The following is a 70,649-nucleotide window of genomic DNA, read 5'->3' on the forward strand; positions in this document are numbered from 1 at the left end:
TCAGGAATCCAGGAAAGAGCCAAACTTGGGAGCAAGCTTACTCACTGGGTTCCCACACTTAGTCAATGCCATGCCACCGAGGCCTAAACCCACTTGGCTAGCAGTTTAACCAAGTGTTCTCAGCCACTTGAGATCTCCTTTGACTCTCCAGAAGTTTCAAGATCTCCTGCCACCTCTCATGACTGGGTTCCCGAGTTCATGTCCCTGACACTGATCTCTAAATCCCAGAAACTCCAGAGAAGTATTACATTAAGTTCCAAGGAGTATAAATAAATTTTAGAAAAGTGATACCCCAGAGAAACCAAAATAAGAGTGTTTTATTGAAACAACTATCAACTGCAAGCACCAAAGAAGGCAAAAGGAGGGAAATTATAGAAGACTAGATGTTTTGCAAAGCAAAGTTGACTCTGATTTTGCTTTGTGGGAAACACCCCTTCCTCACTCTCAGCACCTGTGTTTTGGGTGAAGCTGGTTCTACTCAAAGGTGGAGCATGCAATCTAAACCTGAGCTGCTCAGAGCATTCCATTATTCTGATAATGGTGTTCAATTAGGGCTGCAACGTACCTCAGGCAAAATAATAAGGCCCGATTTGTACCATTCATAACTAATCCTGCAATCTATGCTTGTACTTCCAGTCCTGCTGGACTTAGCTACGTACATGTGAGGGCCGGAGCTAATACAGTCATCTTCAGACTGCACAGCACAGAGAATGGCATGAACACTGAGAAAGTAGAGCCAAGACCTAAAGGCAGAGAAACCAGGTCCTGCTGACGTCTTTGGAATCCAGGTTTAAGCTGGGCCTAAAGCCAAACTCCCCAGGACATGAAATAATTTATTCCGTTCTTAAACCTAAGTTAGATCAGAGTTGTTTGTTTCTGATACTTGCAAGATACACTCCTAACTGAGTTACAAATAGGTACTAGAGGTGGATTTTTTCAGATGATGAAGGCTAAAATGTAGGATGGGCAAGGGCCAAGTAGGTGGAATATAGGTCAGTGAAAACCCTTCTGAAACGTTGGCAAGAATTTTCACCTATTAGCACAAATTCTGGTTAAACTCTCTCCAGGGGAAGGTTTTTATTGGCTGGCTTCAGAAGCATGCCCTTTCTGGAACCAACTATGGCCATAGAGAGAAATGTTGTGATTGGCGCTGAGAATGGGGTTCCTACCAGAATCACATGGACGAAGAGTAGGGGAAGATGATTCCTCAAAGGAAAGGGTAGACTCTGTTGCCAGTAGAAAGTAGAATGGATTTCATGCAGGAGAAACAGATTCCGTCCAGAACTCTCCTGTGGTCGTCATCTTGTGTGTACTTTCAATAAGCCCCCATCATCATAGGTAATCTGTGCATGTCTCTTGATCCTTAAAGAATCTGATTAATTTAAAAAATGTTTCTTGCCCAGCCAGCATGGCCCAGTGGTTGAACATTGATCTATGAACCAGGAGGTCCCTGGTTCAATTCCTGGTCAGGGCATTGTCTGCGTTAGGGGCTCGATTCTCCAGTAGAGGGCATGCAGGAGGCAGCCAGTCAATGATTTTCTCTCATCATTGATGTTTCTATGTCTCTCTCCCTCTCTCTTCCTCTCTGAAATCAATTTTTAAAATATTTTTAAATGTTTCTTACATTAGGAAAATGATGCTACGTTTGTCAGAAGCATGTGTGCCCTCTTGGAGAAAGAAAGTATCCTGGAAAATAGATGTAACCAAAAACCAAGGACTTGCAGAGAAGGCCACAGCGAGAGTAGTAGGAGATGGGGAGGTTTGAGAGGGCTGGCCCAGCATTCTTGGGCAGCAGCTGAAGTTCTGGAGGGATATCTCAGCTGTGGGGGGTTCCCCCTAAGAAATGTGGGGTCTAAACCCCAAGCCGGGCTCCCCAGCCCAGAGCACCAGAACCAGGAAAGGCACCCACATAACATCTGCCTGTGAAAAGCAGCAGGGTTTCTGTCCACCAGGGAGAAATGGTGAGAAATGCAGGCAGCCTCTTGAAGAGCCAACGCACAAAATTTTGTTTGCAGCTCCTCACCCTGGGGTTTGGCAGAGAAGGGGCAGAGCAGACTAAAGCTGTGTGAGGAGAGTCAGGGGTTGGTGGCTCTGAGGAGGTCAGCTGCCAGGATCCCTGTGCTGAGTCATTCCCCCATGCTGCAGACGCCATCTTTCTCAGACAGAGCATTCCCTTCCATGCAGCATTAGCCTGGGGGAAGCAATAGCCCCACCCCTTGGAAGCCCTCTCACCCCACCCTGTGGAGCTCACACCCTGCTGAGTATAGCCCCGGACCCTTTAAGTGACAGCCTAATAGACAGCCTGCAGGCAGAGGTGGATCTCTGGATGCTTTGAGACTTTTGCTGGCCTGCCCTGGGCCCTGTGCTAGGAAAAGCAGACCTTGGTGCACAGCTAGGTTCTTCCCTCACACACCCAGCCCCAGCAGAGCGAGCCATAGCTGTGGATCGCTGATAGCTCCAAACAGGCTGCCCTGGGTCAGTCACAGACATCGCCTGCACCAGAGTCCCTCTGAAGAGGCCCAGAACCAATACTCCCAGTGGCCATCTTCAGACAACTACAGAGCAGGGTCCAATTAGCTTCATAAGCAGCATATCCACAGGGAGATCTCAGTGGGGACCAAACCTGCTGAGGCAATTCCGCTTCCTGTGATCAGCACCTGCACAGCAGCCTGCATGCTGTGCTGGGGTGCGCCTCACTGTCAGCCAGCCTGAGGTGGATCCCACGCATGAAAAAGCCAATGGCAATCAAGACTTAATTACAACAGGAGGGCCCACACAATACACACACGGTCATTCTTAGAAAATATAACCAAATTTGCCTCTTTAATACTACAACAGTTGATGCTATTGCCCCCAGGTAAGATTATACACACAAATAGTATCCAGGTCACTGGGTCTGATTAATGAATGAGAACAAGCATGTCAAACTCATGGCCCGTGGGCCGCATGCAACCCACAATGAATATTTTTGCGGCCCAGCCAATATAACGGTATGCAAGAAACATTTTAATAAAAATTTTGTAACTTAATTTTTACAATATCCTATTATACACAACTAGAGGCCCGATGCACAAAGATTCATGCAAGAATGGGCCTTCCTTCTCCTGGCTGCCGGCACCACCTTCGCTCCGGCCAGGAGCCACCTTTCCACCTTCCCACATTGCCCAGAGGTCCGGAGCTGCTGGGGTGGTGCGGAATGCCTGTGTCGTCGCCATGGTGACGAAGCAAGCATCCTGCCCCGCCCCTGGCTGCTCGGTACCTGTGTATGCAAATTAACCTGCCATCTTTGTTGGGTTAATTTGCATACTCACTCCTGATTGGCGGGTGGGCATCTCGAAGGTACGGTCAATTTGCATCTTTCTCTTTTATTAGTGTAGATTATTAATCATAAACTACAATGTTTGCTAATGACTGATTACTATAATTGTGTTGCATTCATTTCCCTTAAATACAGGTGTACCATTTCTCTCCACTAATACTAGCAGTGAATATTTTAGCAGCCAATTGCCACATCATTAGTCTTGGAATGACTTGTTTGGTGTGTGCAACAGGCAATATTTCGCTTTTGGAGAACAAGAAAAATGGGTTTATTTGCATTACGCTTATTTGTACAGTAATTTGTGCAGTTATTCAGTGTCTGCTAAGTTAATGTTCAAGAAAAAATATTAATTTTTATTGAAATGTTCTATTATTTTATGTTAACAATTATTCATTTATTTCAGCCCTTTGTATTCAGCATGTCTCTATCAAAATAAACCTACGTTTCTATGAAAATTGAAGCTTTTGTTTTTTTTGCGGCCCACATACACTTACACCTTGTTTATTTGGCCTATGTTAGCCTTTGAGTTTGACATGCTTGAATTAGAATGAGCCCTGGCCCAGTGACTCATTCTTGGTTGGTTTGGTCATATACCAAAAGGTTGCAGGTTCGATCCCCAGTCAGGGTGCATATGGGAGGCAATCAATCAATGTTTCTCTCTCATATCGATGTTTCTCTCTCATATCGATGTTTCTTTCTATCTCTCTCCCTTCCTCTCTCTCTAAAATCAATAAGAACATATCCTTGGGTGAGGATTAGAATAAATAAATATGAATGACCTTTTATCATGCCGCCACCCCTCTTGAGCCCAGCAAGTCACAGAAGACCTTATTGATAACTTCTGGAATCTTACTGTTTTATTACATAACTAGAGGCCCAGTGCACAAAATTCATGCACGGGTAGGGTCCGTAGTGGCTGCTGGCTGCTGGCTGGGGCCTCCCTTCCTGTGGTTGGCTGGCCGGCCCCACCCCCAATTGGGGTGGGGTGGGCGATTGGGGATGGGACTGGCCGGGGGGAGGGGCCACAGGCAGTTGGCAGGCCGGCCCCGCCCCCTAGTCGAATTCTCATACTCCTGGTTGAACTCCCGGTCGAGGGGACAATTTGCATATTAGGATTTTATTATATAGGACATCAATGTGAGCCTAGAAATTTGAGTCCCATTGAGGCCTCACCAAGATTTTATAACAAGCTGCAGGTCCTGTAGAGATAAATTGGTAAACTTTGGGTCTTACTGAGATAAATAAAGAGGTCCAGGATTAAAGACAATCACAGTTCCAATTCCCCTCTTCCCTTTTAGTAGAGCAGGGTCCTCACTGGTGTCATCAGGCAGAGAAAAACCGTTACCAGGAAATTTGTAGATCCTACATCTGGGACTGGATTTGGAATACACTCACTTTAAGGAACAGAAGACGGCACCTCCCCCCCATCCATGTGGGAAGATAGAATTTTTATCCTCTCTATTAGTTGGGACTCTTGGTTTCCAGTGAGAGAAACTGAATTTAACATATCTTAAGCACTATAGCAAATTTATTGGCTCATGTGACTAAAAAATCCAGGAGGTAGACTCAGCTCTAGGTAGTACTGGGTGCAAAGACATGCATTTTATCATCAGAGCTGGAACCCTCTCCATCTCTCAGCTCTGCTTTTCTTTGTGTTGGCTTCACTCCCAAACCTCATGTGATAACCTCTTAATCATTTCTTAGTTTAGCTTTCACTAACGTGAGTCTGTTTTTGTTACTTGAAACCAAAGGACTTTACCAAGACTAATTCCAGTCCCAGAACTCCTGTAGCATCCCGAAAGAAGGAGCTGATGTTGAATGTTGGTGGTTTTAGTTCTCAGGAGCTGGCCCCTGCTGGCGGCATTTCCTCGGCTCAGAGCTCTTCTCTCCATAGCGTACAGGTGAGGCTGAGCCTGCCATTGGTCCCAATAGTCCTGAAATGCTTGGGTCTTTCAAGGCCTCTGTCTGAGTGAAGTTGTGTCAGTTATCAATGCCACAGCAACGCTGCATGATGGGTCCACTGGGAGGTCCATTAGGCGATTCTGCTTATCTTGATTGGGTTTGATACCTAGGAAACAGTGAAGGAGGAACTGTACGGTTAGGAAGTATTGAAAAGATGGGAAACTTTGCGATTTTAAGTGGGTAGGCTTGAAGGAGGCAAGAGGATGATCCATGTGATTATCTGAGTGTGTGTATGTGGAGAGAGAGAGAGGAATTTCAAAGAGAGTGAGCACCAGTAACAAGCCCTGAGGCAGGATGTGCCAGGTATACGCAAGGAACAACCCGAGGCCAATGAGAAAAGCTGACTGAGTCAGAGTAAGGTGGAGGAGATAACAGGGTCAGGTCACAAGGGCCATGACAATGACCGTAAGGGCTTTGGCTTTTACTCTGAATGAAGAAATCACTGAACAGGTGTAAACAGAGGAGTGATGCCCGGGCCGGTGTGGCTCAGTTGGTTGGAGTGCCATGCCATGCACCAAAGGGTCACCAGTTCAATTCCTGGTCAGGGCACATGCAGGAGGCAACCAATTGCTGTTTCTCTCTCACACCGATGCTTCTCTTTCTCCCTGTCTCTCTCCCTCCCTCCCTCCCTTTCTCTTTCTCTAAAAGCAATAAAAACATATCCTTAGGTGTCCCTCTTTCTCTCCCCCCCCCCACTTCATTCTCCTGCTCCCTAAAAGTGCTTTCTCTAAGACTGTACTCCCAGTCCAGATATATTCTTGGCCACGTCTATCTCCGTGTCATTTTCTACGTGCCGAGCCCCTCATCTAGGTCTGCAGCCCAGACTGCTCCACAGAGCTCCATTTTCCATCTGTCAGTTACGTATTCCCATATGTCTTACTGGTACTTGAAATAATGAGCTTTTCTTTAAATTGCCCTCCAAAAATCTGAACCACTTTCCACTCTGCTGAGCAAGTAGCACTTGTTACTCAGAGTGTGGTCCTCCAACCAGCAACAGAAGCATCTCCTGGGAAGTCGGAAATGCAGCTTTCCGAGCCCCATGCCCGCTAAATTAGAACCTGCATTTTAACATGACCCGCAGGTGATGGAATGCACAGGTGAGGCTGAGACGCTCTGAGCGAGAACAGATGCCTTCCCCTCTCGCTCCTGTTTCCTCTCTACTCAAAGCCCAAGGTGGCTCTATGGTCCCTCGCAGTTGCAATTTTTAGGCTCCTTTCTTGCAGATGCATGCCGAGTCCCTATAAAAAGGCAGCTGACGAAATCAAAGGACGAGCCGTCTGGCTGAACAACCCTGTTGCCAGCAGCTGGACTCAGGTAGCCAGGTCAGGAGGAAGCCCTAGATAAGCCTGCTGGGGGTTTCCTGGTGCTGGGCAGCCTGGCAGCCCACGGCACGAGAGTGACTGGCGCTGGGAAGTAACCGGGCGGCAGGAGGCGCTGCGATTAGCCTGGAGACGGTGCGCACCGGCACGACCCAGAGGGAATGCAGGGCGCAGGGTGGCCTCCGGGCGGCGGTAGGCACTGCGCTGTGGCCCCGGCTGGCGCACGCAGGACGCATGGCGCAGAGCGGCCGCAGGGTGGCAGGCGGCGCACGGGGTGGTGGCGGCCCCGCACAGCCTCGCAGCCTGGGGAACACACCTGGGCAGGTGGGGGCGGGCCCGGGGCGGGCCTTGGGGGCGGGGCCCGGCGAGGCTCACAAGAGCCCGCAGCCGCGCAGCCCGGAGATGCTCGCGCTGTACTCGGAGCAGAAAGGAGCGTGCGGATCGCGCACCTGCTCGCGCGGGAGCCTTGGGACCGAGGAAGGTGAGCAGCCGGGTCAGGTCGCACAGCTGGCGGGATTCAGGCGCCGGAGCGGCCGCGGGGTCCCTGGCTTCCCGGACGCCGTCCGCGCGCTGGGTGGCGGTGCCGGCACCCGCGCGGGCTGCCTCCGGGTGGCCGGGATGCTGACCGTCGCAGGTCAGTGGGGGTCCAGCTCCCTGGCGTCTGCCTGTGCTGTGGCCCGGAGCACACCGCTAACGAGAGGGTCTCTGCGCCGCTCAGAGAGGCCGCCCGGGGTCCGGGGCGGCGCCTCGCCTCTCTCCCCAGCACCTGCGCAGCCTCTTCCCCGTCCCGGAGAGGCGCGCGGACCTGACCGCGCTGCTCCTCTCTCTGTTGTGTCTTCTCTGCGGTGGCTGTGGTTGCAGAGAGAAGCAAACCCTTGCAGCGGGGTGTCAATTCTCGCCGGGGGCTCAGCCCCGGCTGTCCATGGGCCGCAGGACAATGCCTGGTGGCTCTGCTCGGGGTGGGCAGGGGCTGCACAGCACCCACCCCCAGGAGCTGAGGTCCCCTGAGGCTCCGTTCCCGCATCGGTATGGGGGTAGGCGAGGTCAGGAGTGGGCGGGAAGGCTGCAGTAGAGTCACCGTCTTGAGCCAGGACCCTGGAATTTCAAGGAATCTTTCCTACCTTTTCGACCTTGGGCAAGTTACCTCACCTCTGTGCACCTCAGTTTCCTCCTCTGTGAAATGGGGATAGTACTAGTGCTTTACATAATTATAGTGAGGATTCAAGAATGTAATGTGTGAAAGAGTTCAGTAGGGTGCCTGGGGGAAGAGTAAGGGATCAATAAATGATAGCTGCTATTATGGTTATTAATTATTTATTATTATTATTATTATCATTATTATTATTATCATTATTATTTGAGGACTCCTGGATTCAAATCCCAGCTCAGCCACTGTCTAGGGCAGTGATGGGCAACCTTTTGAGCTTGGTGTGTCAAACTTTGCCAAAAAACTGAGCATAACTCGGGTAGTGTGTCACTTTGAGGGAAAAAACATTATTTCGCAAATGTTTCATCCTCAGGAGCAGCAAATGTTTCATCCTCGGCATGCGGCCGCCTCAGCGGCTGCGTGTCATCAGAAATGGCTACGCGTGTCATAGGTTCGCCATCACTGATCTAGGGTGACCTTGGGCAAGCTGCTAACCTGTGAGTGTGGGCGTTATTGTATAATGGGGGAATCGCGGTGCACACCGGGAAGACGTGGAAATGGAATGTGTGGCCACCGGTAAAGTGCTCAGAAGAGTGAGCGCTGCGTCAGGTACACGTTCTCCCGCAGACACCCTATTTGACCAAGCAGTACACCTCAGAGCAGCTGCAGCCTTGTCTGCTGTGAAGTTGAGATGTTATTTGTGCAAACATCTGTCGGTTTTGCGATGGGCAAGGTGGGCTTCCTTCTCCCCTGTAGGCTCATTGACATGGGCAGGTGACCCCCGGGCCGGGTCAGTTCTGCGGGGGCTCATGGGGCAGAGGAATCCCAGGCGTTGTCTCCAGTGAGAAGAAGGGTTGGAGACGGGAGCTTCCAGAACCCCAGTTTCTGTGAACACTGGCAGAGCCGGAAACCTTTGAGGTGGCAGGAAAATGAACCTGTACTTAAGGGTTTTTTTCTTTCGATTTTTATATCTAGGTTTTAAAAACAAACTGTTACTAACATTTTTGCTTTTGGATTGTAGTGGGGATGGGCAATATTTTATTAAATGACAAAATAAATTCTATTCCTCTTGCCAAGAGTCTAAGAGCATCGTTCTGGGGGTCCGAGATCTTCCTCCTCCCAGCGGGATCAGGTCTCTCAGTGGAGGGTTCGGTGTGTTCTGTCTGCCCTGGACCACTCCCCCCGCCCCAGCACTCCAATTCCTTTACATCAAGCATGTCCAATTCAAAGGCTAACACGGGCCAAAAAGCGAGGCCCGCGGCCCGTGGGCTGCGAGTTTGACAAGCTTGCTTCACATCATAACCCTGAAACCCTCTAGCATCGTAAGTATGAATGCCTCCAAGTTTTGCCTTAGCTCTAAACTTTGGGCAATATCCCATGGGTTTAGTGGGGAGAAATAACTCGAGCCCGGAACTCTGCCTGAAGAATTTGATGGGGAAACTAAGGACCTTGCGGAAGACACAGGCCCGGGGGCCGCCTGGGACCACCCTGTTTGTCCTGGAGTACGTCCTCAGTTACCTCTGTCCCCTACGGCAGTCACCGGGGCGGTATCTCCATACGCTCTCCTCCTTCACTCCAGTGACCTGCCCGGTGATGGGAAGGCAAACCGTTCCAGATCCCTTCTCCTTCCTTCTCGCTTTAGCCCCAGGAGCTGCTAATTCACTGCTGTGGGTGGAGGCAGCACCCAGCACGATCCCGGCCCTTCGCAGGCATCCACCCTGGTTCTAATCCAGCCCCTCCACTCAACTGCCTGTGCGACCTTGTACAACTTCCTCATCTCCCCTCTATAACATGGAGATAATAATAGTGCCTGTAAACCTACCTGATGGGGTTGTTAAAACATGAGGTGAAATATACATAGATTATGTGTGTACCAGAGGCCCGATACACGAAATTCATGCTAGGGGCTCGGCCCTCGCAGCCCCGGCCGGCCCTTGAAGCCCCAGCTTTGTCCGGAAGGTTGTTCAGCTGTTCGGTCTAATTAGCATATTAGCTCTTTATGAAATAGGACCGGGGTCAGCAAACTGCAGCTCGCGAGCCACATGTGGCTCTTTGGCCCCTTGAGTGTGGCTCTTCCACAAAATACCACGGCCTGGGCGAGTCTATTTTGAAGAAGTGGTGTTAGAAAAAGTTTAAGGTTAAAAAATTTGGCTCTCAAAAGAAATTTCAATCGTTGTACTGTTGGTATTTGGCTCTGTTGACTAATGAGTTTGCCGACCACTGATATAGGATATCGAGAAAGACTGTATATATTTATGAGACTTATGAGACTATAAATATTATAATCATGAGATGAACCTAGATATATGTATACATGTGTATTATATGTATTCATTTCTAAAAGGAATGTTATTTCACATCGTGAAGTTTCTGTAACTGAAATGCATCATGTACATTGATGAATGTGGTAATTTGCATTCTAACACTCTTCCCCAAACAAAGCTGTTATTAAATCGATTTGTATTCTATCTTAGAATCAAGGAAATGTGGCACAGCCCCTGGCAAATATTAAGTGGCCAATAGTTGTAGGCTATTGTTAAAGTAGGAGCCTCAGAAACACTAAGAGCTTGACTGTAAAGGGAAGAAATGAAGCAGAAACGAAACAGAAACTCTCCACTTTCAGTAAAACAGCGGAAGGGCTGGGAGGATCTGGCAGGCAGGGGCTGAACATGATCTAAGGGGATGTCGGGAAGTTCTCTTGGGAGAGTTTATCTGTCAGAATCAGTGGCAGGTGCTTGCCCTGCGCCAGCCCCTGAGCTGGGCACCAGGGGGCAGGATGAGCTAGGACGGCTGCCCTCCCAGAGGCAACGAGGCGTAGGGGGCAATCCTAGAAAGCATGGTAGGTGCTGCAGGGCTGACCCGCGGCTCCGAGGGCTCCTGCCTCGAGCACCAGGTGAAAGTGTCCTCACACCTGTCCTGTGATCCGCGGTGACCCCTCCCCGCCCCACATGCTGGGCCAGGGGTGCAGGAAGGGAAGGCAGCTCTTTGGCAGCTGTGGTGCCCCAAAAACAAACATCCTGGACAGGGGCCAGGGCCTCAGCGCGCAGGCTGTCCAGCCCACAGAGGGACGAAGGGAGGCGGCCTGAGGGCACGTGGGCACCTCCAGGGACACGCCAGTGGGCCGGCGGGTGAGCTCACCTGCTTTTCTTCTCGGCCCCTCCAGCCTGCCTGCCTGTCCACGTGCCATCCTCGCCATGGCTCCCGGAGAGAAGATCAAAGCCAAAATCAAGAAGAACCTGCCTGTGAGGGGGCCTCAGGCGCCCTCCATTAAGGAGCTGATGAGGTGGTACTGTCTGAAGACCAACACCCACGGCTGCCGCCGCATTGTGGTGTCCCGCGGCCGCCTCCGCCGCCTGCTCTGGATCCTGTTCACGCTGACGGCCGTGGCGCTCATTTTCTGGCAGTGTGCCCTCCTCGTGCTCTCCTTCTACACCGTCTCTGTCTCCATCAAAATCCACTTCCAGAAGCTGGATTTCCCTGCAGTCACCATCTGCAACATCAACCCTTACAAGTAAGAGGCAGGAGCAGGGGCCGGCGTGGGGTCAGGCCCTCCTGAAGGGGACCCTCCAGCCTGCAGACATGCGCTGTAGAAATTTGAACTCGTTGCCAACGTTGGCAAATTGCCCTCTCCCAGCCTCTAAATCTGACCAGGTTTCCATCCATCAGCTGCTTCTGAGGATGGGCTGGTTCAGGGAACACAGGGGGGCGGTTGTAAGGGTCAGTTTTGCTTGGAGGCTGGATCTGGGATGAGCTATCCCACCTTAGACAGACAGACACACACACACACACACACACACACACACGCACGCACACACACACATGCACACATGCATCCATGCACACGGCTCAGCTTAGCCATATCCCCTGAGCTCTCCAAGCTCATGCCCTCACTCTCCCCAGATGTGAGCTCATGGCTGACTCAGAAGTTGCACCCAGGTGACTTCCGGAAGCCTCTCAGCTGCCCCAAGTTCTCACCTGAGTGAACCCAGCCCACTATTTGAGGTCATTGGGTTCTGGGCAGAATCAGGCCTCGGTATGCTCTGTCTGCCACAGGACCTGTTTTAAATGGGTCACCAGTGTCCTTGGGATTCTTGAGAACTGATCTGTGAGGCAGATCAGAATCCGGCAGAATTTGTCCGAGCAGGTGTGGGGTGGAGAGAAGGGGAGCAAGGCAGGAAGATTCTCAAAGGGAGCTCCTGGGCCAGAGTCATCTATGAATAGATGCCAAAGGTCAAAACCAAATCAGGTCTAAGACTCAGTCCCACCTCAAAGTCTTTCTTTTCTTTTTTCTTTCTCCACCCCCTTTCTTACTTTTTTCCCCTACTTCCTCTCTCCCTCCTTTCTTCCTTCTGTTCATTATTCGTTCCCTAATCATCTACACATTGTGGTAGGATATGGGGCATAGAACCGAGAACCCAAACACAGTCTTTGTCCTAATGGAACTGATATTTACTAGAAGAGTGAAAAGCTAACAAATACAATTAACACTAATGCAACTAAGAATAGTGACCATTTAGTTCAATAGGCGTAATAAACTCATTGACTCTGCCTACTAACCCCAGGTTGGAGTTGGGGAAATGAGACATGGAAAGGCTAAATGACTTGTCCAAGCTGACACAGCCAGAACCAGGTTAGGGAACTGGAACCCAGGTGACCGGCTCAATTACTACGCACCGAACAAGGAGGAGGGGAGAGTGAAGGAGGCCAGGATCACTTGGTACTGTGAAGGGTGGTGTCACGTTTCCGTCACTTGAGTCCTGTATCATTCTTCTGTGTTCTTGGGGTTGTCAAGGCAACAGTTACACCTCTTCCTTCCCAGCAGTGACTCAAGGAGAATCAGAGGGCAAGGGCAAGTGTGCCCGGTGGAGATGGAGCCTGCCCCCTGGGTACACCCCCACTTACCAGTGGCTGGTTTATGGGAGGCACCTACAGTCACCACTCCAGAAATGCTGGTTGAGGCAAACTCATCAACACACCCCGAGAGCAAGCAGACAGTGATGGCAGAGGTGAAGCCAGAGGTCACACAAGGGTATACAGAAGCTGTCCCCATTCACTCAGGCCAGTGGTCACGTGGAATGGGGCAAATCGTAAAAGGCTGGTCTCCTTGGCCAATGGCCAGGAGCACTGGGCACAAGGCTGGCACATGTGGAGGAAGGCAGCATGGAGAAGTGCCAGCCTCGTGCCAGAGGGGCTTCCGCTCTCCCTGACTCCCTCTCTCCACGTTGGCAGGTACAGCGCCGTGAGGCCCCTTCTGGCCGACTTGGAGCAGGAGACCAGAGCAGCCTTGAAGACCCTGTATGGCTTCTCAGAGATCGAGTCTCGGAAACGCCGAGCGGCAGAGCCCTGGAGTTCGGCGTGGGAGGGCACCCAGCCCAAGTTCCTCAACCTGATCCCACTGATGGTCTTCAATGAGGGTGAGACCAGCAAGGCCACGGACTTCCTCACGGGGCAGAAGCGTAAAGTCAGTGGGAGCATCATTCATAAGGCAGCGGACGTCATGCACGTCCAGGAGTCCAAGGAGGTGGTGGGATTCCAACTGGTGAGTACACGCTCATGGTTTGGAGCACGGGGTGGGTGCAGATAGTGGTCCAGGGAGGTGTCTCCTTTGCCATTAGCCCCACGGTCCCACTGGAGGAAGCACACCCAGTTAGGGTGAATGGGCTACAGACAACTAAAATGGATGCACTGTCTTCAGCAGAAAGCAGATGTCTTAGGTGACCAGTAGTTCACCGAAGGACAGAAATTAGGGAAGATCCAGGGCTCTTGGTGACAAGAAATGATGGAACGTCATTTCGGATACTGCTGCTGGGCTAAATAAGCTTCAAGTAGTTTTAGTCTTCTTAATTCACCCATGAAGATGGTTTCACATCCCATCTTGGGATGTCTGATTGGCCAAGCTTGGATCCCCTGCTGGCTCACAGAGGGCGGGGACCTTGATAGAAACTCCACCAAAGCAAAATAGGGGCACAGACACCAGAAAGAAGAAATAAACGACAGAAATACCCAGTGTTCCCTGCATTGCTTGCCTTCGTGGGGAGCACACACCTGCTCTCTCCTTCTTAGTCCCATTTGATGGGCTCAAAAAAAGTAGCCATTCGCCAAAAATGAGATTCATTACCTACCTTCCTGGGCAAACTCCACCACCACCGACCTCTGCATGCCCCAGCCGCCGCTACAGGAGGAGAGCTACTTCCATACCTTCTAGCCTTGAGTCTGATTGTGAGACCTCCTGACTCCAGTCCCAGGCCCTGAAGAAGCGGCCTTCTCTCTTAATCACCCAGCCCTTTCAAAGTCTTCCTGGGTTCTTTCCTAAGATGCCCACAAGGTTCTCCTTGATGCCCAAATCAGCCCTTTGGTGGCTGTCTCTTAGGAGAGTGTTTAAGCCCTGCATGATGAGAGCATCTGGGTTGTACCACAATTTCCCTAGAAAGCTCTCATTATTGTATTTTTAATACATATGTTTATTGATTTCAGAGAGGAAGGGGGCGGGAGAGAGAGATCCATGATGAGAGAGAATCATTGATTGGCTGCCTCCTGCATTCCTCCCCAATGGAAATAGAGCCTGCAACTTGGGCATGTGCCCTGACCAGGAATTGAACCATGACCTCCTGGTTCATAGGTCGACACTCAACCACTAAGCCTCACTGGCCAGGCTTATTGTATATTTTAAATGCTGCTCTTCCCAATGACCATGTGAGGTGAGGAAGGATGGTATTTTCGTCAACATTTTGTAGTGAAATGATGGATATATAACGCCTTGCCCAAGATCCTGCTGAGAAGCAGTGTCAGAATCTGGGCTACAATTCAGAGATTTAGACTGTGGAGCCAATAGGAACTCAGTAGCGATAATTGGCCAAAGCCCTGATGTGTGGGGATCCTGAAGGAGCTAGTTCTGCTTTTCACCTGGTAGGGAGTCATTCCTTCCTCACTGACCCCCTTCTTGGTCCTTGAGGCTTTAGGATGATGTCCCTCAGCCCCCAGATGTGAGAAGAAGCCCATCCTTGCCCAGGGACCCCCTCCTGTTCCCCTGGCATCTGGTCTGGAGTCTCAGTTTCTCATCCTTCCAGTCCTGTTGCAGGCCAATGCTGGGGCTGATGGCCTCAGGCTCATGTCTCCTCTTATTCCCAGTGTTCGAACGGCACATCCCACTGTGCTGTCTACACCTTCAGCTCGGGAGTCAATGCCATCCAGGAGTGGTACAAGCTGCACTACATGAACATCATGGCGCAGGTGCCTCTGGAGAAGAAAATCAACATGAGCTACTCTGCAGAGGAGCTGGTGGTTACCTGCTTCTTTGACGGGGTGTCCTGTGATGCCAGGTCAGTAGAGGAAGGCTGCTCTCTCAGCCCCGGGGCCGGTGGCTCTGAGCGCCGGGCCCCTTGCATGCACCTGCAGCTCAGCTGTAGGTCTGGGAAGGGAATGGAAGTCTTCTCACTGGCCCGCCCTTTGGAGAACAGCTTACACAGGAGCTAGGCTTCAGACCAAGCATGTCAGACTCCAAGGCTAACACGAGCCAAATAAGCAAGGTTGAAGTGTATGTGGGCCACAAAAACACAAAAGCTTCAATTTTCATAGAAATGTAGGTTTTTTCGATAGAGACATGCTGAATACAAAGGGCTGAAATAAATGAGTAATCCTATCTAATAAAGAGATAATATGCAAATTGACCAACACTCCAACACACAAGATGGCCGGCCCGATATGGACACAAGATGGCCACCATAAGATGGGGAGGGTAGTTGTGGGAGATTAGGCCAGCAGGGGAGGGAAGTTGGGAGCAACCGGCCTGAAAGGGAGGGCAGTAGGGGGCAATCAGGTCTGCAGGGGAGAACAGTTGGGAGGGACCCAGGCCTGCAGGGGAGGGCAGTTGGGGGGAACCAGGCTTGCAGGGGAGGGCAGTTGGGGGCGACCAGGCTGACAGGGGAGGGCAGTTAGGGGTGACCAGGCCAACAGGGGAGAGCAGTTGTGGGGGACCAGGCCTGCAGGGGAGAGCAATTGGGAGGGACCAGGCCTGCAGGGGAGAGCAGTTAAGGGTGACCAGGCCTGCTGGGAGGACAGTTAGGGGGAACCAGGCTTGCAGGGGAGGGCAGTTGGGGGTGACCAGGCCTCCAGGGGAGAGCAGTTGGGGGTGACCAGGCCTGCTGGGAGGGCAGTTAGTGGGAACCAGGCTTGCAGGGGAGGGCAGTTGGGGGTGACCAGGCCTCCAGGGGAGAGCAGTTGGGGGTGACCAGGCCTGCTGGGAGGGCAGTTAGTGGGAACCAGGCTTGCAGGGGAGGGCAGTTGGGGGTGACCAGGCCTGCAGGGGAGAGCAGTTGGGGGGGACCAGGCCAACAGGGGAGGGCAGTTGGGGACAACCAGGCTTGCAGGGGAGGGCAGTTGGGGGGGACAAGGCCTGCAGGGGAGAGCAGTTGGGGGGACCAGGCCTCCAGGGGAGAGCAGTTGTGGGGGACCAGGCCTGCAGGGGAGAGCAATTGGGAGGGACCAGGCCTGCAGGGGAGAGCAGTTAAGGGTGACCAGGCCTGCTGGGAGGACAGTTGGGGGGAACCAGGCTTGCAGGGGAGGGCAGTTGGGGGTGACCAGGCCTCCAGGGGAGAGCAGTTGGGGGTGACCAGGCCTGCTGGGAGGGCAGTTAGTGGGAACCAGGCTTGCAGGGGAGGGCAGTTGGGGGTGACCAGGCCTGCAGGGGAGAGCAGTTGGGGGGGACCAGGCCAACAGGGGAGGGCAGTTGGGGACAACCAGGCTTGCAGGGGAGGGCAGTTGGGGGGGACAAGGCCTGCAGGGGAGAGCAGTTGGGGGGACCAGGCCTCCAGGGGAGAGCAGTTGGGGGTGACCAGGCCTGCTGGGAGGGCAGTTAGGGGGAACCAGGCTTGCAGGGGAGGGCAGTTGGGGGTGACCAGGCCTGCAGGGGAGAGCAGTTGGGGGTGACCAGGCCTGCAGGGGAGGGCAGTTGGGGGTGACCAGGCCTGCAGGGGAGAGCAGTTGGGGGTGACCAGGCCTGCAGGGGAGGGCAGTTAGCCAACAGGGGAGAGCAGTTGGGGGGGACCAGGCCTGCAGGGGAGAGCAGTTGGGAGGGACCAGGCCTGCAGGGGAGAGCAGTTGGGAGGGACCAGGCCTGCAGGGGAGAGCAGTTGGGGGGGACCAGACCAACAGGGGAGGGCAGTTGGGGACAACCAGGCCTGCAGGGGAGGACAGTTAGGGGTGATCATGCCAGCAGGGGAGCAGTTAGGCGTCGATCAGGCTGGCAGGGGAGTGGTTAGGGGGCGATCAGGCAGAAGCGGTTAGGGGCAATCAGGCAGGCAGGCAGGTGAGCGGTTGGGAGCCAGCAGTCCTGGATTGTGAGAGGGATGTCCAACTGCCCTCAAGGGGTCCCATATTGGAGAGGGTGCAGGCTGGGCTGAGGGACACCCCCCACGGTGCACGAATTTCATGCACCGGGCCTCTGGTCATTAACATAAAATAATAGAACATTTTAATAAAAATTATTATTTTTTCTTGAACATTAACTTAGCAGGCACTGAATAGCTGCACAAATTGATAAGCATAATGCAAATAAACCTATTTTTCTTGTTCTCTGGAAGCAAAGTATTTCCTGTTGCACACACCAAACAAGTCAGTCCAAGACTAATGATGTGGCAGTCAGCTGCTAAATATTCACTGCTAGTATTAGTGGAGAGAAATGGTGCGCCTGCGCATAAGGCATGTAAGGGAAATGAATGCAACACGATGATAGTAATTAGTCATTAGTGAATGTTGTAGATCGTTATTAATAATTATGTATAACAGGATATTGTAAAAATTAAGTTATGAAATTTTTATTAAAACATTTCTTACATACCTTATATTGGCTGGTCCGCAAAAATATTCGTTGTGGGCTGAGAGTTTGACATGCTTGCTCTAGAGTCAGTGAGGAAGGTGGAGATGGTGCAGAGTCAAAATATCCTTAATCTCATTAAAGTGCTCATGGAAACAAACGTAGATGGCGGACATACAGCCTTGTCTATTACCATCATGCATACCAATGATCAAGAGCCACTGATTTAGCATGGAGGAAGGGAAGGAGGAAGGAGGGAAGAAGAGAGAGAGGAAGGAGGAAGGGAGGGAGGAGGAAGGGAGGAAGAGGGAGGAAGGGAGGGAGGGAGAGAGGTCTGTGATGTTATTCTTCTCTGAGGATCATGTCCTAGGACTGGGGATTGGGATAGAAAAATGTCAAGTGGCTGAGAACTTCAAGAATAAAGGAATTTGGGGCAGGCATATGGCATAAGAAATACCAAGTCAGGATGGAGACAGAGGCGAGAAGATTAAGAGGGAGAACAGAAAGCAGAGCGCAGTTCCACATCAGCATGGTCAACCTGAGGAGAGGCCTGTTTGTCATTTCCGATAGGAAAGTTGGGGAAAGTGAGTCCTGAGTGTCCTCCATTGTTCCAAAAGAGTGGGCGACGTTAGCACTGCCCCTTCTCACCCATATTCTTCCTCCACAGGAACTTCACACTTTTCCACCATCCAATGTATGGGAACTGCTACACATTCAACAATAAAAACGGGACTATCCACAGCACCTCCATGGGGGGCAGTGAGTACGGTAAGACCTGCACCAGGAGGTCCTGGCGGCGGCCAGCCGGGGGCGCTAGATCTCCCAGAAGTGCAGGAACTCCCGAGGCCAGAAACCAGGGCCACTTTCCCTGCACAGTGTTTCCAGCATCGATGCTGGTCCCTTCTCTCCTGGTATCTTTCCCCCTTTTTGACATCTCCTCCTTACCTTTGAGAGAGCAGTAGCGACATGGCTGGGGTTTCTTCTCTGGGAATCCACTCTGGTTTAAGCTCGGAGCTGGAGTGAGTAATGCTAGGCAGGCAGCTTCAGATGGACTGAAACCCAGATATACTGAACAGGAGATTAGGGAGGCAAACACTTATCTTGATCTTGGCTAAGGTGACAGATTCTGGAGCCAAAACCCAGCCCTATACAAGTTACTGCACTCGTCCCAAGTGGGGACAATAGTAATCTCTCCGAGGGAAGGCCACTGAGCAGACAGGCTGTGTGAAGCCTTAGGATAGCACCTGGCCCGCTGGGCAGTCGGCCTGGGCTGCCATGACAAATGATCACCGCCCAGGGGCCTTACGCGCTGACATTTTTCCTGACGGTTCTGGGGGCTGGAGGTCCATGGTCAAGGTGCTGGCAGATTTGGTTTGGGTGAGGCTTCTCTTCCTGGCTTGCAGGTCAGCCACCTTCTCACCGGGTCTTCGCGTGGCCTTTCCTGTGCGCGCAGAGAGCTTGCAGGTGTCTCCTCCTCTGTGAGGACACCCGTCCTGTGGGGTCAGGGCCCCACCTGTGGCTTCACTTAACCTTAATTACCGTCCCCTCTCCACGCACAGTCACACTGGGGTTAGGGTCTCCCCATATGAATGTGGGAGAAGGGGACACAATTCAGTCTACAGCACACACGAAGCACCCCGTACGTCCAGCTGTGCTTGTCATCGCCGCTCTAACTGCATTGCGTGGTGCTGCTCTACCGAGGCCGGCGCGGCTGGCACCAGGGGGGTCGCTGTTACCCCCAGGGCTGCTGTCCACTGCTCTCCAGCGAGGTCTGGAGGGAGGCAGGGCTCAGCACCCTGGCCGGGCTTCCCCACAAACGGGAGCCTTGAAAGGTCCTAAGCAAACAGCAGGATGATGCACAGCACGCCCCGAGGAGGGCCGGGGCTGGTCACGGAGGCACATACCTCTCGGGTTCCTTTGTTGTTGCGCAGTCTGGGCCCTCACCGAGTGCGGGGAACCGTGGCTCAGGGCGCCCGCTGCGGCAAAGCCTCGCACAGGCTGGCTCCGCTCCTGTGGGCTGTGTGAAGCTGAGCAAATCACTTCCCCACGCAGGGCTTCATCCTTTACGAAAGGAAAAGGTCAGAGCAACTCCCCAGGCTCTCTTCCTTCAGCCCGTAGACGCCCTGCTCCCCGCTCACTCGTTTCCCAAACATCGCTCTATGCCAGGCCCTCCGCCCGGCGCCAGGGACGCAGTGTTGGACGGGACAGACGCCTGCCTGCTTCCAGGGAACTTGCATTTCAGTAAAGAGACAGAGAGCAAATGAGCAGACAAGCACTGACGTCTCCCGGTTACAAATCCTGCCGGCGCTGTGCCGGGACACGCAGCGAAGGGGAGGAGGGAGGTGCTGGTCAGGATGCAGTTTGGTTTCAGCCGAGAGCGTCCGAAAGGCGGCTGTCTCCGAGTGTCCTGGGCGCAGCAGTGCAGACCTGAGGAGGAAAGGCCTTGATGCACTAAAAACAGAAAGACCGTGGGCTTGGGGCTTCCTGGGGAGAGGAGAGCAGGCTGAGGAAAGGGGTGGGCGGGCGGGGGCGGGGGTTGCGACACCAAACCCCTGCCAGCCCCAGCCAGGCCGGCGGGGTTTGTTCTGTGGCATTCTGTCCGGGGAGGCCTTCTGTCCAGTGAGGTGCTACCGAGGGGTTTCAGATGCTGATCTTCCCCGATTTCTGTGTTTTGGGTTTTTCTAGAGAGAGTGGAGGGGAGACAGGAGGGGGACAGAGAGACATCAATTGGTTGCCTCCCACACGTGTGCCCTGACCAGGGCCAGGGATTGAGCCTGCACCGAGGTACATGCCCGTGACACATGACCCTTCCGTCCCCAGGCCGACGCCCTAAACACTGAGCCAAACCAGCCCGAGCAAACTGATTTCTGGTTTTAAAAGGAAGGTCCCTCCTGCTGCTGGTGCAGAGTAGACAGCTAGGCCAGCGGCCAGACCCTCCGCCGGCGCCCAGCTCTCCCCGGGCCCCCCAGCCCCGTGCTCAGCAGAGCTCCCCATCTGAGGGACCAGGTGGAGGGCATGTCTCGCAGGGGAGCCGTTCCCCGAAGCGCAGCAGAATTTTGAGCCCCTGCTTTGAGGCACAACTCCCTGCCCCTTGCGTAGCTTCCAGAGGAGCCCTGTCCACCTTCCACTTGTCGGAAATGCCTGGGCCTTGTGGTGCGGCTCCCCAGGCAGAGAGGCAGGCCGCCCGGGCGTGCTCTCCCAGCCTTGGCCACAACGAGCTGCCTTACCCTCCCAGGGCTGCAGGTCATCCTGTACATAAACGAAGAGGAGTATAACCCTTTCCTGGTGTCCTCCACCGGGGCCAAGGTGATTGTCCACCGGCAGGACGAATACCCCTTCATCGAGGACGTGGGCACGGAGATTGAGACGGCGATGGCCACTTCCATCGGGATGCACCTGGTAAGAGGAAGTCTGATTTCTGTAGACGCGGCGAGAAGCACAGGTGTTTTCCCGGGACCAGTGAGGTGCAGCTTATGGAAGAGAGTGTTGGTCTCAAAGGCAGCGGGGCCCTGTGCTCCCCGTGGTCACCCCCGGGCTGCCCGGAGGTTACGAAAGCCTGTCTTTGTCTCTTCTGTGCGAGTGAACAAGGACAGGATGCCGTTGGGGGAAGAATGGAAGGAACCTTCCTTGTTCCAGAGACAGACACCAGCAATTATGTTACCTGTGCTGGACGCAAGGCATCAGACACTAGCTCCGTACCCGCCAGTAACGTAAACAGCAGGCTAGCGCCTTCCTTTGTGAGCCATCTAGGGGCCTAGGAGGCATGTGAACCACCATTTAAAGGTAAATGGAAAGTCACTGGTCAAACGAACATCTGTTTGGCCCATCACACTTCTGTCAGCTCCACTTCGTTTACCAGGAACCCCTTCTCCCTCAAGTCTTGGACCTTCTCTGACGCGTTGGGTGCGGGGAGCCCTCACACCTGCCCATCTGGGCTGCGGCTCCCGTCCTGAGCCGGGCACGCTCAGCGGGAGCAGAGGGCAGCGGGAGAAGAGCGCTTGTTTGCAGGCCTGCGTCCTTCATGCCAGCGCACCTCCCTCTCTCTCCCCCTCTCTCCCCCTCCCCCCCTCTTTCTAGTAGAATGACCCTTTTTAAAAAATCATTTTTATTACTGTTTACCTTCAACATTATTTTATATTAGTTTCGGGTATACAGCACTGTGGCCAGACAGTGTAGAATGACTCTTAAGAACTTATTTAAAGGGAGTGTATACACAAAGTAAGAAACCCACCCCATAGCCAGGAATACCCCAGTATCTCCCTTCCACCCCTGACCTCCAGCCCCCCTTCCTCTCACTGCTGCTGCTGAGTCGCGGCAGGGATGTCATCGTCTTCTTCATGTATGTGCACCAGGCCAAGCATTTCTCCTTTAATGTAAATTCAAAATACTGTTATGCCTCATTTTCCACTTGACCCTATAGCGTGGCAATGGTTCCTTATCAGCACACACAGACCTGCCGCATCCTTCCTAAGGGCCCAGCTGTTCCATTTGTGGAGAAGTTATGGAGCAACTCCCTCTTGGTAGACATTAGGTCCTTTCCAGGCACAACTAAAAGCAACGGTGTGGTGTGGTGTGGTGTGGTGTGGTGTGGTGTGGTGTGGTGTGGTGTGGTGTGTGTGTGTGTGATGTGATGTGATGTGATGTGATGTGATGTGATGTGGTGTGGTGTGGTGTGGTGTGGTGTGGTGTGGTGTGGTGTGTGTGGTGTGGTGTGTGATGTGATGTGATGTGATGTGGTGTGGTGTGGTGTGGTGTGGTGTGGTGTGTGGTGTGGTGTGGTGTGGTGTGGTGTGGTGTGATATGATGTGTATTTATCTGATTACTTCCTAGAAGTATGTCAAAGAGCATGTGTCTATGAAACCATCCACACGCTCACCAGCAATGTGTCAGAGTAGCTGGTTTCCCACACTTTCACCAACATGGGTATTAACCAACTTTTCATCTTTGCTAATCTGTCACGACAAAAATGGTATCTATTATAATTATCATTTTAATTGGTTTGGGTGAGGCTTCTCTTCCTTAGTGGCATTTTTTATACCTTCGCTTATATCCAACCTAACGTCCCAATTAAAGTCCTTAGTTTTCATGCCTCACGAATTTGTCCTCCAGAGCAGTGATTTCCAAACCTGGTTGATCATCAGCCTCAGATCTACTGAGTCAGAGACTCTGACAGACGAGCCCAAGGACATGTATTTTTCCCAAATCCCAGTGGTTTTCCAAGAGGCAGCCAACCCAGGAACCTCAGCGTTAGGAACCTGAGTAGCTCCACAAGAAAGGAGAAGCAAAGTGCGTCTCCCCAAACAGAAGTTAAGCTAGGATGCCACGAAAGGCTTAGCACAGCCATACCCGATGGCTCTGTGTTGGGTTAGAAAGTGATGTGGTGGACATTGGGGCTGATCTATCCACCCATTGCTTATCCACTCCACAAGCATTTCTGAGCCCTCCTGTGTGCCAGACATGGGGACCACATCAGTGCGGAAGACGCTGTGCCTGTCCGTTGGAATGTAGGGTCCAGCAGAGAGGACCCATAACAAACAGAAGATTACACAGGTGGTTAATTGCAATCATCACTAGAAACCCCATGCACGAAATGCGTGCAGGGGCCTTGCCCCGGCCCCCGCTTGCCGTGGCTCTTTGTCAGGAAGGAAGGACATCCGAAAGGACATCCAGTCTAATTAGCATATTACTCCTTTATTATCATAGGTAAGTGCTAAGAAGGACAAAGGCAGGACCCGTGGGAGCAGATCATGGGGATGTCTGACCGAGGGCTTTGGTTATTTAGGGAGTTCAAGGACTGCTTTCCTGAGGAAGTGATATTGAAGTTAGACAACAAAGATCATGAGCTGGAATGGTGATATTCCAGAGAACATTTGTGGGGTCGCTGCCTCATGGTGCCCCATCAAAAGGCAGCCCTGGACAAGAGATGCCATCGCATGGTGGCCGGGAACCCTGCTGCTCTGAGGAGGCGAGTTGTTTAGGGGCTGTGTTCCATCCAACGTGGGAAGTTTGTTCTGACGTGAGAAGTATCGTATACCAGCTTGGCTGTGTGCATGCTGATTGCCCAAGAAACAAATCTTGAACTGGGGCTTGAAAAGGCTGTGGCACCACTCACGGAGCTGAGTCACTGATTCCTGTCCACCAGCCTCCCAGATCCGCGCAGTGAACATGTTGAACCCACCCCCTCCCTCCCCACAGTTTTATCTGCTTGTTGGGAGGACCTGGCATTTGCAGCGCATCCTTACTTTAACCACCCTCTCCTTGCCTTCTGCCTCTCACAGGGTCTGCAGACTGGGGAGAGTTACAAGAACCAAGGAATTTTGCCCTCTGGTTTTTTTTCTGCTCTGAGCTTAAAAATACCCACCACATTGTTAAGCAAATATTCTCTTTACCAGTGGTGGGTAAACAAAGACATGGGTGGGTTTACTGCTACGCCTAATTTGAGATGTACAAAACCAAAGCCACAGAGCAGGGTCAGTCAGCTCTAGTTCTGATTTATGAGCATTTACAACAAAAAAACAGGGATTAGAAACAGGTCAGTAGGGAGTCACTAAGAATAAGTCCAAACAAACCAGACTTCCTTCCTTTCTTATTTATGTTTTATTTGTTTGTTTGTTTGATGGGCATGTTAAGCTGGTAGACTCAGTAGTTGCTTAGGCGGTGAGTTAACAAAATCTCCGTCATTCACCGAGGGACTGTGTGTCCAAAGCACTGGATTTTTAGAGATGAACACATCAGAACATCTACCTCAAAGATCTTACTTTCATGAGGCAAAGACAGCACGCCTTCGCAATGCAGTCCTTAGCTCCATGGGAACAGGGCCCTTCCCTGTCTTGTTCCCAGGTGCAGGTCGTCGAAGATCGCAGGTCCCAAGTAAATATTACTGATGGGTGGGTGGGTGGATGGATGGATGGATGGATGGATGGAAGCGCAGACAGAAGCTGTTGGTGAAGGCTTTCTAGATGATGAAGTCTTGAAGGACAAGTGTGGGTCAAACACTGTCGGGGAAGGTTAGTCCAGACAAAGGGCAGAGCAGTTACAACGTGGTCACAGAGAGGTTGCAAGCCAGGCAGTGAAACCTTTGAAAAAGCACCTTGGCTGAGTGTCATCAGGAGCCTGGCGGCAGCACATTTACCATAATTCTAGAAGGAAATGATTAGCGTCTGGCTAAGGCAATGGCTGTGGGGATGAGCAGAAGTGAATGGATTTGAGAGCAACTACAGAGCTCGCCACCCAAGGTCAGCCAGGAAGGGCCAGGCAGTCAGATTGGTGTGTAGGTTCTGGCTTGGCAGTGGGTGGATGGAGGTGCCAGGCCCAGAGTTAGGGACTGCAAGAGGAGGGGTGAGTGGGGGAGAAGATAACCACATCTCTTTGGGACATCCCCATGTCTGTGCCTTTGGGGAATTAGGTGGAAATGTCCCGGGAGTAATGCTCCGAGCCTGGAGCTTCGCAGGGTCCAGGGAAGCTGGGTGCTGTGGTGTCATTCTAGACGTGGAAGTAAATGCATCACCGGGCCCGAGGCGGAAGGCAGCCGTTGAAGGTCTGAGCGGAAAGAAAATGGGGAGATAGAGGCAGAGAAGTAGGAGCAGAAGCCAGAAAGGACTGGTATTAGATAAATCAAGGAACAGCCTTTCAAGGGAGGTGTGAGCCAAGGCCACATGCAGTAGAGAGTCCAGCAAGATAAAGGGCAAAGGTGTTCTCTGGGTTTGGCAACGAAGAGGTCACCGGTGTTCTTCGCCAGAGACATTCTGAGAGGAAGGAGCGGAACAGAAACCTGAGCACAAAGGGTTGAATCATGAATGGGAGAGGAGGAAGCAGGCCAGGGTGGACTACTCCCCTGGGCTGTGGGGCAGGCCTGGGGGGCGGGGGACAGTTCACTGCCATGGTAAACCTACTCTCCATTTTCATCTTAAGCACATACACACTTTTTTTCACAAGTGTATGCACAATAGGGATCAAGTGCTCAGACTGCAGGGCCAGGCAGCAGGGTTCAGACCCCAGCTGTGCACTTGGCTGTGTAATCTCTGTGTCTCAGTTACTTTACCTGTAAACAGGGATGAAATAACAGTGTGACTTCACAGGCTGGTGAGGACCCAGTGAGTTGATTTGCGTGAAGCACTGGAACAGGCTTGGCATGTAGGAAGTGCCCTTCAATACTGACTCTTCCTCTGCAGGGTGTGCAGAGAGAAGCACAGAAAAGAGGAGTTGGGGAGGTTTCTCTTGTCCTTTGTGATGCCCCTTCCTTCATGCGTGAGACTCGATCTCTGTCATGTATAGGAAGACTCTCGTTCTTTGCATGTGTGTTGCAGATTTCCTCCCCAGTCTGTGTTTTGCTGTTAGTCTTCTCCAGGCGCCTTTTTCACACACACAAACACCAGATGTTTCCATGCTCAAATCCTTGTGTTAGTTGTCATGTTTATTGAGGATTTTCCCTCCTCGAGGTCAGACACTGAGCTGAGTTTCCTTCCAGTTATTTTATTGTTTCATTTCATACTTCAACCCACTAGGATTTTTTTCTGCAGGAGGTGAAGTGGGGATAGGATTTACTTCCTCCAAATAGTTAATTGTCCTCATCTCATCTATTGAGTAATTCTTTTCTTCTCCATTGTAAGCTTTTCAGACACAAATAACTTTTATCATTTATTGCTATATAAAAGCAAGACAAAAGGAAAAAGAGTTAAACAGCCATCATTCCATCTTGGGCACCCAGCTTTCCCTGGCACCCACGTCCCTTTAAAGGTATGAGGTAAGGGTTCCATGCAGCTGCCTTTCTGCCCAGGATTCCAGAAGGAAGCAGATAGGACCTGGCTTGATAAAGACAGGTCCTGTTTTTCACACACACACACACACACACACACACACACACACACACACACATGTATGTGCACACACACACTTAACACACCTATACATACTTGTGCATGCACACCTACATGCTTATATACATGTATGCACAGACATGTGTGCATACTCACACAGACATGCACATAACTTGCACACATTCACATGCACATGTGCCCAGTCTCATTTTTGTCTCTCTCCCTAGGACACAACCACAGTGTTCCCTCACCCCGCACAGATCAGCAGGTCTGTAGAGCTGACAGTGGAGTGTGGGAAAAGGGAAAGAGAAGGAGGGAGGGCCAAGTTCATCCATTGGAGTTTGAAAAGCTAAGACTCTGTGCCTCTCTAAAAGCCCATTTGCCCTTGTTGCTGTGGGAGCAGCCTGAATACCCAGGCCCTGAGTTTGATAAGCGTCATTGCAGAGTGAAGGACCATTGAGCACTCGAAAAGCATAAAGATCGCAAGATGGTATCTCACATCGTTTCCTGGAAAGGGCCGTGGGCTGGTTCTCCCAGTGGAGGGAGCCCAGCTCCTTGCTGTTTGCGCATGGCTGACCTGAGTGGACAGACCCTCTCACCTCAGTGCCAGGCGGTGTGCCAGCCCCCAGGCTGGTAGAGCTCAGACCTGTCGCTCTAGGCTCTCGGACAGGACAGCTGACACATCCTCAGGATGTGGGGGCTCCAAGGACATCTGCCCAAGGAGGCTGCTGCTGGGAGGAGCTTGGAGGGGGCCCTGAATCCGGGTGACCTCCAGGAAGCACTGCGCGGCACCTCTGTGCGCCGTGCCCGCCCCGCCCTGGCATGTGCTGGAGGCCGCGTGTGTTTGCTCCCCAGCGAGGAGAGGAATGAAGTCCGCTCTGTACTGACCCGGAAAGACTCACCCTTTATTGTCAGTGAGAAGGGGGATTGCAGGGCGCAGGGAAGGGTGGGTGCATGTCTGCCTGTCTGAGATCAGGGGCGCGTCTGTTGCAGTGGGTCCCCAGGCAAGAGGAGAGACAGATGGCCACTTTGCCCGTTGTTTGCTTCTGCTGCTGAACGTTTTAAAAGGAACACTGTAGGTTGCCCTTGAGGGGACTTGCCACTAATTGAGAGATACTATCAGGCTAGCAGATGAATTACAATACAAACAAAGAGATTCCAGCCTAAAATTATCTTTCTATCCAGGCTCTCTTCAAAGAAAAAAGAACATTCTGCCCTCCTACAAATCTGTCATCCACTTTCCCTTCGTCCCCACTCTCAAAAGAAGAAAAAAACCTTCTCTCTCTCTCTCTCTCTCTCTCTCTCTCTCCCCCTCCCCCCCTGGTCCCTGGCTATCAGCGAGTCACAATTTGTGCTCCATTATTGTTCCTCCTGGGAGACATCGCCCTCTCTGCTTGGTTGGCTTGCCTGGACTGTTGATTTGCAGTGACAACTAGTAAGCTGAGCCAGACTTAGCAAACCACGATAAACCGCGGCCCGTGAGCAGCAGCGCTCTCGCCCCTGACCAGGGCCTCATCCCCCTTGGCTCTGTCTAGGAAAGTCCATTTCGGGGCCAGAAGACACGAGGGTGGGACATGGGCCCTCCTCTGGGACGAGTGCACGCAGCCGGCTGTCACTGCTCCTTCTCGCCCCCCTGCTGCCCGGGGACGCTCCAGTGCTTGCTGCCACTCTGAGAGCCACCGCGTTCCCTCTCTGACTGCACCGAGCGCTTCGCCCCGGCTGCGCAGCGGCCACCCTGGCCCCTCGCCCCGCTGCGCCCTCTGCCTAATGTTCTTCCTCCGTTTCTTGGCACTTCTAGCTCTTTCTTCCATTCCACGTGGAGCCAACATGTCCCTTTCTCAAAGACATCTCCCCTGATTCCCCCACCCCCTCCAGTCTCTTGACCCGTCTCATCGCTCACTGCCCAAATGATCTTATTTATCGGCTTGTTTGACCATCTGACTACCCCACTAGAATGTAAGCTCCGTGAGAACAGGGAACTCGTCTGTTTTGATTACTGTTCATCCACGGTGCCTAGAGTAGCACCCGGCACTTAGTAGGTGCTCAATAAGTAGTTGTTAAATGAGGGACTAAGAGCCTTCGCCGCTCCCAGGGGCTGTTAGCAGCCCTCTCCCCCCGGGTCGGAGGAGCAGGGCTGACTGGGTGCTGTGATTGTAGACGGAGTCCTTCAAGCTGGGCGAGCCGTACAGCCAGTGCACGGAGGATGGCAGCGACGTGCCCATCGACAACATCTACAATGCCGCCTACTCACTCCAGGTACGCGCTGCGCCCGGGCCCGGCCGGCAAAGTTATATGTCGGCTGGGGTGTGTCTGGACCAGGAACTCCGGTGAGAGTCCTTGGGGTTCCTCCAGACACCTCAAGAACAACCGCTGCTGGCTGGTTCCGGTCCCCTTAATCCATCTGTAACCAGAGCTTAACTGATTCATTGAGGTTTTCAGGGAACACAGTGTACAGCCGAGACAGCCCACTCCTAAGCGGGCCTGTGCGGGAGGCGCAGGAGGGAAGCAGTGTGGGCGGCACAGCGGGCCCCCGCTTGGCTTCCCCGCCCGGCCCCGCACTGGCCGGTGGCCTTGGGCAAGTGCCATCCTCAACAGCAGAGCAGAGGTCGGACTGGGTGCGGGGCTGCTCGTGGGCGGCCCCCAGACGCCCGCCAGGCTGCACACCTGCTTTTTCCGGCCTGGATGGCGTTTAAAAGTCAGGGGATTTTACAAGAAAACCCAAACCCCCAGCTTCTCCTGAAGACAGGATGGGCCTGTTCCCTGCAGGATGAGCGGTGGGTGGAGTTGCCCACGGCGTGAGGCATGTGTTCCGTGGTTGCCCACGTCCCCACCAGCCCCGGTGTCTGAACCACGTCACAGGCCCACGGTGTTTGGGCCCTCGGCCCTCGAGTGCGATCGTCTGTTACGCCTGTCCCACGTCCTCAGAGTCCGCAGTCCACTGCCCACGGGCTCAGAGAGGCGATGGCATTCACGCCGCGGGATGGGAGGATGGACGGCCTCCACACTGTCCTCCTGCTCCGTCAGCGCTGAGCTGAGGGGTGGCGGAGGCTCTCAGTGAAGGAGACTGATAGACAATGTCTGCTGGGGAGAAACAGAAGGGCGATCAAACTGGCTTCAATACCAAAAAGTGAAAAAGGCTCCTTGGAAAGGCACCCCTGGGTCCTATCTAGTGAGAGGCCGCCGTGTACAAACACTTTAATGCAGCAACTCGCGCCATGCTCAGGGTGAAGAACCCAAAGCACCAGAGAGGTTAAGTCACTTGCCTGAGTCCCACAGCTGGGAAGTGGCGAGCGTGGACTTGAACTCCATCGTCTGCCTCCGAGCCCCGCCATTGGCTTTTATGTTATAAGCTTCGTGGGTGTTGTGCTGGCTTAGGGCCCCGAGGACCCAGGGTGGCCTGGGCCTGAGATGGGAAAGGGGGGACTGTGTGCCTCTCTGTCTCTGGCATCTGCTCCAACTTTCCCACTTTCCTGTGGGGCGGCGCTCACATGATGGAAAACCGCCACCCCAAGCCCGCTCCCGCTCAGCCTGGCCTCCACCTCGCTGCTAGTCTACACTTCAGCACAGTTTCTAGCTTGGTCTCTGGGGTCAGAGACCCCCCCGCCCCCCCGCCGCCCCCGGCCCAATTGGCTGTGACCTGAGGGGCACATTTATGTGGTCTCCCAGGGCCATGGGAGACTGACCCTCTGGATGAGGCATGTGCGAGGGGGGGAGGGGGGAGCTTCCAGGAGGGGGGCGGTGCGCCCTGGCCTCTGCGTGCAGAGAGGTTAAAGAAATCACCGGGTCTCCTCTTTCAGATCTGCCTCCACTCGTGCTTCCAGACTAAGATGGTGGAGAGGTGTGGGTGTGCCCAGTACAGCCAGCCTCTGCCCCCTGCAGCCAACTACTGCAACTACCAGCAGCACCCCAACTGGAGTGAGTGAGCCCGCCCGCCCTGCAGCCCAGAGCCGTGTCAGCCGCCCGGCACCAGCTCGTGCTCGGGTGCCCGGGCCCCTAGCCCGGCGGCCTTTTTTCTGAGGGAGATAGTGGTGGAGAGAGTTTTACTCCTGCCATCCAGCCTGGCTTAACTGATACTTTCCAACTAAGGACCAAATGCTACAGCCCAGCCCGTGCGGAGAGCTTGGCACCTGTGTCAACTCCAGGGGCAAGAAGTATTGATAGTACCTTTCATAGAACAGGAAACCGAGGCTCAGGAAGGTTAAGCAATTTGCCCAAGGTCACACAGCTAGGGAGTAACAGAGCCCAAATCAAGGGCTGCCGACCACCACCCCACCCCCAGCGCATGTCCCGAACATCACAAAGCAGCATCTGCTTCCGAGGAGCAGGGTTTTTAGAGAATAGCAGGAGAAGTTACAAGGAGACCCTGAGGGCGCCCCTGGAAACCCCCAGGAAGGGCCCTGTGGCCTCGATGCTCATGCTACCCTCTGCTTGCCCCTCAGTGTACTGCTACTATGAACTGCACCAGGCCTTTGTCCACGAACAGCTGGGCTGCCAGTCCGTATGCCGGGAAGCCTGCAGGTGAGTGTGCCTGGGGTGGGCCGGCAAGGGAGGGGCCAGCAGGGGGGGCCCAGTAGGGGGGGCTGGCAGGGGGCGGCCAGCGGGGGGGAGTAACAGCTGGCTGGCCGGCAGGGGGTGGGCTGGCCGGGCCAGCCACACTCACTCTGTGCCTTCCTCCCTTAGCTTCAAGGAGTGGACCCTGACCACCAGCCTGGCGCAGTGGCCGTCTGTGGTTTCTGAGGTCAGTTCTTCCACCCCCTCTTCCTCTTTGAGCTCCTCAGCCTGGAGCTGGTGCCTGGCTGTGTCCTCTGGCCTCAGGGGTGACACCAGGGGAGGCCCGGCCGGGGGCTGGGGCTGCGTGCGCAGGGCAGAGGGGCTGGCCGGCCTCTCGGCATTGCCCAGGCCACACCTCCTTTCTCCATCACAGAAATGGTTGCTGCGCGTTCTCACTTGGGACCAAGGCCAACAAATAAAGAAAAAGCTGAACAAGTAAGTTGACCTCCTCCCTGTTTCCTCTGCCCTGGACCCGGCCTCCTCACTTGCTTCCTCATGCCAAACCCTCTCCTTTTCCCTCACTCACTCCTTATTCGACAAATATTTATTGAGCTTGGGCCATGAGCCAGGCCGTGCTCTAGGCCTGGGGCTCTCGAATGCTTTGCCCACGACGCACAGTAAAAAATACTTTCCACTGTGGCCCATTGACTATACAACCAAAATCTCAGCTCACAGACAGCACTTCTGCGCATGCACTGGGGCAGCTCTCAGAGGGCGAACCGAGCCCGCCCTTACGCCCATTCCGACTGCCCGGAACAGTTCTGAGCGGTTAGTGCTCCTATCAGTTGATAAAAATTGTGACTATCTGTATGGATGCAATCCGACACTTTCTATTTCATTTCACTTGGTGAAAGGCACTGGTCCTGACCCAGTACATTTATCTCATGGTTCCTGACATATCGTGAACTAGTTGGAAAAACACTCCACTGAGCCTTGCACTTCTAATCCCATTGAATTTTCCTCATGAAGTTCATTTCCAAGGTTCCTTTAGCAAAACTCAGCCCAGGGACCTCAGCAGATGGAGAGGGGGGTGGGGCGCAGCGTGGGGCTGCATGGGGACTGACAGTGCCCAGCACCAGCCAGGAGCCAGGCTGACCCCAACACGTCCTAAATGTTCTGTGCCAGGTGCGTTGTGAGTGCTGGGGTACCAGGACGACTGAGCAGATGTGACCCCTGCCCCCAGGATGCTTCCAATCTAGTGATAAAAATAGACTTGGGCCCAGTGAGTGCACACTGTTAAGCCAGCATTGCAAATCGCTGGCTCCCAAGGCTACATTCGCTCCACAAAACCCATTGTTGCCAGCTTTTCCTGAAAAGTCAAAAGTTCTGGCAACAGAACACCTCCATTCTTGCGTAGCTCCAAAGAGCTTAGTGATAGCTGCCCTTTTGAAATAAGTGTGAACTTTCCAGCTTGTGTTGGTTCTAGCAGGAGGCGACTCAGTACAGCCGTTAGAGTGTGGCCTTTGAAGTCAGCTCTCTAGGTGTGAACACCGGTTCTGCCGATTACGAGCTGTGTTGTCTTGGGCAAGTTGCTTACCAATTCATTCTTAATTTCCACATCTGTGAAAGGGGGATGATTGAAACATCCTACTTCATAGGGTTGTAAGAATTAAATGAGTTAATTCACACAAGGTTCTTGTAAGCGTGCTTGGCAACACAGGAAGTATCCAATAAATATTAGCTGCTATAATGGTTATTGTCATAATGACCTTATACGCAGCCTGCCTCACTCATTTACATTACCTGCCTGTCTCCTGAGATTGCAATCAAATGATCACAAATGTCCAAGGCTTACTGAAGAGCAGGGTGCTGTGGGCGTATAGCTGGGTGGCTGACTTAGGAGGTTGGAAAGTGGTCTTGAGTGACAGACGAGCTGAGCAGCCCGGCCCTGGCTGGATGTGCTCTGGGTGCAGAAGGAGCACTGTGGGCGTGGCCCTGAGAGCCTGTGGAGCCCAGAGCCTGGGCTGGGCGGGGGGCTGGGCAGCAGGGAGGCAGCCGTGCTGAAGAGCTGGCCACCTGGTGGAATGCAAAGGCGCCCAACTCACCTATTGGGATTTCTGCAGGACAGACTTGGCCAAACTCTTGATATTCTACAAAGACCTGAACCAGAGATCCATCATGGAAAGCCCTGCCAACAGTGTGAGTAGCGCCCTTCCGGGACTGTCCTGGGTCTGCGAATGTGCCCCTCTGCCTGGCCTTGAGGAGCAGAGTCAGACCATGGGTTCTAGCCTGGCTAGTGGGGACACCACAGGCCAGCCAGGCGGGCAGAGGAAGAGGGGACAGGAAGCCTGCCCACTTCTTCCTCCAACCTGTTCAGGGTCAAGGCTAGCCAGTGGCTCTCTTGGGGATCAGGGTCCCTGCATGTGGCCAACTCCGGTGGGCTCTGCCTTGATGATGTGGCTCGGCCTCTCCTGCAGGTTGAGATGCTTCTGTCCAACTTCGGTGGCCAGCTGGGCCTGTGGATGAGCTGCTCCATAGTCTGCATCATTGAGATCATCGAGGTCTTCTTCATCGACTCTCTCTCCATCATTGCCCGCCAACAGTGGCAGAAGGCCAAGAAGTGGTGGGCCCAGAGGCAGGCACCCGCCTGCCCTGAGGCTCCCCGCAGCCTTCGGGGCCAGGACAACCCGGTCCTGGATATAGACGATGACCTGCCCACTTTCACCTCTGCTTTGCGCTTGCCTCCGGCCCCGGGGGCTCAGGTGCCTGGCACTCCACCCCCCAGATACAATACCTTGCGCTTGGAGAGGGCCTTCTCCAACCAACTCACCGACACCCAGGTGCCAGCTGAGTCCTGAGGCCGAGCGAGGAAGAGAGATCTAGCCAGGACCGCCAGCCTGGTCTGAGAACTTGGGCCCTATCGCCTGCACACAGAGGGGCCCTCTGCACCCACGCGGGGCTTTTCAGAGACTTGGACTGGAAGTCTGCCTTGAACAAGATGGGGCCCGGGCGTGTGCAGGGAGCTGTGGGCCCTGCCCAGCAGCACTCAGAGCCATCCCGCCAAGACAGGTCCTGCAGCGCAAACCCTCCGCACGGTGCTCCAGCGGGGGACGGGGCCCAGGAAGTCGTGCCTGGCAGAGTTCTTTGCCAGAATTTGAGAAACACTCCAAAGCTTCCAGCCAGGTTGGGGCCCAAGGATGTGAGCTGAGGTCTGGGGGCCTGACAATGCCGGCTGTGCCCACAACAGGAGGAAGCTCCAGCGGGCCTGGAGCTGTGTGTGAATGAACTGTTTTAGTCCCTGACACGGGGACAGCGGCTCCTCTGAGCCCTCAGGCAGGGTCCTAGAGTGTGTAGGAGGGAGAGGGTGCAGGGGGGAGGCCTGGGATGTGAGAGGAGGCCTCTGGGAGCGGGGGTTGGGCCATGCTCTGGGCAGCTAAGCCAGTGCCCCGGGCCCCTTTCCCAGGCAGAGAGGAGCCAGTTAAAGGGCACTGCTGGACATGCCTGTCCGGTGGTAGCCCAAGGCATAAAGGGTTGGATCCTGATAGACTGCTCCTCCTCCGCAGACCCCGCAGCACCCCCTCCCACAGCCACACCTCAGCATGACACAGCTCAGGGGTTAAGCACAGGCTGGGTCGATATCAGCACAAGAACATGTGCTGGGGCTGTTCTCGCTCTGACAGAGTTCAGTGTCCGGCTGCAGACTATGACCCTCAGGCCGAACCCTGGTTTTGCCTGTCACCTAAGAATGGGTGTTTTATCCTCCACTTCTCTTAAAAAATATCAAAAGAAGAATGTTTTGTGACTCATGCAAATCCTACGAGCTTCCGATTTCAGTCCATGAATAAAGTGTCATTGGAACACAGCCACGCCTCTTCGCTTACAGACTGTCCGCAGCTGTGTCCGTGCTACAAGCACAGCTGAGTGCAGCCACAGCGCTGAGGGCTCCCCGGCCTGTACAGGAAAAGTCCCCCAGCCCCTGGATTAGCACATAAGGTAAGTGTGACGATCCCATTTTATGGATGAAGAAACAGAGGCATAGAAAGGCTATTACTCAAGGTGACTCAGCCGGAAGTTGCAGAGCTGGGACTAACTGCAGGCGGTGTGACCCCAGAGCCTGGCACGTGATCACGTCATCATTTTGCATCCAATCAGTGTCTGTGCCTTTTGAGGGTGAGGCTCGAGTCAGTTCCGGTGGGAGGAGGGGAAGGCCGGACACGGCGTTATGGGGCAGAAGGAACTCCTGCCGCCACAGCCTGCATGTCAGGACTGCTTCCCAAGCGAGGTTGGCGCTAATGGAGGCAGGAGTGATCGTGAAAGAGCAGGGGCTGTGGGACCCTGCCTGGCCCAGGGACACCTGGTCCAACCTGATCCCAGGCCTGTGGCGGCTACAGCCATCCTGTTCCATGTGGTGGTTCACAGGACCTGGGGGGGTGGGAGTGGGGGGGAGCGGGGAGGGGGGGGAGCTGCAAGGAGGCCTGGCAGCCGGCGGGGAAGAGGTCACCATGACCCCAGGCTGTCGGAGCGCCCTGAGGAGTGGGCTCAGAAGCCAGGGCTGAGGCAGGCAAGCATCAGGTTACCGAGGGCGCCAGCCTGGCTGCCATCCATGCCAGGCTGGGTGGCTGCAGCCAGTGCAGACCGGGAACTTGCAGCGGATGCCTGCCTGGACATTGCCCGGAGGGAGCTTCCTCCTTCTCCCCGGCACAGGCCGGGCATCAGCATGATGTCACCCGTAGGAATGTTGCCAGCGAGGAGGGGTTGCCGCTGGCTCTGTCCAAGGTGCGGCCATGAGCACCTGCAGCCAGCAGCTGCCGTTTGTCCCCAGGCAGGTGCCATCAGACCCGTGCTCCAGCCACTCCTTCCTGCCTGGCACCGACCTCGGGGCGTACGCTCCTGGAGGCCACGTGGGGCCCTCTCCCCCCTCTGCCCATGCCTCCAGGCCGGGGACACATGCCACCACGCGTAACGTCTCCCCACACCTTGGCTGCCCCGAGGAGCTGGAGCCCCCTCCATTACGGCGTTTCCGTCCCCTGAGAGATTCGGTGTCCCTTTGTCTTGCACTAAACGGTGAACCCTGAGAGCAGGAATGGTCTTGTCTCTTTGTCCCAGACTGGGGCAGGACTGAGAAGGTGATGGCATGTAGGGGCAGTTTATGGCGCTAATAAGAATAACCGTGGCTGGTGTTTGTCACGCACTCCCTGTTTGCGGCTTCTGCTGAGCACCTCGCACACATCAGCTCTGGGACTGTCACTCACAGGTATTCTCGCAAACAAGGAAACTGAGGCCCAGAGCTGATGGGAGCTCCCCGAGAGGCCGCGCCCACCTCCCCAAGGAAGTGCCCTGGGTCCTCTCCGGCTTCAGGTCCAGCCTGCCCCGCTGCAAGGCCCTCTTGCGCCCAGATGGCAGGCGCAGGCGCAGGCGCAGGGAGAGCCTCTTCACCCCCAGACCCTGGGACAAGCAGCCCCAAGGCCCGGAGTTACTGTCTCCAAGGACAACGACTCCATTTGTGAGCGAGGGTACGTTTGTTCTCAGACTCTCTGCACCTCTGTCCTCCCTGCTCCTCTGACTCCCTTCCCGGGCCCCTGAGTCCCAGACCCCAAGTGTCCCACAGCCCACACATGTCCCGGGAACAGACACCTCAAACTCAACCCGCCTGGGAGCTGCACCAGGGGAGGAGGCAGCTGGCAAAGACGCTGACCGCTCCTGGGGCTGCACCGCAAGCGGGAGCTCTGAGCCGTTCAGAGCCCGCGTTGGCGGGTGCGGCTGAGGCCGCCCGGAGGCCAGGCAGGCGAAGAGGAGGAGCGAGGATGGAGCCCGGGACCTCCGTGCTTCCGCAGCAGCTGGAGCAGGAGCAGGAGCCGGAGCCTGGACACGAGGCTCGCGCCTCCCGGCCCCGCTCTGACCCTCCTGTCGCTGTGCAAAGCCATTGTGCTGCACGGCAGACACAGACTGCAGGGCTCCGTGGATATGAGTCCTCCCAATGAGTCAGCCCATACACACAACAGGTAGATTAGCAGTTGCCAGGGGTGAGGGAGAGGGGAGGAGGCCGAGTGGCTGCTCAGTGGGCACGGGGTCTTGTCCGGGAGGAAGACGCTTTGGGACTGGAGGGAGGTGAGTGTACGAAATGCCACTCAACTGGACACTTTAAAATGGCTAATTTTATGTTGCGTGAATGTTTCCCCAATAAAATAAAAAGTTTAAAAGTTAGTTTGTTTAAATAAAGTGTGAGTTGACAAAGAAAAATGAGAAATGAAACTAAAAAGATGAGCAAGATGCACCGATGGTGGAGGTCACTGGGTGCTGGGGGGTGGGGTGGGGGGCCGAGGCGCTGCTCAGAGGCACCAGCCAGAGGTGGTGGCAAGTCCACTCCCGCCTCAGGGGGGCGCACACGGGGCTTGCGTTCCTGCTTTTTAACCGCACATTTGTGTTTCTGCACTCCCCTAAAGAGCACGGTTTTGCACAATTTGAAAAACCGCAGAAAAGGAAGAAAATGGTGAGTAGTGGTCACTTAAGGATCTGGGGATACAAACAGTACCCTAACAGCGAGGGGCAAATGTCCCCTCCCCACTGGCGGAGCCCTCCCCCAGGGGGAGCCCTGGGCGCCCACCAGCCAGGCGCCCCGCGCTGAGGCAGGTCCGCTCCCGCTGAGGCAGGGCCAGCCCAGGAGGCCAGGGCCGACCAGCAGGATTCCTGGGACGCGGGCGTTAATTGCAGGCCGCAGGCTGAGGCGCCCCACTGCGCCCGGCTGGGAGCTGGGGGAGCCGGGAGGCGATAGGACTGACTGTCCACCTCCTTCGGCCTCTCCGCCCGCCCACCGGCAAGCCAGGCGCCGACAGACTCCTGTGGGACAGCTCTGTTTGCTGACTAACTGCGTGCACTCAGGAATCTGACAGTTGCCTTTTGTTCTTTTTAAATAACACTACCAAAAATGCACATTTGTTTTCATAAAAGTAATAAATGTTGTGTTAGGAATCTTGTCTGCCAATGCCAAAAACCTAACTCACATGGGAAGCCCCAGACATGTGTCCCATCTCTTCCCACCCCACAGACAGCAGGCCTCTCTCTCACAACGATTCCCAAAACCAGCACGACCCCCTGGCCTTGCGTGGACACACTTGGGCCCCGGGTCGTGACCGAAGCACAGACACTGGGCGATGAAACACTGCGGCTGCCAGGCCTGCCGTGTGCGCTTCTGAGTGCGCTGGGCAGCATCTACAGCGCGAGAGAGAGAGAGAGAGAGAGAGAGAGAGAGAGAGAGAGAGAGCGAGCGGGCGGGCAGGCGGTCGGCTCTGAGCCGCTGTCCTGCTGCTGCTGTCATAAGGAGGGCGGGCTGGTTCAGAAACCTGCTGCGGGGATTCAGAAAGCTCAGGGGAAAAACAGCAGCATTCTCCCATCACGGCAGGCTTTCTTCCTAGAGCCACCGCGTTATCTTTTCATACCTGAGGGAACTCACTTGCGCTCAGAGGATGCCCAACCAGCACCGAGACAGGGATTCAAGGAAGAACATGAGAAAGAGAAGAAAAGCAGAGGGAGCTTGGGCTAGACAGTGAGGCTGGCTCTCCCGGTTCCCGCCCACCTCCTGTGGCCATCCCTTCGCTGGTTCCCTCCAGCCCCAGGACAAACTTCTGCCTCCTTCAATGCCTCCAGTCACCCACCCACCCACCATCAACGTGTTTACCCACTCACATGGCCACTCACAAGCCCATCCACCATCTCTGCACCGCCCATCCAATAGTTATCTTCTAAACTCTGAAGTCAGCCCTAACCGGTTTGGCTCAGTGGATAGAGCATCAGCCTGTGGACTGAAGGGTACCAGGTTTGATTCCAGTCAAGGGCACATGCCTGGGTTGCGGGCTTGATCCCTGGGGACAGGAGTGGTTATATGCAGGAGGCAGCCAATCAATGACTCTCTCTCATCATTGATGTTTCTGTCTCCCTCTCCCTTCCTCTCTGAAATCAATAAAAACATATGTTAAAAAAAAACAAACAAAAACTCTGAAGTCACACTACCTGGTCCTAGGACCTGGTTTAAATCCAAGTCCCAACACTTTCAGCTGTTTGGCTTTGGTCAAACTACTTAACCAATCTGTACCTCAGTTTTCTCATCTGTAAAAGGGGGCTAATAACAATTTCCACTGCATAAGATTGGTTTTGAGGATAAAATGAAATAAGGCAAATACTGAAAGCTTGGCTAATAGTCTGACTCACAAAAGATCCTCGGTAAAGTGTTCTAGCATTGGGTTTCTGTTGTTTTTATAACATTTAGAGTTTTTATTACCAGACATTGGCCAGGTTAACTGAATGGACTAAGATTGGGCCAGCACAGCAACTTTTCCCTCTTTGCTGCCCTTGAGGCAAATTATGGCTGCAAAGAGCTTTGAGGAATCAAGGAAATGTCCTCCAGGACTTACTGATAGGAACAAACAAACAAAAAACTACTGTATCTTCATTTTATAAAAAGGCAGCTCAGACTTTGCAACTCCTAAAAGTCCTCAAGGCCTGGCCCTGAGATCTGCTGTTGCTGATTAAACTTCCTGGCTGAGGGCTGGGTAAACTGGACCTCTGGGGGCCCCCGTTTTAATGCGGGTGGGGGAGGGGGACAGACAGGCACCAGCCCACCCCTCACATCCTTGATGGGTTGTTTGTGGAAACTGACCGGCTTACAGAAAACCTCCTCGTCACTCCTCCCTCCCGGGCAGAGACGTCAGGGAAGGGGAGAGCCTCGGCTGGCCACTAGCTGGATCTCCAGGGGAACGCTGGATTTAGGTCTCTGAACCAAGGCTCGAGACCTTGAAATAATGGTCCAGGCCCTCACGAGTGATGTCGCAGTTCATGAAATAAGGGGAGACTATTGTGGACGAAGAGGGGTTCTACGAAAGTCACCTCACGGGTGAGCTGATCATAAATTCCTAACTGGGCAGGTCGTGGTGGGTAGCCACACCCCTGACACATAACTTCTTTGGCGAAAGGTTTGTCTTCACCAGGAGCAAGCCCTGCCCACTGCTCTGTACATCTGGGTTAACACAGCTCTGACATTCCAGAGTGGTCCCCCTTTTCAGAGCACATGTTCTTGTTAACTATTCTGGAACCCCACCTCGCTTTCTCCACCCCCAGGCGATCTTCCTTAGTTCCCCCTAATTCCAGACGCACAAAAGCAGCTGCGAACTCTCATTCTGGGAAGCCTTTTCCTCAGTCTGTCGAGATCTTGCTTCCTGGCATAGCCTCTCTTTGGCTCAAATACATTCTCATAAAACCTCTCTGCAGATGTGGGCGTTCTTATGCTGACACCGTGGCTGCCCTGAGCAGGCCAGCTTGCTCCAGAAGCTCTGCACTGAGTGTGAAAAGAGAGAAAAGAACAGGATCAGGGTTTGGCACGGGGCCTAAATCCAGGGTCATCTATGGCCAGAGGAGGGCCCAGCCCATAGTCAGGGTCAGGGGTCAATCTGTGGTCAGAATCAGGGTTCAACCCAGGGCGCAGTCCATGAGCAGGTCCCTGGTCCTGATAACCCTGCTTGTTATTGGTGGCTGCTGCTTCCTTGCCCGCAGGTGTTTCTCAAGGTGCACTTGACTTTCTCCTGCCACTTGACCTTTCTGTCACGTCCATGACATTTCTTACACGCTTCCTTTGGAGCTCCTGGCACAAGTCATACCAGCCCTGTTCATTCCTGCCCACCTCACCCACCCTCACCCCTTGAAGACTTCAGCCCCGGTGTCCTGTTTTGTTCTTGAACTTGTGCTTTTTTCATTGTGGCAGATACTCCAGCTCACGCTGGCTTTGGCGAAGGAGAGGGAGGGAGGATGTTTTCACTCCTGAAATGAAGCGATCGGATGCATCCAGCTTCAGGCATGGATGGACCTTGTGGTGCAGTCAGCCGTTGGGGCTCCATCCATCCTGCTCCCCATTTCCATGATCTCCTTGCCTTTATGCTTAGACCACTCCTCTTATACAGTGGGAAGGTGGTCTTCCCCCGAGATCCTTCTTCCCCCAGCTTCCATAAATCAAACTCACCAGAGGAATCTGACTGGTCCTGCTTGGGTCACATGCCCAACTCTGAACCAATCACTGTGGCTGGAGGGTGGGGTATCCTTGTTGGCCGGTTTTGCATCACATACCCATTCCTGCTAAGGGTGAGTTCTGCCCAAATCACACGAATCCCCGAAGAATGGTGGCTGAGCAAACAAGCATAGGTCCTAACCTTGAGCAAATTGAACTTGAACTGGGAATGACTCACTCAGTCAGACCTCACAATTCCCTGCGTTCCTCCATTCTGATCGCTTCCGTCTCCATTCCTCTGTAGCCACCCACTCGCAAGGCTACCTTTTGGATATAGACGTCCCTCCCCTCCCTCCACCTTTCCTACTCTGTCCTCCCTCCACGCGCTTCTTGACCCAATCCGAATCTCAGGACCCTCAGTCTTCCCTGCGTTTCCAACTAATCGGCCCTCTTCTGACTTTCTTTCCATCCTAGACCCCGTGTGTAAGCTCTCCAACCACCCTCGCACACCGCCCTCGTCTTTCACCTCCCCCTGGCCAGTCCACGTGGGCTTTCTCTCTTCCTGAGCGGGCTCACCAGCGGGCACAGTCACGGCTTTGTGCCTTTGTACACATCTGTGGTAATGTCGGTGACGTTGCATGACGTTCTCAGACGTTAATGTGCACATGACTCACTCGGGGGTCAAATTTAAAATGCAGATGCTGGCTTCTTAGGCCTGGAGTGGGGTGTGGGGGTCTAAGAGTTCCCAAGTGAGGCCGAAGCTGCTGAACAGCCAGGTTTTAGCAATCCTCCACTTCCTGTTGCCCCAACCTCCCTGCAGGGGAGAACCATCTGGGCACTTGTTAAATACAAAGAGGATTCATCTCTTCCTGGAATTTCTCATTGAGTAGGCACGGGCCAGATTTTAACACATTCCGAGTGACTTTTAACTCCCCGGGTAATTGGGAAATACTTCTGCCTCACGGTGATTTGGTTGGATGACTCATTTTGGCTTCCAGGTCTTCGCTGTCATCCACAAGTTCCACATCTGGTCTCCAGAGAAAACCCAGCGGTTGGTGTGAGCTCTCTTGTCAGGACGCCCTCGCTGCACCGCCTCTTGTCTGCGTTCCTTCCCATCCGGTCTTGGAGAAAAAGGCATGTCTTCACCTGAGCCCATCCCAATGCCTTCCTCAGACGCCTGGTTCAGCGCCAGCTCCCCCTGAGGTAACATCTCACAGAACCAGGCACATTGGCCCAAACCAAGAAACTGGCATGCCGCGATGCTAGAAACGAAACCACCAACTCTATTCGATGTCACCAGTTTTTTCACTGTTGTCCTAAAAGTGTATATTTTTAATTGTACAAGGTCTATCAATCGTTCCTTTAAAAATTAGAATGCACATCAAGGGCATCTTTAAAAACTGGAAAGCACAAATATAAAAAGAGAAAAAAATTTTTTGGTCACCAAAATCACCAAAACCACCATCCAGACACAACTACAGCTAGCATTTTGTTGTTCCTCCTGCGATGCTTTACCCATATAAACCTATATTTCACACAAGTATGCTCACCCTGCCCCACTAAATACTATATTATAAATAGCCTTCAGTTTTTAGTAATTATAACTCTAGATAATGATTTTTATTTTAATAATTTTAAAATTTTTAATTTAAAATTTTTATTGTTGACACTATTATAGATGTCCCTCATTTCTCTGCCCTTTGCCTACCTCCATCCAGCTCCCCTTCCCCGCCATCACCACACTGTTGTCTGTGTCCATGGGGTATGCATATATGTTCTTTAGCTAATCTCTTCACCCTCTTTATCCAGCCCCACCCCCTCACACCTCACACCTCTGACATTTGTCAGTCTGTTCCATGTATCCACGCTTCTGGTTCTATTTTGTTTATCAGTTTATTTTGTTCATTAGATTCCACATATTAGTGAGCTCATATTCCATAGTGTAAAAATATCACAGCTTTTTTATCCACTCACCTACTGATGGGCACTTGGGCTGTTTCCAGATCTTGGCTATTGTAAATAACACTGCTATGAACATAGGGGTGCATATATTCTTTCTGATTGGTGTTTCGGGATTCTTAGGATATAGTCCCAGAAGTGGGATCACTGGGACAAAAGGCAGTTCCATATTTAATTTTTTGAGGAAACTCCATGCTGTTTTCTTTTTTTTAAATAAGTCTGGGTTTGATTTGTTTTGTTTTTTTTTAATATATTTTTATTGATTTCAGAGAGGAAGGGAGAGGGCTAGAGAGATTTTTAGGGTTTTGTGACTTACATTGAAGTCTTTTATCCATTTTGAGTTTATTCTTGTGTATGGTCTAAGTTGGTGGCCTAGTGGAATTTTTTGCATGTGCCTGTCCAGTTTTCCCAGCACCATTTGAGCAGAGACTGTCTTTACTCCATGGTATAGTATGCTCTTGCCTCCTCTGTCAAATATTAATTGAGCTTAAAGGAGTGGGTCGACTTATGGGCTCTCTGTTGTTTCACTTATCCAATATTCTGTGCCAGGACCAGGCTGCTTTGACTCCCGTGGCTTTGTAGTATAGTTTGGTATCTGGTATTGTGATTCCTCCAACTTTGTTCTTTCTCAAGACTGCTGCAGCTATTCAGGGTCTTGTTGTTGTTGTTGTTGTTCCATTTTATTTTAAGTTTTTGATAGGTTCACATGGTTTAAAATTCAAAAGGTAGAAAAGAATATTTAGCCCAAATCACTCATTCTCATTTCCCACTCACCCAAACCCATCCTCTCCCAAATTATTACCTAGATCAAAACATGTTAAAGGCTACAAGCATGTTCCAGGATGGATAAGTTATTATTTTACTCAGTCAATCCCTTATGACTGGATATGTAGGTTGTTTCCACTGCTTTACATTATCTATGACACTTTGATTTAACAACCTTACGCCTTACCTTTGCCCAGTTTTTAATTATTTCCTTAGGGTAAATTCTAGTGAGTATTGACACAGTGGGGGGAAGGGGTCTTTTTATTTCAAATTTCTTTCTACAAAAATTACATACCACTTCCCTACACTCGGGCCTACACAGTCTAACAGACATACCAATCAGGTGGTGGTGGTGTTTTAATCTGCATTTCTTTTGTAACCAGAAATGTTGAGGCAAGTTTATTCGGTATCTGTGTACAGGAGAATTTCTTCACTGCCTCCACGTCTTCACGCCCCGTTGACTCTTCAACTCCTTACAGTCTGGGGTCCAGCTCCACCCCTCCCGCATCCAGACGCTCCAGCCCAGCCTGCCACACAAGCACCCAACCGAACGGTCCCTTCCCTTCCTCACCCGTGCAATTTCCCTTTGTCACTGAACCTTGTAGATCAGGCCATCCATCCTTTTAAAAAACGTTTGTGGTTGTTAAACTAAGCCTGTTTTTTGTGTGTTTTTTAAATCCAGCTTTGTTTAAGAATTCACAATTTTCTGAATCTAATTCGAGTTTGTCAAACATATTCAGTCATGTAACCATCACCACCATGATCATCACCTGTACTGTTTCCATCGCTACAAAAAGTGCCCTGTGCCTCTCTGTAGGCAATCCCTTCCCATCCCCACTCCTTGGCACCAATAACCTGCTTTTTATCGCTAGAGTTTTGTCTTTGCTCAAATTTTATGTAAGTAGAAACATATAGGACTTGGGATTTTGCTTCTGGATTCTTTCACTTCACATAACGCTTTAAGCTTCATCACTGTTGTTGGGAGTATCCTTCATTCCTCTTTACTTCGTTCCTTTACTCTGTTGAGTGGATATACCAGTTTATTTACTCATTCCCAGGTTGATGGACTTGGGGTTGTTTCCAGTTTGGGGCTATTTTGAAAACAGCTGTTAAGAAATTCAAATAGCCCGGCCGGCGAGGCTCAGTGGTTAAGAGTCAATCTATGAACCAGGAGGTCACAGTTCGATTCCCAGTTGGGGCACATGCCCAGGTTTCTGGCTTGGTCCCCAGTGGGGGGCATGCAGGACGCAGCCAATTGATGACTCTCTCTCATCATTGATGTTTCTATCTCTCTCTCCCTTCCTTTCTGAAATCAATAAAAAAATATATTTTTAAAAACAGAATATTCAAGTACAAGTCTTTCTGTTACCATAGTGTTTTGTTTTGTTTGTTTGTTTATTTCTCTTGGGTACGTTTTTAGGAGTGGAATTACTGGGACACTGTGGAGGTGTGTGTTTAACTTTGTAAGAGCCTGTTTTCCAAAGTGGCTCCACCAGCGACCAATGGGAGTGCCGGTTGCCCCAATCTCCACCAGCAGCACAGTGATTGGCTGGAATCCCCTGGTGAGGTTGATCTAAGGAAGCTGGGGGGAGAAGGGCCTCCTTTCCTTTGATATGAATGAGCTGCCGAAGCAATATAAGCTTGGTGCACTTTGTACCGTTGGTCTTTATCATTCCAGCCGTACTAATAGGTTGGAATGGTATTTCATTGTGGTTTAGAGTGCATTCCCTAATGACAAACGAATTGGAGCATCTTTTCCATGCGCCTATTTGCTACTCGTATATCTTTTTTGATTAAATTTTTAATTTAAAAAAATTAGGGTGACACACATTCATGGTTTTAAAATAATTCAAAAACTACAAGAGGGCGCCCTGGTCAGGTGGCTCAGTTGGCTGGAGCATTGTCCTGTAAACCGAAAGGTGGTGGTTTGATTCCAGGTCAGGGCACATGCCCAGATTTTGGGTTTGATCCCTGATGGGGGCTCATGCAGGAGGCAACCCATGTCTCTCTCTCTCTCTCTCTCTCTCTCTCTCTCTCTCTCTCTCTCTCCCTCTCTCTCCTGGTTCCTGGTTTTGGCCTTATTTCTCTGATTTTCTTCCTTCTCCATCTTCTTTGCTGGCTTCCCTTCCTCCATTTTCCTTCTTCAAATGGTGATTCTTCATGGTTTTCTCCACAGCCCTCTGCTCACTCTACTTCACACTTCTGGGCTATTCTGTTCTTGCCCTCGGCTGCCATTGTCCCCTCCTTATATACAATTCCAAGCTCTGGGAACTCCAAATCCACATTGTCAATTGCCTTCTAGAAATTTCTACTTCAACACCCATCAAACAACTAAGTCTCTATGTTCAAAACTGGACTTGGTCTCCTCCCCCTTCAAAACTTCTCATCTTCCCAAAATGTCAGCTGGTGGCACCTCCTTCTAACCAGGTAGTCAGACAACAACCCGAAGGTCATTCCACCCTGCCCCCAACCCATTTGTAGAAGGTGGTTAGATGGGCCAGCTGCAGAGGGTTGCCAGGGCGGAGAGCCCCGGGGGCCTAGCAACAGGCAAAAGTAAGAGTGCTTGTACGCCCCCACCCTTAAGCATTAACCCCGGAGATGACATCTAGGCCTCAGCTGTGTTTCAGCTCCAAGCCCGAAACAACAGCAAAACCAGGCAGAGGGACACCGTGCCTGGTGCCTGACGTCGGAACCAGCTGCAATGACCAATGACCCTCGCCCCGGCGCCAACCCATCAGTGGAGACCAGGACCCTAAGGAGACACAGCAGGAAAGCTGACGGCTATGCTACTGGATCCTCCCCGGACCCAGATGAAAGAGCTCAGGATGGAGGACCCATCTCGGCTCCCTATGGAGCATAACCCAGCCTTCCCCCACCTGCTCCCCTGGTGCATTCTCTCTCTCTCTCTCTCTCTCTCTTTCTCTCTCTCTCTCTCTCTCCTACGCTCCAAGGACCTTTCTTTTGCTTTAACTTGTTTCCTGAGCCCATTTCTTCTATGGCTCACTTCTTCTACCTCTATGACTTTCGAAATAAACTTTCTCTTCTGGTTTGAGTCTTGACTCTGAATCCTTTCTTAGCCAGAACTTGAGGACTGAGGTTGCTGAGCCGAGGTTGACACTAACACAATCAGTCACCACGCCCTTAAATGTCGGGCAGCCTTACAAGAAAGTGGCTCCGATGCCTTAAACCAGAGCCTTGACGTAGACATCTTCATCGGGGCTCCTTCCCGCCTTGGCCTGCACTGCTCTCCACATGGCCCCATGGCTGCTCTTTTATCTGACGTTTCCACGACACTCAGCTAGCTCTTTGTCTTAGGGGATTGACTGTGATTAGGCAGTTACTGAAAGCTGTGATTTTTACAAGAGTAATGGCAGCTCAGGGCCTCTTCTGCAGATGCAGCCAGGGGAAGTGTGGGCGGCACAGGCCCAGGAGGGGCCCTCCAGTTGCTGTTGGCTCCAAGAGATGCTGAAGATAAACCTCCAAACTGGGGCAAAGGTTCATCATAATTCACACTGATGACCGTCTTACTGCATTCCAGACACTGCGCTAACGTGTTGCACACATGAGCTCATCTAGTCCTCACAATAGCCTATGGCGTGTCTGCGGCCGAGTTCCCCGGGCCTCAGTGAGCCACTGTGCCGGAGTGTGGTGAAGTGTGCACACCCTGTATTGTGCGTAAAAAAAAAAAAAAGTTACTTCAGTTCTCGGAGCCTTAATTTCCTTTTGTGTAAAATGGGGGTTGTGAGGTTTAACCAAATAACTGAATTGATACCCCTCCCCTGGGGACTGGCCATTGGGCCACTTCACAAAGGACATTCCTTTCGTGGGCCCCTCATCTGTGATTGCCCTTCCTGTGGTTTCAGTTATCCAGGGTCATCCTCAGTCTAAAATATTAAATGGAAAATTCTAGAAGTAAAAAATTTGTGAGGTTTAAATTGTGTCATTGTGAGTGATGAAACCTCTTGCCATCCCATGCCTGGGACATGCATTATCTCTTGGCCCAGTGTGCGCTCCCCGCCTGCAGGTCACTGAGCCTTCAGATCAGTTCTCAGAGAGAGCCCACATTCACATACTTTTATTACAGCGCAGTGTTATGATTGCTCTATTTATTATTAGTTATTGTTAATCTCTTACTGTGCCTAATCTATAAATTAAACCTTATCGTAGGTATATCTGTATGGGGGAAAGCATAGTACACAGTGCGGTACTATCTGGGGTTTTAGGCATCTACTGGGGCTCTTGAAACGTATCCCTCTGTTGACAGGAGGGACTAGAGTACTAGTCTTATCCCTGTTAGGGTCACCGAAGGAGGAACGCCCGAGGCCAAAGTGGGGAGGGATTATGAACTTATTAGGTCATCTGGATGCCAGATGGGCTGAGCCCCAAAATGGCGCCAGCCCTCAGGGACAGGGATTAAAGGACTCTAGGTGGGCTTTTTCTGGCCAGAGAATTCTCTGGGCAGGTCCGGATCCTGGGACGGTCCGGAGGGTCTTAGCAAGTGGAATGTGGTCTAAGCCAGTGGTCGGCAAACTCATTAGTCAACAGAGCCAAATATCAACAGTACAACGATTGAAATTTCTTTTGAGAGCCAAATTTTTTAAACTTAAACTTCTTCTAACGCCACTTCTTCAAAATAGACTTGCCCAGGCCGTGGTATTTTGTGGAAGAGCCACACTCAAGGGGCCAAAGAGCCGCATGTGGCTCTCGAGCCCCGGTTTGCCGACCACTGGTCTAAGCGAAAGGGAATGTCCATTGTGAAGTGGCCTAATGGCCAGTCCCCAGGGGAGGGTATCAATTCGGTTATTTGGTTAAACCTCACAACCCCCATTTTACACAAAAGGAAATTAAGGCTCCGAGAACTGAAGTAACTTTTTTTTTTTTTTTTTACGCAAAGTACAGGGTGTGCACACTTCACCACACTCCGGCACAGTGGCTCACTGAGGCCTGGGGAACTGGGCCGCAGACACGCCACGGCCGTTAGTGCGGCGTCAGAGGGCTGCCCGGTGCCCGCCCTGGCTCGCTGCCTGCCTGAGCCCTGAGAACAAGTTCCTGGTGCCCACGGGCAGGCTGTCCCCACCACAGGCCACCTCAGGGCACCAGCCCAGGTTAGGAGAGCTCGGCTCCCTCCGCCCTCGGCCTGTCTTGTTCCCTGGATCTTTTCTCATCACCGGCTGCCATCTGGGCCTGAGACAAAAGCAGAGTGTTGCCCTAGCCAGTTTGGCTCAACGGATAGAGCGTCAGCCTGCAGACTGAAGGGTCCTGGGTTTGATTCCTGGTCAGGGCACATGCCTGGGTTGCAGGCTCGATCTCTCATCATTGATGTTTCTATCTCTCTTTCCCTCTCCTTTCCTCTCTGAAATCAATAAAAATTAAAAAACTAAAAAACCAGTGCCTAGCTCTGAGTCTCATGTGTACACTTGGCTCTCCACAAACACGTTTTGAGTGACTGAAAGGCACTGCCGGTGCTCTGTAGACTAGAGGGAAACAGATGAGTAAACAGAGTTAGAGTCCAGGTGGTGAGTTCTGCGATGGGCACAATACAAGAGTTTCTAAGAACACAACATAGGGTGTCTACTTAGGGAGGCTTCCCGGAACACTTCCTGGAGGAAGGGAGGTTCATGCTGAGGCCTGAGGCAGGCTTGGTTAGCCAAGGGAAGGAGGATGAGGCAGAGGGAGAATGAGGTTTATCATAAGAGGAAAAGCCTCACCCCACAGACAGACAACAGGGAAGGGTGCCACTGCAGCAGGCCAGAAACATCCAGGAGTTTCTGCAAGATGCACTGAGCTTAAACGGATGGAAGGGAGGGATCGCCAAGCCATGATTCATTCCAGGTCGAGAGAGAAGCCCATTTACGGAGGAGACGGAAGGGACCAAAAGATTCCCACAACCCCTGCCAACCCCAAGGACGGCAGCTGGGGCAGCAGTGGTGAGTGGACGGGACGAGCAGGAACAAAACTTGATTCTGCTAAAGCGTCCACCAGGGTCTGCCCATCCCAAGAGATGTGTTAGGTCAGACAGGTCACTCCTGAGCATGGCCCCAGTGAGACCAGCCAGGTCACTCCTGAGCATGGCCCCAGTGAGACCAGCTGGGCTTGTTCAATCCTCGGCTCCCACAAACCTGACATAAAATGAGGCCGTTGGCACCAAAGTGAAATCCTCTAGAGCATCTGCCTGGGGCTGAGGCCCCTCCCTGTCGCCACAGGTTGCTGACTCTCAAATAGGGCAAAGTGAAGGTACAGTAAACATACACTTCTCCCGCCTCTCTTTGTCTGGGCCAAAATGTTTAAACAGCCTGTGTAACCCATCTTAACACCCAGCGTTGAACAAACACAGGCCTCCTTCTCTAAGAATGAGCAAATAGAGGAGGATGACGGCATCCACAGGGCTGCAGGCTGGAAGCACCGGGACAGGAGGGAGGAGAGCAAACGTCCCCGCAAGTCACACTCACAGCCCAGAGGGCAAAGTGAAGGGCAAGGATTTGCTGATGTGTAATCTTGATATTTAGAGGCTATTAGTCTCTCAAACAATTTTTTAAATATTTGTATTGATTTCAGAGAGGGAGAGAGAGATTGAAACATCAATGAGAATCATTGATCAGCTGCCTTCTGCATGCCCCCCACTGGGAATGGAGCCTGCAACCCAGGCATGTGCCCTTGACTGAAATGGAACCCGGGACCCCTCAGTCCCCAGGCCCACACTCTATCCACTGAGCCAAACCATGTAGGGCTCTCAAACAATTCTTAAAAAGAAAATATCCCTAGAACATAAAACTATTCAGGAGATAAAAATGTATTTCCTGAGATTGACTAGACCATAAAGGCAGTTAACAAGAGATTAGATGTCGCCAAAAGGTGCTAAAGCTCAGAGAGAAATGACAAAGAAAAACGATAAGCAGCTTGTAACGGGGGATGGTGGGACAGCTCAGCCTCCATGATCACTTGATCCAGTTCTTTATAATAACTCTCTTTACGTACTTCTATCTCCTTATTATTTCTGTCTCTCTAGAGAACTGTGACTGACGCAATAACACCATGACTATTTTATGTGTCAAGAGTGTTATGGTGGCAAGGGACAGAAACCCAATTCAAGTCAGCATGACCTAAGGGGATTCACTGTTTTACGCAACTGAAACCTTCGGTCACATCATCCAGGCTTCACGCATGCCCTCATCCAGAGGCTCAGATGATCTCGCTGGGTTGTCTCTCTCCCTCAGTCCTTCAGAAAGGCTCTCTCCATTCTGGTGGACAAAATGGACTCAAGCAATCCAAGAGGTGTGTCTTGAAAGCTTAGCAACCCCGGGACAAAGAAGGAATCTCTCATCCCACGTGCTGGGGAGAGTCTGATTGGCCTAAGTTGTGTCACATCCACCCTGAAGCAATCAAGGCAGGAAGATCTGATTGGCTGAGCCCATATTTACACCCAGGTATCATTTTAAATTACATAAATCAAACCATACAGATACCAGTGTTTCAATGGACTGCAAAGTTGCAGTATCGATCCCCAGTAGGGAGAGTGCAGGAGGCAGCCAATCAATGATTCTTTCTCATCATTGATGTTTCTATTTCTCTCTTCCTTCCTCTCTGAAATCAATAAAAATATATTTTTTAAAAATTTGAGCACAAATTTTTTGACATTTCTTCCTTTGAAGCATGGAGACTAATTCGTGTTCCCTTAAATGCAGGCCAAACTTAGTGACTTCTTTCTAAAGAATAGAATAAGGCAGAAGTGATGGTGTGGCTTCCAAAAACAACCATAGGAGACATGGCCGCCCTCCTTCCGCCCTCTGGTATTGCTCTCTCGGGGGCAGTCAGCTGCCATGTTGCAAGGACACTCGAGCAGCCCCTGGAGAGGTCCACCTGGGGAGGACCTCATGCCCCGACAAGCCATCAACACACACTTGGCAGCCAGGAGTGAGGCACCTGAGGAGCGACTGCAGCCTCAGCTGACATCTGGATCCTCCCTCTGTGAGCCAGAACCTCCGTGCTGAGCTACACTTACTTCCACGGCTCACAGAAACTGTGGCAACAATAAATGTTTGTTCTCCTTTAACACTATTAAGTTTGGGGATAGCCCTGGCTGATATTGCTCAGTAGTTAGAGTGTTAGCCCATGTGCCGAAGGGTCACAGGGTCAATCCCAGTCAAGGGCGCATACCTGGGTTGCAGGTTCAATCCCTGGTCCTCGTTGGGGCACATGTAGGAAGCAACCAATCAATGTCTCTCTCACACCCATGTTTCTCTCTCTCTCTCTCTTCTCTCTTTCTCTCTCTCCCCCCCCCCCCCCACTTTCTCTAAAAATCAATGGAAAAATCTCCTTGGGTGAGAATTAACCAAAGAAAGTTTAGGGATAATCTGATATTTCACAATAGAGAGTCAATACACGTATCATTCTGCATCATGAAAAGTCACTTAATATTGTGTTTGTAGCTCTAGCCATATTGATACATGTAGACCAGGTTATTGTGACTACCAGGACCGCATTTTACACAGCCATGCCCTTATTTCTAGGCATCTAGATTGTTTCCAGTTTTCTGCCATTACAAACCATGCCACCATGAACAACTTGTACATGCTTCCTTAGCATGTGAAAGAGCTTTGTAGACAACGCACAACAGAATTCTCCTGGAGAGGGCCAACTTGTTCTCTACAGCAAACGTCTGGAGAGCACCTAGACGCCACCGGTGTCTGCGGGTGCCCTCCCCGCTCCGTGAGAGCCTGGTATGTCATGCTCTCAAACTTTGCGCCACTCTGAAGAGTGAAAAGCATCTCATTGGTCTCATTCGGATCCCCAGACCCGAGAGCAGGCCGGCTCGGAGCCTCGCACTGCCTGGCCGGGCTCCCCCGGCTCGGGAAGCATCCTTGGGCCAAAGTCTTCAGCAACACTCACTGGGCAGGAACCTCGTCAGATGCCTCCCAGGGACTTGCATCTCCCAAGGGATTTCCCATGACCGTCCATTCCCTGGGCAAATTCTGCTCTTAGTAACGGGCCTGGTGGAATACCTAGAAACTCCTCAACTGGCCAGCCATTTCCAGGAAGGACATGGCCTCAGGCACTCGGTTCCAGTCCTGGGGCCAGCGCCGCCCCCCGCCCCCCTCAGGAAGTGTGGCAGCCTAGGGCTAAGGGCAGCAGCCAGCCAGGCGCTGAGCCGGAGTACAGAGTCTTCCCTAAAAAGGGCTCAGGAACTCTGCCCTCTGGAGGGTGGCCCAATGGGGCAAAGGGGATGGGGAAGCAGGGACATCAGCAAGCTCCCCAGCATGAGCTGCGGGCACCTGCCTGGGCCCACATGCCACTGCTGTGCCCTGGGGACCGGCCTCAGAGCCCCCTCAGAACTGGCCCCGCGCTAACCCTGGCCCACTGGCGGGTTCTGATTGGCCCATTTCATTGGAGAGAATTGCCAAAATGTGAAAACTGAAGGAAAGGCTTCCTAGAGCACTCTGGACTTCTGGCTTTTTAAAAAGTATTTTTTAATTGATTTTTAGACAGAAAAGAAGAGAGGGAGAGAGAAACATTGATGTGAGCACCAGACATTGATTGGCCGCTTTCTGCACGCCCCCCACCAGGCGATCGAGCCCACAACCCGGGCATATGCCCTGACTGGGAATTGAACAGGCAACCCTTCAGTGCACAAGCAGAAGCCCAACCCACTGAGCCACACCAGCCAGGGCTGGATTTCTAGCTTAAAAAAAAATTGGAAACTCTGACTTCATCGGCCCGCATTCCCGAGGGGCATTCGGCAGTTGGAGCTACTGTGACGGCCCCTTTAGAAGCAGCTCACACGGTCCCTCCCACTTCCGGAGAACCGGCCATCTCACGCCTATGTCACCCACCTGGCCCCTGTTGGCACCGACTGTGGGACCCCAGCGATAAACAGAAATTGTTGAGTAACTGTCATGTACGTCTGTCCTTTCCCGTGAACTAGGAGGCAGTTTGGAGAGTGGGAGCAGGGGCGAGGGGTGACTCATCTGAAGGCCAGTGCGGGGCAGAGGGGAGGAAGGGGCCGCTTTCCCTAACCTCAAACCGGGGTGGCAGTCGCTTTTTTTTTTTTTTAATGAATCTTTATTGTTCAGATTACAATTGTTTCTCCTTTTTCCCCACATATCTCCCCACCACCCAGTTCCCACCCCCCTCTGCCCTTATCTCCCCCCCTCCCCCCCACTGTCCTTATCCATAGGTGTATGATTTTTGTCTAGTCTCTTCCCATACTCCCCACACAGACACCCCTTTCCCCCTGAGAATTATCAATCCACTCCCATTCTAGGCCTCTGATTCTATTAAGTTCACCAGTTTATTCTGTTCCTCAGATTTTTAATTCACTTGACTTTTAGATTCACTTGTTGATAGATATGTATTTGTTGTTCATAATTTTTATCTTTCTTCTTCTTTTTCCTCTTTTTAAAGAATACCTTTCAGCATTTCATATAATGCTGGTTTGGTGGTGATGAACTCCTTTAGCTTTTTCTTATCTGTGAAGCTCTTTATCTGCCCTTCAATTCTGAATGATAACTTTGCTGGGTAGAGTAGTCTTGGTTGTAGGTTCCTGCTATTCATCACTTTGAATATTTCTTGCCACTCCCATCTGGCCTGCATGGTTTCTGTTGAGAAATTAGCTGATAATCGTATGGGAGCTCCCTTGTAGGTAACTAACTGTTTTTCTCTTGCTGCTTGTAAGATTCTCTCTTTGTCTTTTGCTCTTGGCATTTTAATTATGATGTGTCTTGGTGTGGTCCTCTTTGGATTCCTTTTGTTTGGGGTTCTGTGCGCTTCCTGGACTTGTAAGTCTATTTCTTTCATCAGGTGGGGGAAGTTTTCGTTCATTATTTCTTCAAATAGGTTTTCAGCATCTTGCTCTCTCTCTTCTTCTGGTACCCCCATAATTCTGATGTTGGTTCGCTTGAAGTTGTCCCAGAGGCTTCTTACACTATCTTCAACTTTCTGAATTCTCTTCTCTTCATGCTTCTCTGGAGGAGTGTCCTTGGCCTCTTTGTATTCCAAATCTTTGAGTTGATTCTTGCAATCCTCTAGTCTGCTTTTGGGTCTCTGTATAATATTTTTTATCTCAGTCAGTGTACGTTTAATTTCTAGTTGGTCCTCATGGAATTTATCGGCCTTTTCCATGAAATTCTTGAAAAACCTTATAATCGTGGTTTTGAACTCTATGTCCAGTCGCTTGTTCTCCTCCTTTTCTTTGGTTTGGGATCTGTTTCCTTGCCTTCTCATTTTCGCTGCTTCCCTGAGTTGGTAGGGTAGCTTTGTGTACTAGGTGTCCTATTGGTTCAACGGGTCAGCCTCCCAGTTACTTGAGGTGGACACTCTTGGTGTACCCTTGTGTACTGTGTGTCCCCCAGCAGGAGCTACAGCAAGGGCTAGTTTTCTCCTCCTTTGCTTGGGCGGATTTGGAGCAGTCTGACTAGAGCTACAGTTAATTTGGTTGAGCTGTCACAAAACAGGCCATTTATATGCAAAAGCCGCTGTGTGGAGCCTGGGCGGGTTTGTAGAATGTGCGGGGCGGGGCCTCAGGGCAGGGCGGGGTCTCAGGGCGTCACTAGGCTGGGGCGAGGCCAACGGCGATGGCTGCCGTCAGTCGTCTCTGCCTTTCCACGTTTCCAAGTCCCTGCGCCCCGCGCTCCAGCGCAGTAAACACTGATTGCTGGGCACACCACTGCAAAAGTCACTCTCACTTTCCGACCCGATGGCCGAGAGTCCAGCTTCTCCCCGTAGGTGTCTGGGTCCCCCGAGTGTCCCCAGAAACTGGATTTCAGAGTGATCGGGAGCTTGTCTCCCTGCGGGTTGAAGAAAAGCCGCGCACCCAGCCGCCCGCCGGCCCGATTCGCGTGCCTCCGTACCTCAGCTTTTCAGCGTTTGTGCTCCTTTCTCTTCTTAGCTGTATATCTTCCACTCAGCCAGCTTTCCCGTGGTTCTGGGTGGTAGATGTTTTGTCTTTTAGTTGTATTTTTGAAATTGTTGTGTGAGGCAGCAGATTAGTTGTTTAACTATGCCGCCATCTTGGTTCCTCCCCGAGCCCAGCTCCGGCAGTCGCTTTTAAAATGTTTCATTTTCTTCATTGCCGTGTAACCTGCATGCGGAAGAGCGTACGTAGCATAAACATACAGAACACAGCTATGTGCCCAACGCCCAGACCAAGAAAGGGAGCACCGCGCAGCCGGCGTGGCTCGGGGTTGACTCCCGGTCAGGGCACATGCCGGGTCGCCAGTGCGGGCCATGCAGGAGGCAGCCGATCAATGAAAGATTCTCTCTCATCATTGATGTTTCTCTCTCTCCCTCTCCCTTCCTCTCTGAAATCAATTTCAAAAAAAATAAATAAATAAATAAATAAATAAATAAATAGAAAGGGAACATCACCAGTACCCCCCGAAGTCCCCCTCACGCCCCCTTTCAGTCATGAACAACCCCTTCCCGTCGCCGCCCTTTCCTCACCTATATAGCCCCATCCTGACTATCATGTTCTATACTGTAACATGCAGTAAGCATGTACGTTAGGTTTACGATTCGTATGTGTTGTTGCGTGTGCTTGTAAGGGTTCATGCTCACTGTTGACAGCGTTATACGTATGAATACACTATACTTGACTCATCTGCTCTGCATTAATGGGCTTCTCATAGCTTCTAGTTTGGGATTGGTACACATACTGCTGCTGTGAATATTCTAGTCCAAGACTCTTGTTACATACACAAGCACACACATCTATATTTACATGTTTATGCTTTCCTTTTCTGGTATTTGTATGGAAAACAAAATTGCTGGGTCAGAGCATGCGCAAGTCCAGCTAAAGGGATTTGCAAAGTGCCCCCACAGCGTCCCCCCAGCCAGCAGAGCCTGGGCATTCCAGTGGCTCCATGTCCTCGTCAACCCCTCGTATTGTCCACCTTCACGGTAGCCACCCCGTGGGTGTGTATCTAACGGTAACTGGTGGTTTCAGTGGGTATTTCTCTAATAACTAATGGTGGGAGGGCATTTTTAAGTGTTTGTAAGCCTTCTGGATACTGCCTTTTGTGAAAGGACTGAGATAGGTGGATAGACAGGCAGACAAACAGACAGATACCTTTTTTTTCCTGTTGGGTTGTCTGCCTTTTTCTTACTGATGTGTAGACCTTTGTATAGTCTGCATGCAATTCCTTTGTCGGCATCTTTTTCCCCAGTGCTGTTTGCCTTTTCACTCTCTTTATGGAGTTATTTTATAAACAAACAGTTCTTACTTTTCATATAGTCTATTTATCTATTTATTTATCTACTTATTTGTGTGGTGGTGGTGGAACTTTTTGTGTTCTGCCTGACACTTTAAGTTGTCTACAAATATGCATTTCCCCTTTTTCCCTTGAAATGTGCCCAGCTAAATAACTTTCTTCCCAGCCTCCTTTGCACATAGGGTGGCCATATGACCCGGCTCTGGCCCAGGAGATGGAAGCAGAAGCCGGCTGGGTGGGGTTCCGCTCCGGGAGCTTTCCTAAGAAACGCAGCCAGCTGTGGCTACACCTCCCTTCCCTCCAGCCTCCCTCCCAATGAAGTGCAATTTTAAAATGTTCGTAACATGCTGACTACAACCCCCATCTTTCCCCGGTAGCCGAAAGTGTAGTTTCTACCCCTATTCCTGGCTCTCCAAGGAATGCTTAGAGGTTTCATTCCTGCGTCCCTTGCCACGTCTCCCAGCTCGCCTTGCTCTGACTTGCGGCTGCTCAGGACTTGGCCGCGCACCTGGACCATTCCGATCACTCAGGCCCAGCCCAGCCCCACGTGGGATGCCCTGTCCTCTCCCGGAATGGAAGACATTCCCTCTCCTAGGGCACACAGTTCTCCAAACATTTGCATTTTTACAAGGATGACATTTTGCTTTATAATCGGAAACCTATGTACACACAGGGTAAAACTATGTAAGAAAAAACGAGCCAGGAATTAGAGGTGGCCCCACTAAATGTAGTCACGACTCTGGTGGCCAGAACAGGCCGTCCAGGCCAGGAGCACCCCTCCTAGAGAACACCTTGTCACTGTGTGGGTGTGCCACCTGTCACAGGCACAAAATAAATGTTTGTTGAATGAATAAATTAATGTTAACTGCCCCCCATCCTCTTATCAGATAAAGTCCAAACTCATTTGAATGGATTCCAAGTCTTCACATCCTGGCTGTAAGCCCTGGGCAGGTAGATATGTCATATTCTACATTCTTATTCTGCTGCTGTGTTCACCGGCCGTGGCCTTGACCTCTTACCCTTCCTCCAAGGGGGGACTGAGTCTCACTCCCGCCCGTGAAGTCTGAGCAGCCTCTGACATGTCCATATTGACCCCTCCTTCCCAGAGACTTAGACCTTCTTAATCTTTTTTTAAAATATATTTTTATTGATTTCAGAGAGGAAGAGGGAGAGAGATAGAAACATCACTGATGAGAGGGAATCATTGATTGACTGCCTCCTGTACACCCCCTACTGGGTATCGAGTGCCCCCCCCACCCCCACCCCGGGCACATGCCCTTGATCAGAATCAAACCCGGGACCCTTCAGAAGGGTCCCGGGTTTGATTCTATCCACTGAGCCAAACCGGCCAGGGCGACCTTCTTATTCTTCCACTGTATCCATTAGGTCTTTTCTGCGCATGTAAGTCTTATCTCCTTAAGAAGATGCAGCCCAGAAGGGGGTGCATTCCCGCTCGGTTTCCTCCCTGCGCCGGGGCCAATGGGCAGCGGGCGGTTTCTGAATGCACTGCTCTTCTCCACTTCGCTGAGTCACCACCTCTGTCTCCGCTGGGTCTCCCAGAGCAGGTCTGGGGTCTAAGCCCAGGACTCCGTTATTACAAGGTGCTCCCGGGGGGCGGGGGGCAGGAGGCCCAGTGGGGGGGTGACCACGCCAAGTCACACAGAGGGTAATGGGGGCCCAGCCCTCCAGGGAGCTCGGGGACAGTCATACTGGAGGTGTCCCATTAGGAAGGAGGGAGCCCCCACCCCCACCTGCTAGTCATTGATGAAGGGACCCCCGAGCATGGAAAGGTAGGCATAGCTGGCTCTCCTGAGCACGCAGGAAGAGCGGGTCTGGCAGCCTGGAGGCACCCTTCCCCAAAGAGAAGGTGCTGGCTGTGAGACTGGAAAGGGATGAGCCTACAGGGCGAAATGGTGCCGCGCTCAGGGGGCTGGAGAGCACCGCGCCTCGGGGCCCAGGCCACAGGCCGTCCCAGCTGGAGGGCCTCGGGCAGCGGCGGGGGGCAGGGAGGCGCTCCGACCCGGCATGACCTAGGAGCTTGGAGAATGAGTAAGGGGGCGAGGGGACTCCAGGCAAACAGAACAGCGCGTCCAGAGGCAGTGAACAGTCCACGTTTGTTTGGAAACGGGGAGTAGTTTGCTGGGCTGGGACACAGGGTGTGGGGAGGCTGGAGCCCAGGCTGTAAAGACACGGAGGTGGGACAGCCTGCCCGTCCTGCTCAGGAGGCAGGAGAACGTCCAGGTGAGGCCGGCCACGATTCCGAGGTGTTCAGGGAGGGCGGCCGTGTGAGCCCTGAGCTGGACCCAGGGCTTCCGTGGCCAGCGCCGCGGCCCCACCCACAGCCACTGGCCCGAGAGCCCGCGCCAAGCAGACGCCGGGTGTGGAGGGGAGGCCGGCAGCGGAGGCTGCACACGGGCGTCAGGAGATGGAGCCAGAGAAGGCTTTCTGAGCACATGGGCGCCGGGTATCCACATTCCCTCTGAACGTGACAATTGATTAAGTTCAGTAAATTCCCGCTTTCTGGCTTAAGCCAGTTTGAGTCAGGTTTGTGTTGCATTGAGTCTCCACTAATACAGAATATATGCTTCAAAACTGAAATACAAACAAAGAAAAATTCCTCCCACTGCCCAGCAAAAAGAATGTGTAATAGAGAAAAACTACCGTCTGTGTTGAACTTGAAAAGGGCCTCCACATCACAGCACACGACTCAGGAATATCGGGCAGTTTGGACCAAACTGAATGGAACGCCGAGCACAACCACAGACCCCACTCCTGGGCACCGTGTCACCGAAGTCGTCCCCAGTGACCAGGCCACTTCCTGTGCCCGCTGGGGACACGGTGGGCACACAGATGGGCTTTGGGAAGGACAGGGAACACACCCTCTGGTCCTGTTCCACGTGACACTCAGCAGAGCGGGTGCACTAGAAGAGGATGCTACAGTAAAGCAGTTCCAGGCCCTCTCCCCACACCTCCCCACACCTCCCACACCTCCCACACCTCCCACACCTCCCCACACCTCCCACACCTCCCACACCTCCCACACCTCCCCACACCTCCCCACACCTCCCACACCTCCCCACACCTCCCCACACCTCCCCACACCTCCCACACCTCCCCACACCTCCCACACCTCCCCACACCTCCCACACCTCCCCACACCTCCCACACCTCCCCACACCTCCCCACACCTGCCCACACCTCCCCACACCTCCCACACCTCCCACACCTCCCCACACCTCCCACACCTCCCCACACCTCCCACACCTCCCCACACCTCCCCACACCTCCCACACCTCCCCACACCTCCCACACCTCCCACACCTCCCCACACCTCCCCACACCTCCCACACCTCCCCACACCTCCCACACCTCCCCACACCTCCCACACCTGCCCACACCTCCCACACCTGCCCACACCTCCCCACACCTCCCACACCTCCCCACACCTGCCCACACCTGCCCACACCTCCCACACCTCGCCCACCTGCCCACACCTCACACCTGCCCACACCTCGCCCACCTCCCACACCTCCCACACCTCCCCACACCTCCCCACACCTCCCACACCTCCCCACACCTCCCCACACCTCCCCCCACCTCCCACACCTCCCCACACCTCCCCACACCTCCCACACCTCCCCACACCTCCCACACCTCCCACACCTCCCCACACCTCCCCACACCTCCCACACCTCCCCACACCTCCCACACCTGCCCCACACCTCCCCACACCTCCCCACACCTCCCCACACCTCCCCACACCTCCCCACACCTCCCACACCTCCCCACACCTCCCCACACCTCCCACACCTCCCCACACCTCCCACACCTGCCCCACACCTCCCCACACCTCCCCACACCTCCCCACACCTCCCCACACCTCCCCACACCTCCCACACCTCCCCACACCTCCCCACACCTCCCACACCTCCCCACACCTCCCACACCTCCCCACACCTCCCCACACCTCCCACACCTCCCTGGGCAGGAGGGAATTGGGGGGGCAGCCCGGCCCCTAGGGACTGCAGTTGCCCCAGAATTCGTGTGAGTGGCACCGATGAGTTTCTTCGTAAGGGGACTTTGCCCATGAAGCCATCAACAGTTTGGAGAATGCTGCCAAGCTGGTGTTCAGAAGAAAACACCCAGCCCTCGATGCTTTTATTAATAAACTAAAGGCCCAATGCATGAAATTCATGCATGGGTAGGGTCCCTAAGGCCTGGCCGGCGATCAGGACCGATCTGTGGGGCGACCGGTGGAGCAATTGACGGGGGAGGAGGGGGGGCGGGGGGGGGGGGGATAAGGCCTGCCTTGGCTGAGCTGGGGGCAGCGTCTGCATTGAGCATCTGCCCCCTGGTGGTCAGTATGCATCATAGCGACCGGTCATTCTGCTGGTCATTCCACCGTAGGTAGATTTGCATATTAGGCTTTTATTATATAGGATAATTGAGTCCAAAATGAGTGACCAGTGCATTTGACTCAAAAAATTAGGAAAAGTAGAACAAAATGAATCAAAAGAAAGCAGAAGGAGAAAATGGACCCAATGACAGATGTAGGGAGGGAAAGGGAAAAATGGGTAGAATTGGTAAAACCAAGAGCTGTTTACTGGAAAGGACTAGTCAATAAATTGTGTGTGTGTGTAATTATGGTCACAAACTCCCTCTTTCTTTCAACCCATTGTTTAAAAGCCTGTATTTATGTCTTTTCCAGTTAACACCCTCTCCCCATTGTAGACATTATACTAATATGGTAGTTGATAAAATGATTATAAACAACCCAGTAATGACCTGCTGAGAGAAAGAAAGGGGTGAGGCTGGGGTGACAGCCTGTGGGACAGTAGCAGCTGAGTCTAGAAGAGCCATTGGAGCCACTGGAGGGGGTGATGGCCCCCAGGACCATGCCGCTTGGGTAAACCCCCTCCTGCCTCCTCAGGAGGTCTCACAGGGTCGGGGAGAGAGAGAGAGAGAGGCCTAGTCTTTGCATGAGGTCAAGGCCACCACGTGGCCTCCGGAGTCTTAGACCACAGTGCAGACCAGCTAAAAGGAGGAAAGGCAGGGATGTGAGCAGTGAGAGGGAAGAGATTAACAACAACAATGTTAATCACTTATTTTATGATGTTACTATGAAAATGTTGATGGAAAATATTAAAATAAATTAAATCTACAAAATATCTCAAGTTGGAAAGAATAGACATCTTTCCATCTTGCGTGTTCACCTCCAGGAACATGTCTTATCACACATGCAAGTCTCTCTGTGGCAAACAAAGAGATAGGGAGCAACACTGATGGGCAATATTGAAACCTACCCACCATTTATCAAATCCACTGTGAAGCACATGGAGCAGCCTGGCAAATCTCAGAGGGAAGGCGGGGTGGGGGTGGGGTGGGAGGGGAGATTAACCAGGAACTTATATGCATACTAGAGACCCAGTGCACAAAATTTGTGCACGGGGGGGGGGGGGGGTGGTGTCCCTCAGCCCAGCCTGCACCCTCTTCAATCTGGGACACCTCGAGGGATGTCTGACTGTCCGGTGGGATTGGGCCTAAATGGGCAGTCGGACATCCCTCTCACAATCCAGGACTGCTGGCTCCCAACTGCTTGCCTGCCTGCCTTCCTGATTGCCCCTAACCGCTTCTGCCTGCAAGCCTGATCACCCCCTAATCACTTCCCTGCCAGCCTGTTTGCCCCTAACTGCCCTCCCCTGCAGGCCTGGTCACCCCTAACTGCCCTCCCCTGCAGGCTTGGTCCCCCCCCAACTTCTCTCCCCTGCAGGCCTGGGTCCCCCCCCAACTGCCCTTCCCTGCAGGCCCAGTCACCCCCAACTTCCCTCCTCTGCCAGCCTGGTCACCCCTAACTACCCTCCTCTGCAGGCTTGATTGCCCCCAACTGCCCTCCACTGCTGGCCTGATTGCCTCCAACTGCCCTCCCTTGCAGGCCTGGTCCTTCCCAACTTCCCTCTCCTGCTGGCCATTTTGTGGTGGCCATCTTGTGTCCACATGGGGGCAGCCATCTTGTGTGTTGGAGTGATGGTCAATCTACATATTACTCTTTTATTAGATAGGATAGAGGCCTGGTGCACAGGTGGGGGCCAGCTGGTTTGCCCTGAAGGGTGTCCCGGATCAGGGTGGGGGTTCCCTTGGGACGTGGGATGGCCTGGGCGAGGGGCCTGTGGTGGTTTGCAAGCCAGCCACACCCCCCGGCGACCCAAGTGGAGACCCTGGTATCTGGGATTTTTTTATCTTCTACAATTGAAACTTTGTAGCTTGGAGCAGAGCCAAGCCTCCTGCTTGCTCTATGGCAGCAGCCATTTCTGTTGGGATTTATTTATCTTCTATAATTGAAACTTTGTAGCCTGGAGTGGAGGCCTAGGCCGGCAAGGGTAGGCGGAAAGCTTGGCTTCCTCCATTGTTGGGGAAACCCAAGTCTCCCTTCTGCTCTCTCTGTGGCTGCAGCCATCTTGGTTGGGTTTATTTGCATATTTGCTCCTGATTGGCTTATAGGCGTGGCTTGTGGGCGTGGCTTGTGGGTGTAGCAGAGGTATGGTAAATTTTCATATTACTCTTTTATTAGATAGGATATGCATAACCCATGGACACAGACAATAGGATGGTGAAGGCCTGGGAGGGGCGGGTACAGGGTGGAGCGGGTCAATGGGGGACAAAAACACAAACACAAAGGAGACATCTGCAATACTTTCAACAATAAGGATAAATTTTTTTAAAAGAATTTTTAAAATCCACTATAAAGCTACTGTCCTTAAAGCTGTGGGATGGCAGCTGTGTGGGGGCAGTCCCCGGTGCCACAGACACAGAAGTAATGGGGAGCACACTGTGGGCACCCACACGTAGATGAGTCTCAGGTTCTTTTGTTCTACTTTTCCTTCAGTCTCAGTGTTCTGAGTGACTGAAGCCACCTCACAAGGTCACTAGCCATGTGGCTCCCCTGTGACATTCTGGAACGAACAGACTGTGCTGGTGGAGAACAGACCAGCTGTCACCTAACAGGTGTGTGTGTGGTGGGGGGACAGCGACGGGTGGCATGCGGAGGTGAGTCTTTCAGGGTGACGAAGTCTTCCTATCCCAGTGGTGGTGATGATTACACACATACACACAGAGATTAAAGTCATAGAACTGTAGACCCCAAACAGGGCAGTTTTACTGCATAATAATCCTTAAAGTAAAACAAGCAAAGCAGTGTGGTAGGTAGTATAACTCTAAACAGAGAGATGAATGGCAGTGTAGATATTAAGGCCATCTATAATAATAAAAGCGTAATATGCTAATTAGACCAGATGTCCTTCTGGACGACCTTCTGAATGAAGCCAGGACTGCGAGGGATGCCCAGGTCCCAGGTGCCTGACGGCAGCTGGAGGGAGGCCCAGGTCCTGGGTGCCGGAGGGAAACCGGTGCCGGCAGCCGGGGGAAGGAAGGCCTACTCTTGCGAGAATTTCGAATTTCGTGCATCGGGCCTCTAGTTAGAATATAACAGTGGCTTTCGGGAGATTGGCTACAGCACTGTGAATGCCCTTAGCACTACTGAACGGTGCACTTAACAAGGGTTAAGATGGTCGATTTCATGGTATGTGTGTTTTACAACAATGTTTTAATTGGCCGTGTTTTTGTACATTGTTCTTTTTTGTGGGTTTTGTTTTTTTTTTACATTGATCAGTATTTCAGTTGGGAGACAGGTATTTAGGGGATCATTGTACTATTATACTATTTTTGTATAATTTCACATTTCCCATAATAAAAATTGTTGCTCTTGCCAAAACCGGTTTGGCTCAGTGGATGGAGTGTAGGCCTGCGGACTGAAAGGTCCCAGGTTCAATTCCTGTCAAGGGCATGTACTTTGGTTGCGGGCACATCCCCAGTAGGGGGTATGCGGGAGGCAGCTGATCGATGATTCTCTCTCATCGATGTTTCTAACTCTCTATCCCTCTCTCTTCCTCTCTGTAAAAATCAATAAAATATATTTAAATAAATAAATAAATAAAAATAAAAGAGGGAACACAGCTTATAGTAAAACCCTGTTTTTAAAAAAAAAAAGAAAAAAAATTGTTGCTCTTTAAGCTTCTAATTTGAGAGAGGAGAATTCAGGGTAAGCAGAGATGAAAACCCCAGACGTAGCACATAGACAGCAGGGAGGGAGCCTCCGCTGCCTGCTCGGGACAGCAGGCTTGGACCCGAAGGGCTAAATGTATGCACTGGGCTCTTCCACGTAACCTCCCTGAGCCTCGATTTCTCCATCTGTCAGTGGGGTTTATTATGGAAACTCCACATGAGGGAGCTCGGCTGGGTGCCGGGCAACCCAGGAAGAACGAAAGAAACGGTAGTCATTCCTTATGGTGGGTGACAGGCTGCTGGTGGTCGGGGGCGGGGGGGGGGGGGGAGACTGCTGTCCTCTGTGTAGATTTCTGTGTTTCTCATGAGATAGAAAATGATTCGGCATTACTTTTTTTTATTATAATAATAATGCCACATCATTTCCTATTTTGTCTTTTTTTTTTTTAGAGGCAACTCAAAGGTTTAACTCTCAGGAGGAGAGATCAAAGAAGGAAACACTAGGATGCTTGGACTAATCACTAATCTTTGGGGTTGATGTTTCCTCCCCAAGTTTGTTATCCCAAGAGTATGCAAGGATGGCTAAGACGCCAGCCTCACCTGTGAGTGGGTCCACGTGGTACTGGAGACGGCGGGAAGCTTGAGATGGTCCAGGTACTCCACGTCGGGGTGCAGGTGAGTACAGCACCTACTGTGAGCGCTGATTTCTACCTGAGTGGCTGGAGAAAGTCTCCCAGAGGTGACACCCGAGCTGAATGTTGGGGTGTCACCAAGTGTAGAGGTGAGTCCTGGAAGAGGGAACAGCATTGGGAAACCACACAGCACAGAAGGGCATGGCCACGCTGGGGCAAAGCAGGACATCCAAGTGGATTCTTCCACAGTGGGGACCGATGAGGCTGGAAAGGTGGGCTGAGGATGGTGAGGGTCTTGAAGGAGCTTTGACTCATCTTGTAGCCCAAGGGAGACAATTAAAGGCACATGAGCAGAGAGGCGATGAGACCAGATCCTGGCCCAGTCTGTGTGACTCCGTGGTTGAGCGTCAACCTATGAACCAAGAGGTCATAGTTGGATTCCCAGTCAGGGCACATGCCCAGATTGCAGGCTTGATCCCCAGCAGAAGGCAGCCAATCAATGAATCTCTCTCATCATTGATGTTTGTTTGTTTGTTTTTAAATATTTTTATTGATTTCACAGAAGAAGAGAGAGAAATATCAATGATGAGAGTGAATCGTTGATCAGCTGCCTCCTGCACGCCCCACACTGGGGATCGAGTCGACCCTCAACCACTGAGCCACGCCAGCCGGGCTCATCATTGATGTTTCTATATCTCTCTCCTTCTCTCTTTTTCTCTGAAATCAATTTAAAAAATATTTTTAAAAAGAGGAGATGAGATCCTTATTTTAGAAATTAGTTCCACCAGAGAATCCGGAATAATGTCTCTATATCAAGGTCCACTGATTAGAACATTTAATTCATTGTCTTCAGCATGTGAGTCACACAGTCCCAGGTCCTGGGGTTAGGGAGTGGGCACCTCTGGGCCGTTATTCTGCCTCCCACACCCTCTCCATCCCAGGCACGTGGTAGGTGCTGAGCCACAACCGGGAAAGCCCTGACCTCAAGGAGCTTGGTTTTTTTGTTTGTTTGTTTTTTGTTTTTTTTTTTAATATATTTTATTGATTTTTTTTTTTTTTACAGAGAGGAAGGGAGAGGGATAGAGAGTTAGAAACATCGATGAGAGAGAAACATCGATCAGCTGCCTCCTGCACACCCCCTACTGAGTATGTGCCCGCAACCAAGGTACATGCTCTTGATCGGAATTGAACCTGGGACCCTTGAGTCCGCAGGCTGACGCTCTATCCACTGAGCCAAACCGGTTAAGGCTCAAGGAGCTTGTTTTGAGACCCGATGGGAAGGCGCCAGCTGCACTGTTTGGCAGTGAGGACAGCAGGCGCAGGTCTGGAGGGGTCAGAGGCCACCAGCAGTCCCAGGGGCAGGCGCAGGTCTGGAGGGGTCAGAGGCCACCAGCAGTCCCAGGGGCAGGCGCAGCCGCCGTGGCCACTGGGAAGCAGAGCGCTTGATGAACACGGATGAAGCGTGCTCGGGGAAGGTGAGAATAACCTGTGCGTGACCTAGTGCTGCCTAACAAATGACCCCACAGCACAGAGGCTTAGAACCCCGGCATTTATTATCGGAAAGTTTCCGAGGGTCGGGCACCCAGGAGCCGCTTGTGGGGAGCAGCTTGGCTGGCAGCTCCGGCTCAGGGCTCCCTCGGAGGCTGCGGTCAGGTCGTTGGCGGGACACAGTCCCCGAAGCCTCAGGGGCCTCCCGTGGGGCCGTGGGAAGTGTGGCTCTCGCGGAACACGTGCTGGGAGCGAGGGGAAGGAAGGAGAGCAGGATGGGAGCCTCCATGCTTCCCGCCTTGGCTTCCTGCAGCTGCTGTGCACATGACCGCCAACTCAGTGGCCTCCCAACAGCACCGACGTACTCCCGCAGCGGCCTGGCGGGCGGCGTCTGAAATGTCTCGTGGGCGGTAGCCACGGTGCCAGGGGGCTGCGTTCCCTCCGGAAACCCTCCTTTCCGCTCCCGAGGCCGCCGTGTGCCTGGCCAGAGCCCTCCCTCCTCAGCCGCAATGCCTCGGTCGGTCGCTCCAATGGAGCCAGACCTCTGGTTCTGGCTCCTCTGCCTCCCCCTCCCCCTTCAGGACACTTGTTATTGATGGGAAAACCCAGGATGGCCCCGTCTCCAGGTCAGTGGACCAGCAGCCTTCATTCCGCCTGCAGCCCGGGTGGCCGCTGGGCCTTCGCCGCGGCTGGGAGTCCAGCTGACCCCGTGGCTGTGGATGAATGGGAGGCACTACAACCTGGGCTCAGACACCGGTGGAAAGCAAAGCTCAGCTTGGTTCTTTAGTCACTTCTGTGGTCGGGCCACAGCACTCTGTCCCCTCTGCCGTTTCACCAGCCGCACCCAGGTCCCCTCCTGGGGGGCGGGCAGTGAGCCTCCTGGGTGGGGCGCAGCGAGGGGAGCCAGGCTCCATCAGGCAGCGCCACGGCCCTCAGAGCTTCCTCCTCACCCCTGGCTCTGAAACCCGAGCAACGGGAAGTCCCAGTGACCTTGCTCCGCCCGTCCTACCCCTTCCCCACGGGACCGGGACCTTCCCCACGGGACCGGGAGCCCACCCTTTGTTCCGAGCAGCAAAACAACCCGTGACGCAGAAGCAGCTGGGAATTTAAGGCACATCCCATGTTTGGGGCAGCTAAGGAGTGGGGCGCAGGGCGCCTGTTCCAGGTGGCAGGTGTGGGCCTCTGACTTCTCAGCCGCAGTGGGCGCCGTGCCCTGGCGCCCAGAGGCCCGGGGGTTCCCCGGCCCCGCCGCGCTGTGCCTGCAGCTGTGTGTTCAGCAGGAGGCTGCTGGTTATGCAACAAGCATCTCAGGACGCGGAAACAGGCCGGGCAGCAGGCAAGGTCATCTTAAGGTCATTTTCATGATGAAACTGGTACAGGCGACTTCTAGGCTGATCCACACTGGGCCCCAGCTCTCCGAAAATCATACTCGGAGGAAGTATTACTACCAACCCGAGGGTCCTGGAGTGGGGCTGCTTCCACACCCCATTGCCAACATCCCAGATGGACAGCTGAGGCCGCAGCTTCCTGAGCGCCCTAGAGTCTGTTTCCTCTCCCCCTCGCTGTTCCCACGCCACTCCCAACGCGCCACGTGCCCCGGGCTCCAGCACGCGCCCCCAGGCAGTGGCTCCACGTTGTCTCCGTCCCTTTCCGATCCGTGGTCTTCACTACAGCCTGCAGGTCTGAAAACACAGATCTGTGTCACTCCCCCCTGAATACTTGTCAGGGTTCTGATAAGGACTTCAGCCCTCACAGGGCCTACGGGTGCTTCCTGCCAAGCCCCCTCTCCTTCGCTCTGCACGCCATTGGCAGAGGCCGGGGCAGGTGCGTGCACCCCCTCAGCCTGCCCCTCAGCCGTGTCTGCCCGCCTCCCACTGCGGGCGCTGGCTCTGCTTTGCCCGAGGGCCTCCTCTGAGCTCAAACCGCCTACCCGCCTGCAGCCCGCAGGGAACGGCTGGTGAGAGCTGGGTGCAGATACCCAGGGTCCCCGGTGGATCAAGCTGCTGTGAGCCCGGCACGGCCTCCCAGGGTGCCCACAGGGCTCAGCCATCGCCCCATCGCCCACAGTGTCACTAGCTCGGGCACTGTGACCGGTGATTCACGTGTGCCCCTGGTTAAGCGACAGTAACCAGTTACTCCACCAACACTGCTCCTGGGGGAGGTTGCACGTGCGCGAGGTTCGACTAAGCGGCTGTGAAGGTAAGTGGTTAGCATCTGCAATCGCTCAGTAAAGGAGATCACTCTCGACAATATGAATGGGCTTCAGGCCGTTCCCAAGGAAGAAATTCTGCCTCAAGACTGCATCGACCCCTGCCTGGTCCCCCCAACACCTACCCCCCCACTGGCTCCGGCTGCGAGGCCTCTGCCTGGGTGCTCCCTCCTCTGGCTGATGTCCACTCCTCGCCCTTTCCGATCTCCCCCACGCGTCATTTCCTCCAGGAGACCTTCTCTGATCCCCGTGCTAAGTCGAACTTCTTCGCAGAACCCTGCAGCTACCATTTCGCACTGATGGTGAAAGCCTCATCCGTGTCCAGTCGTGCGGGAGCGTGCACGCCTGCGGAGGAAGCCTGCTCAGGCTCTCAGAGGTGAGGGTCAGGCCGTGCGGCTGCCGCAGGGGCTCTATCCGGGTCCCAGAACAGGAGGTGCTCTGCCGGGCAGTCTCGGGGAGCCTCAGCAGGGCCAGAAGGCGGGCGCGCAGCCGGCGGGCGGGCGCTTGGCCTGAGGGGCCAGTGTGAGGGATTTCCAGCTCTTAGCGATGGGGCGGCCTCCAGATCTCTGGCCCTGATTAAGGCTTCCTGGGGTGCGGGGCCAGAGAGCAGACACCTCAGGTTCGTTGATTTGCATATTGAAGGTCTCTAAGAACGAGCTGTCTCTCCCAGCCAGAAGAGTTTTACGATGTTATGGCATCATGATGTACAGAAAATAAAAATGTAAACAATACAGCGCTGCTTTGAGGCTGACTCTCCATGGACTCCTGGCCCATAGTAGGTGTGTCCAAAATATCGATGGAATGAATGAATTTCCAGCTCAGTGAAGGCCTGCCCCACGCACTTCTATCCGGGGCTGATCCACCGAGGGTGCTCATGGCCTGGGCAGAGACATGGATGCAGAAGTAAACACAGGGACGACTTCAGGAGTCAAAGGGAATGAATGACTTCAGACAACGCTAAAGGAGAAGTTGATTTTTTCCAAAACGTTATGTTGTTATACAGGCAATCTATTCAGATAAACAAAAGAGAGAAAATAAAAATTGTGTTTAAAAAAATAAAAAAAGGCAGCAGGCCAAAGTGGAGTCACTTGTGCTAAACCCCATGTCTCCAAACCAAGACTCAGTCTAAGCTCAGTGCATGGACAGCCTCCGCAGGCGGTCTGGGGTTTTCGGGTCAGCACTCCTGCGGCAATCTGCCACACAGGCCCCATCCGGCCCAAAGGTAGGTGACCTGACCTGGAACAATCCCTTTTCCTCCTCCTGCCTATGAAAGACTTCCATTCTGTACAGCCCCGGGGAGCACCTTTCTGCCTGCTACGTGGGGTGCTGCCCGGTCCATTAATTGCTCATAAAGCCAATTAGATCTTAAAGTTCACTTGGTTGAATTTTTTATCTAATGCCTGCCATGTAGAATCTGATGACATCTGAAGAAAGCCTGTCCCTGAGTTAACGGCGTTGTAGTAAATAGTGTGCAAGACAT

The 70,649-nt window shown here is 52.7% G+C and overlaps 1 protein-coding gene across 1 annotated transcript; it reads left to right on the forward strand.

The window, feature by feature from the left end:
- Positions 1-7,024: 7,024 nt before the first annotated feature.
- Positions 7,025-34,721, forward strand: SCNN1G (sodium channel epithelial 1 subunit gamma). The gene is made up of 13 exons (XM_028127389.2): positions 7,025-7,081; positions 10,911-11,258; positions 12,977-13,286; positions 14,876-15,066; positions 18,226-18,326; positions 20,794-20,957; positions 28,532-28,630; positions 30,172-30,289; positions 30,814-30,892; positions 31,055-31,112; positions 31,299-31,360; positions 32,989-33,064; positions 33,343-34,721. Exons 2-13 carry the CDS (start codon positions 10,942-10,944, stop codon positions 33,721-33,723), a joined length of 1,956 nt encoding a protein of 651 aa, XP_027983190.1. The 5' UTR covers positions 7,025-7,081; positions 10,911-10,941; the 3' UTR covers positions 33,724-34,721.
- Positions 34,722-70,649: the final 35,928 nt, after the last annotated feature.

This window comes from Eptesicus fuscus, chromosome 4, assembly GCF_027574615.1.
Source record: "Eptesicus fuscus isolate TK198812 chromosome 4, DD_ASM_mEF_20220401, whole genome shotgun sequence".
Taxonomy (NCBI): domain Eukaryota; kingdom Metazoa; phylum Chordata; class Mammalia; order Chiroptera; family Vespertilionidae; genus Eptesicus; species Eptesicus fuscus.

What these genes read in the sequence shown, in the direction of transcription:
- SCNN1G (XM_028127389.2), top strand. Translation starts at nt 10,942, where the DNA reads ATGGCTCCCGGAGAGAAGATCAAAGCCAAAATCAAGAAGAACCTGCCT. An exon ending in CATGGGGGGCAGTGAGTACG is followed by an intron (nt 18,327 to 20,793) that starts GTAAGACCTGCA and finishes TTACCCTCCCAG; the next exon opens with GGCTGCAGGTCATCCTGTAC. An exon ending in TGGAAAGCCCTGCCAACAGT is followed by an intron (nt 33,065 to 33,342) that starts GTGAGTAGCGCC and finishes CCTCTCCTGCAG; the next exon opens with GTTGAGATGCTTCTGTCCAA.